The sequence below is a fragment of the Stenella coeruleoalba genome (genome assembly GCF_951394435.1).
Source record: "Stenella coeruleoalba genome assembly, chromosome: 11".
NCBI classification, from domain to species: domain Eukaryota; kingdom Metazoa; phylum Chordata; class Mammalia; order Artiodactyla; family Delphinidae; genus Stenella; species Stenella coeruleoalba.
In genome coordinates, this window is record NC_137157.1 from 95464961 (window position 1) to 95519714 (window position 54754).

At 49.3% G+C, this 54754-nt stretch overlaps 3 protein-coding genes across 5 annotated transcripts; 2 read left to right on the forward strand and 1 right to left on the reverse strand.

Moving 5' to 3' along the window:
• Positions 1-2552: 2552 nt before the first annotated feature.
• On the forward strand, positions 2553-14524 carry C1RL (complement C1r subcomponent like; the record flags this gene model as incomplete). The annotated part of the gene is given in 7 exon segments (XM_079937701.1): positions 2553-2580; positions 2583-2634; positions 3217-3493; positions 8429-8615; positions 10042-10167; positions 10293-10367; positions 12490-14524. Coding segments are annotated over 7 exon segments (1584 nt in total). The 3' UTR covers positions 13329-14524.
• Positions 14525-16819: 2295 nt separating this feature from the next.
• Positions 16820-26270, forward strand: C1R (complement C1r). Its single transcript, XM_079936451.1, has 11 exons — positions 16820-16939; positions 17671-17899; positions 19151-19343; positions 19659-19805; positions 19900-20096; positions 20386-20533; positions 20641-20762; positions 22546-22624; positions 22971-23126; positions 24662-24736; positions 25385-26270. Coding segments are annotated over exons 1-11 (2118 nt in total). The 5' UTR covers positions 16820-16937; the 3' UTR covers positions 26155-26270.
• Positions 26271-29549: 3279 nt separating this feature from the next.
• Positions 29550-39063, reverse strand: C1S (complement C1s). 3 transcript variants are annotated; one of them, XM_079936453.1, is made up of 12 exons: positions 38929-39063; positions 37910-38041; positions 37466-37673; positions 37091-37268; positions 36103-36228; positions 35101-35300; positions 34533-34686; positions 33915-34030; positions 33426-33504; positions 32772-32900; positions 32133-32207; positions 29550-30771 (listed from the first exon to the last, which is right to left on the reverse strand). In XM_079936453.1, the coding sequence occupies exons 2-12, from the start codon at positions 37930-37932 to the stop codon at positions 29972-29974; spliced, it is 2088 nt and encodes a 695-aa protein (XP_079792579.1). In that variant the 5' UTR covers positions 37933-38041; positions 38929-39063; the 3' UTR covers positions 29550-29971. The 3 variants fall into 3 exon arrangements, with proteins under 3 accessions (XP_079792579.1, XP_079792580.1, XP_079792578.1); XM_079936454.1 differs by having other exon boundaries at positions 37910-38038; positions 38929-39060; XM_079936452.1 differs by having other exon boundaries at positions 37910-37988; positions 38929-39057.
• Positions 39064-54754: the final 15691 nt, after the last annotated feature.

Consider the following 54754-nt stretch of genomic DNA (forward strand, 5'->3'; position numbering starts at 1 on the left):
TGGGGCTCCATTTGCCTCATCCTTCTGCTGCAATTGCCCTGACCTAGACTTGTAAGGCCGTGAGGCCTCCCTCCCATGGGCCAAGCCATCCGCAGTTGGCCACCTTACGTGTTCTGACACCCAGGGAGAAAGCAGGACCTCAGACACGACTGTATCTCCAGATCTCCAACTCAAGGCAAGATGGAGCAGCGAAGACCGGGCACTGCGAAGGGGTCCACAGAGGTGAATTCCACTCCCCGTCACGGGACTGTTTCTCCCTCCACCATCTCATTTCGATGGGGTCGGGCCCTGGTGTCCCTCCCATGACCATCGTTCCTCTCCCCAGAGCACCCAGCCTGGGAAGGAAGGGCAGAGACAGAGAAAACCATGGACTAGGGGACAACTGATAGAGAGCCAGGTCCATAAAGAAATGGAAATTGAGTCTCTAAAATGGAGAACTTTAAGGATTTCCTGGTGGCGCAGTGGTTGAGAGTCCACCTGCCGATGCAGGGAATACGGGTTCGTGCCCCAGTCCGGGAAGATCCCACATGCCGCGGAGTGACTGCGCCCGTGAGCCATGGCCGCTGAGCCTGTGCGTCCGGAGCCTGTGCTCTGCAACGGGAGAGGCCACAACAGTGAGAGGCCCGCGTACCGCAAAAAAAAAAAAAAAAAAAAGTGCTTAGCAAAGTGACGGTGGGGCTGGAAGAAGGGGGGTTGGAAGGTTAGCACAGGGGAGGAAGGGAGGAAGCTGGCTAAGAGGCTTTCTACCCAGGTATTCAAGATTCAGCTACACGCACATCACCATCTCGTATCCAGGCAAGGCAGCATACCAGCCATCAGTGATGGAGAACCCAGCAGCCACAGTCCTGCCTTCATGGAGCCTGCTAGCTGGCCTGGGGGACGGTTTGGAAGGTCCCCTAGGGGTTCCCAGAGAGAATCGTTTTTTTTCACTCTATACCTTAATTTATTCTTTTTTACTTTCATTGGAGTATAGTTGATTTACAAAGTTGTGTTAATTTCTGCTGTACAGCAAACTGACTCTGTTATGAATATACATATATCCACTCCTTTTTAGATTCTTTTCCCATATAGGCCATTACAAGGTATCGAGTAGAGTTCCCTGTGCTGTACAGTAGGTCCTTATTAGTTATCTATTTTATATATAGTAGTGTGTATGGGTCAATCCCAATCTTCCAATTTTTCCCTCCCACACTTTACCTACCCCCATAACCATAAGTTTATTTTCTACATCTGTAATTATTTCTGTTTTGTAGATAAGTTCATTTGTAGCCTTTTTTTAGATTCCACAAATAAGCGATAGCATATGACATTGCTCCTTCTCTGTCTGACTTACTTCACTCAGTATGGCAATCTCTAGGTCCGTCCCTGTTGCTGCAGATGGCCTTGTTTCGTCCTTTTTTATGGCTGAGTAATATTCCATTGTATACATATACCACATCTTCTTTATCCACTCCTCTGTTGACGGACTGAGAGCACTGGCGTGGGTGAGGAGCCTTTCTCAGCAAACGGCATCCTTTGTGGGTGGAGAATAGGGAGGGAAAGGGTACACAGGACTCTGCGATGAAGCCACCACAAGCTAAGACCCTGAGCCCCAGAGGTGCGCAGAACTTCTAGACCAGGCTGGAGTCCACCACAGGACATGACCCTGTGACCTCCAGGGGTGCAGAGGCCGCCCACACCTGCCTGCACCCCCTCCCCTCTCCGATCACAGTGGGTGTGCGGACTGTTGTGAGCCAGCTCTGTGGGCAGCAGGGTTCTCCAGTGGGCACTCCCCACCCCCTCGCTCATTGGTCAGAAGGAGTCTGCGTCCACAGGGAACAGTTTGTGGGTGACCTCTTAGGACAGGACTCCCAACCTCCACAAGGGCTTCCTGGTCTCCTACCAAGGTGTGGGTGAGAGTCCCCCCTGGGGGTTCAGGGAGGGCAGCCCCTGCCCACAGACACGGCCCCGGGTATCTGCCTAAAGAAGCTTCGGCCTGGGCCTGCCCCCGGCCCTGCGCCGGCCTGACCCTGCTGGACCAGCAGCGTCCAGGGGTTGTGGACAGGATTCAAAGACGACCTAAGTGAGCGCCGCCAGCCATGCTTGGTGAGGAGGGAGGGGGAAGGAGGGGCTCCAGTCCAGGCTCACAAACTTCAGTTTCTACAAGAGGCGGGCTGGTCACAGAATGAGCTGCTGAGAGGTCAGGGAGGGAGAGGTATGGCCCATTAAAGGGGACAGCCTAACTCACAAGGAGCCATCCTACCGTGTGTGATACATGCACATGGTAAAAATTAAACAGTTTTAAATAGTGCAAAAGAGTCAAGAGTCAGTGCACTCCCACCCCTGGTCTCTCCTGAGGGCCAGCGTGGTTTTCGAGATGTTTTTCCCGAGTTGCGGTGGGTGAGCTATTCCTGAATCAGACAGCAGGTGGCGCTCAAGCCAGAGAATTAGAAAAAGGGAATTGCCGAGAGTTACTCAACGCATTTCCAGTAACTGCTCCCTCCTCCCCCGCAGGGCCTCCTCCAGCCCCACTTCCTGTTCCCTGGCCCCGGCCAGGTCCCCTCAGGGCTCAGATGTCGGCTTCCAGATGCCCGGACTCAGAGCAGGGGAACTGTCTCTGGGGAAGCCCCATTCCACTCGCTGCCCAGGCAACACGTGAGTGTGCCTGGAGAGGCTGGAGAGGCTGGGGAGGCTGCGGAGGAGGAGGGTGGGCATGCGGGAGGGGACCCAGGGGCGGATGAATACACACACGGCCTCCAGCAGCCCTCCCCGGGGTGCTCAGACTCAACGCTCCAGACAAGACCCCCGTCACCTTTAAATGTCCCTGGGGCTTCCCTGGCGGTCGAGCGGTTAACACTCGGTGCTCCCACTGCAGGGGGTGCCTTTGATGCCTAGTCAGGGAACTAAGACCCCACATGCCATGTGGCCAGAAAAATAAAATAAAATAAATGGCCCTCACTTGTACTCCTGTCGCTCCCTCAGACCCCAGGGGAGTCTGGCTGAAGCAGAAGGCAGCCCCTGTGGGGAGGAGACTCTCCAGGGAGGTGGGCAATGGTGGAAAACTCACCTTCCTAGCGCGGGCTGACCAGGAGGCTGAAGGAATTGGGGTGACGGGGGGGGGGGGCAATAAGCGAGTGGCCAGAGGTGCCCAGGCGTCAAGGGCTGAGGCCGCCGCTGCTGAGCCTTTCCCAGGCCTCTCAGCCCTCAGCACTGCCTGCTGCGTTCGTATCTCCGCAGGCTCCAGGCCACAGCCATGTGGTCCCATCCACCCTCGCCCACTCCCAGGTGGTGGCTGTTCCTCTGGGGAGTCCTCCAGGCTTGCCCCACGCAGGGCTCCGTGCTCTTGGCCCAGCCGCTGCCCCAGAAGCTGATGTCCCCCGGGTACCCGGAACCGTATGTCAAAGGCCAAGAGAGCTCCACGGACATCGAGGCTCCAGAGGGCTTTGCCGTGAGGCTCGTCTTCCAGGACTTCGACCTGGAGCCGTCCCCGGACTGTGACCAGGACTACGTCTCGGTGAGCTGGGAGGGCCTCCGTGGAGGGAGCCTCTCGGCCTGGAGCCCAGGGGCAGCCGGCCCCGAAGCGTGAGGCTTACCTGGGAGGCCAAGTGTACCCAGCGCACAGCCTCCCACCGGAGGCCCTGTGCCGACCTGTGCCCCCTGCCGTCTGGGCCCCATAGACGAGGACAGGGCAGCAGGTCTGGCCCTGCCTTTGGAAGTCTCATAAAGGGACACACAAATGCTGCGAATCCCTAGAGTCAAAAGCAGGAACTCACACATCAGTCATTAAAAATCCATCATCAAGTATGTTGAGTGCCTGCTCTGTCAGGCTAGGAAGCTGGACGTAAATATAATAAAAGATTAGGTGACTATGAGTTTCCCTTGGAGGCGCTGTGGCAAAACCTCACATATGACAAGGGCATTATTCAGAATAAGGACACTTTAAAAACAGTACTTTACGTTATCTTTTTTTTTTTAATTTATTTTTGGGTCTTCGTTTCCACGCGAGGGCTTTCTCTAGTTGCAGCGAGCGGGGGCTACTCCTCGTTGCGGTGCGCGAGCTTCTCGTTGCAGTGGCTTCTCTTGTTGTGAAGCACGGGCTGTAGGCGCGCGGGCTGCAGTAGTTGTGGCTCGCGGGCTCTAGAGCACAGGCTCAGTAGTTGTGGTGCACGGGTCTAGTTGCTCCACAGCGTGTGGAATCTTCCCGGACCAGGGCTCGAACCCATGTCCCCTGCATCGCAGGCGGATTCTTAACCACTGTGCCACCAGGGAAGTCCCTACATTATCTTTTGGTTTAAATTTTATTTCTATCGGGCTTCCCTGGTGGCGCAGTAGTTGAAAGTCCGCCTGCCGACGCAGGGGACACGGGTTCGTGCCCCGGTCTGGGAAGATCCCACATGCCGCGGAGCGGCTGGGCCCGTGAGCCATGGCCGCTGAGCCTGCGCGTCCGGAGCCTGTGCTCCGCAACGGGAGAGGCCACAGCAGTGAGAGGCCCGCATACCGCCAAAAAAAAAAAAAAAAAAAAAAATTTATTTCTATCCAAATAATACATGTGCATAATTTTTAAAAAAAAAATCAGAGTACGCCAAGGCTTATCATCTCCAGCCTCCTCCCCCTGCCCCCATTGCTGCTCCCCAGGGCAGTCATTTATGATTCATGTAGCTGTTTCATCTGGTGTTTATGTTCAGAAGTATAAATAATTTCTCTATTAACTTCCAGCTCTAAAAGATGAGGACTTAGCTTTATCTCTCTTCGACCTTCGCCACCCACGTTTCCCCTCCCCCATCCTCTCAGTTTACCTCTATTATCGTTTTTAGTTAAAACTATATTCATTTTTTACATCATTATGACTTTGAAGTACTCACATCTGTGCACTTGGTGTACAATTTCCTTTCTCCAGCTTTTGGATTTCCCAGCAGTCAATAACTACATAGTGTTTTGGGGGTTTGGGGTTTTTTTGTTTGATTTTTAGTTTGCTGAGTTCTCTCTGTAACCAACCTCCCCCGAACTCTCAGCCAGGAGAGTAAATCTCTCGACATCTTCGAGTACGAATCTCAGTCTCTCGGTCCTCCTTTGCGTTGGTGACATTCCACCCCATCCCACCTGGGGTGACGTCCCCATGACTTATTTCTTCAGTCTCTTTGCTTTCTAAGCCTTCACTTGTCGAGGAGTTCCCTTTTCCCACCTTCCGGAGATTTCCTTTACTTGTCCTGTGTTGGAAGTGACTCTCATCTCCTTCTCTTTCTTGGTTTACTCTCTCCTTTTGGAGGAGCACATTCTCCTCCAGAAAGGGAATGAGGGAACACATTTTAGAGGAACTTAGATAGCCCTGAATGTCTTAGTTCTCCCCTCATACTTGGTGGATAGTTTATCTGGGTTACATTCTAGGTTAGAAGTCATTTTCTCTCAGAATTTTAATGACACGGTCTCCTAGCCCTAGTGTTGTTAGAACTCCTGAGCCTTAGTGTTTTCTCTCTAGAACTTTCAGCATATTTTCCTTATTACCAGCATTCTGAACTTTCATCAGGATGTGCCTTGATGCAGGTCAGGTCATTCTGTACTCATTGTACAGGGTTCTTTTTTTTTTTTTTTTTTTTTTGCGGTACGCGGGCCTCTCACTGCTGTGGTCTCTCCCGTTGCGGAGCACAGGCTCCGGATGCACAGGCTCAGCGGCCATGGCTCACGGGCCCAGCCGCTCCGCGGCATGTGGGATCCTCCCGGATCGGGGCACGAACCCATGTCCCCTGCATCGGCAGGCGGACTCTCAACCACTGTGCCACCAGGGAAGCCCCTGTACAGGGTTCTTTTAATCCAGAGACTCTCTTAATCAAGACCCTTCAATTTGAGAAAGTTCTTGTATTAATTTTTAAATCATTTCCAGACATCTACTTTATTTTCTCCTTCTGGAACTTCTATAATTTCACTGTTGTTAGGTTCTGGACAGATTATCCAGTTTTGTTATCCATTCTGTTCTGTTTTCCATCTCTTTGTCTTTTTGTTCCACTTTGTGGGAGATCTCATTGTAAATCCCAACTTTTTAATGATTTTTTTTTCTGCTAACATTTTTTCATGTCTAAAGGTTCATTCTAATTATCTAAACGTGCCTTTTTGTAGAATCTTGTTCTTGTTTCGTAGAGGCAATATCTACTCTTTTCCCTCTATTGGAATTATTTTAAAACATTTCTCAGGCTTCCCTGGTGGCGCAGTGGTGGAGAGTCCACCTGCTGATGCAGGGGACACGGGTTCTTGCCCCGGTCCGGGAAGATCCCACATGCCGCGGAGCGGTTGGGCCCATGAGCCATGGCCGCTGAGCCTGCGCGTCCAGAGCCTGTGCTCCGCAACGGGAGAGGTCACAACACTGAGAGGCCCACGTACCACACACAAAAAAAAGAAATTAAAAAAAAAAACATTTCTCTGCTCCCTGTATTCTGTCTTCTTCACCAAGTTCCTTTGTACCGTTCATTTGTTCTGGCCTGTGCTTTTCATGTTGGAGACTTTCCCACAATGTGTGATAATCCTTGGCTGTCCATTCATATTTAAGAGTGACGTGCAGAACGCTCTTGGATGCTCTGTGTGGACAGCTGAAATCTGTCAGACGACAGGTTTGAAAATCAGGTTATCCACGAGGTGACCCAGATGTACTGCTGGGGGCCTCCTGCACATCCACAGCAGAAGGGTGTTCTCTGGTGACAGCCGGTTTCTTCAGAGGAATCCTCCCGTCTCCTGCTTACGCCGGTTCTGACACCTCCCAGAGATCTGTGATCAGAACCTGCTGCTTTCTGTTGCCCCAGCCCAAGACTCAGGTTACATGTGTCCATCTCCACTCCACCTTGCAAACGTTGTGGGCATCTCTCAGCAGCTATCACCTCCCCTCACCTTTTTGTCCTTGATAACATATCCATTTTTATCCCTCTGCTGTCCTATTAGTGGGATTTGAGGTGGGAGAGGAGATAAATGCATGTATTTATTTCTTCAGATTTAGCTGACGTCGGGACTACACTTTATTCAACTCAGCCTATGTCTGTCGAACACCTACAGTGCCCTGTTCTCCTTAGCCTTGAATCATTTTAATCCCAGCCTGACTCTTCCCTTGTCACTGACGGAGTTCGAGCTCAGGGATAGGATTGTTCCCTCCTTCCTGCTTCCAGAGTAAATCACACACACACACACACACACACGCACGCACGCACGCACGCACACACATCTCGAATGCAGAATTCAACACACTGTAACCTAGTTCATGTTTTGCCCGTCAGAACCCTCAGCCAGATTCTGGTCTCCTTGGTAGCAGAACTGTGTCTTAATTCACACAGTTGTATACACAGGTGTATCCCCAGCACCTAGCACAGCATCTCCCACACAGAACATAATAAACAGCTGTTTGTCAAAGGAATAAAGGAAAGAATGAGTGAAACCCAAGCTTGTCGTGCGTGTAGGACACACAACACAGTGGTTTCTGAATGAGCAGGTATTTGGTGTCACTTTCCCCGCTGCTTTTCTGCAGACACTGGAGAGCTGCCCTGGGACACAGGGGTGTCCTGGCTGGAAGGGGCCTCCACAGACCATTTTATAGGAGAAGAGACTAAGATCTGGGGAGAATGAAGGAATGGAGAGCCAGCAAGAACCCAGGATATGTGGATCAATATGAACATCAGCAATAAAATGAGCTGAGCAGTGAGCTGTATGCCCGGGAGAGAGATTAAACATGAAGCGGTGGCCAGGGGAACTCCTTCCAAGGTGCCCTTCCTTGGGTTGGGGACCCCATAGAAAGGCATTTGAGCAGGGTTTTGATTTAAGTTAGGCAACAGTAGACAGTGTAACCACACCGTGTACATTTTGTGTCCTTAGATTCCATACCTTGCGGGGGCTTCATTTATAGTTGGTGGGGTAAGAGGAGAGACACTCCAAAAGAAGGACAACAGGGAAGGCCAGGAACCCCAGGGGCTCAGTCTGTGCAGAGGGTCTTCTCGCTTCTCAGATGTTGGCCACAGGAAGTTACTCAGAGAAGTGAAATGTGATGGAGGTGGAAGAAGCTGGACGGGAGGGACTTACGTCTGCATATTCATTGATTCAAAGCTGTGATGCTGTAGGTACCAGGTTGAGCATCAGGGACTCAGTGGGGAGCAAAATAGGTGTAGTTCCTGCCTTCTTAGAACTTATAATCCAGTTATTATAAGTTTCTATTTCAATTCTTGAAATATTGTGGGCTGTATGAGATAAGCATGGCAGGCTAAAGGCATCTGCTGGGTATCTGGTCATGGATGGAAGAAACCTGGGAGCCAGTAATGGAGCAGGAAGCAACTTGAGGAAGGCTCCGTGGGGTGGTGCGGTTTCTGAGCCCCAGCGGTACGTAGACCTCCAAGACGGGGCTGGGGGTCCAGGCTGCGGCATGACCCTGTGACCACCTGTGGTGCAGATTCACCCCACGCCTGCCTGCCCCCCCCCCTTTCAGATCACAGCCAGTGGAATGGATCCCAGCCGGTTCTGTGGGCAGCAGGGCTCCCTGCTGGGCAGCCCCCCTGGTCAGAGGGAATTTGTGTCCTCAGGGAACAGTTTGCGGCTGACCTTCCGTTCACCGGCCTCTGAGGACAGAACCCCGGGCCTCCACAAGGGCTTCCTGGCCCTCTACCAAGCCGTGGGTGAGTGAACCCCTTGGGGTGCAGGGAGGGAAGCCCCTGCCCATAGCCCTGGCCCCTGGTATCTTGAAGTGACAAGTGGAAGCTGAGGCTGGGGGCTCGGGACACCTGGGCTCAGCCCCTTGCTGCCCGGCCCGCCCTGCTGGTGAGCAGCCCAGTCACAGGGGCACTCAGCTCAGCTCCAGCTCTTGTCTCCCTGCATATTAACAGGCCCAGCACTTGCAGATCATCTCGTTTTTCAAGAGGAGCCAAAAATTCAGATTTTTAAGTGAAATGCCAGATTTTCAAATGGTAACCCCAGGTTTTTTGAAAGATAATACATGACCACAGTAAAATTTTCAAAAAAATAATCTTCCTCTAACCTCTGGCCCCTAATCCCTGGCTATTCTGTCCAGAAATGACTCTGTTCTCTATTTCCTGGGTATTCTTCCAAAGACATTCCAGGCCACTCAAATGTAAATATTGTGGGCGTGTGTGTTGCTAATAGTCACAATGTTTTAAATTTGCCATTTTTCATTCAATGATTTTTTTTTTTTTTTTTTTTTTTGGCCATGCTGTGCAGCTTCTGGGGTCTTAGTTCCCCAATCAGGGATCAAACCCAGGCCCCGGTGGTGAAAGCGCTGAGTCCCAACCACTGGACTGACAGGGAACTGCTTCAATGATATATCTTAAAGCTCATCCCATATACATGTGGTTAGCATTGCCTAATTCTTTTTTTTTTGTTTTGTTTTTGTTTTTGCGGTACACGGGCCTCTCACTGTTGTGGCCTCTCCCGTTGCGGAGCACAGGCTCCGGACGCGCAGGCTCAGCAGCCATGGCTCACGGGCCCAGCTGCTCCGCGGCATGTGGGATCTTCCCGGTCCGGGGCACGAACCCGTGTCCCCTGCATTGGCAGGCAGACTCACAACCACTGCGCCACCAGGGAAACCCATATATACATCTTTGAGCACATATATGAGGATAAATTCTTAGAAATAAAAAAGTGAAAAACATTCGCAATTTTAATTTTGATATTGCTAAATTTCCCTACAAAAGTTTTGCTAATTTACAGTCCCACTAACCATATATGAAAATGCCTGTTTCCCATACCCTACTTTCACAGTTACTTTTAAACTTTTATAGCATTAACAATCTGCAGTGAAAAATAATTCAAATAATAAAAAAAAGAAGAAAACTGTGCTGGGAATTCCCTGATGGTCCAGTGGTTAGGACTCGGCGCGTTCACTGCCGAGGGCCCAGGTTCAGTCCCTAGTTGGGGAACTAAGGTCCTGCAAGCCATGCGGCCAAAAAAAGGTTTTTTTAATTTAAAAAATAAAATTTAAAAAAGACTGTGCAGGTCAAACTAAATATGGCCATGGACCAGAATCAGTCCCTGGGTTGCCAGTTTGCAGTTCTGTTCTCTGTCCTATTGACCTCTGTTTCCCTTTAGGTATGAATCATAGTCAGCCCATCAGCCAGGCCAGTGGGGACCCTGAAGCCATGAACACACCTGGAGACAACTCCACTGAGATCCAGAGCCACTGCCAGGAGCCCTATTATCAGGCTATGCCCATAGGTAAGTCCCCACCTGCCGAAGAACCAGCTCCTACCTGCCTCACTCCCCCCAAGAGGTCTGAAGCCTCTTTCAGCCCCTCCTCCCAATTCTGAGCCTGTTCTGTGCCTCCCTCATTTCACTCCCAGGGACACTCACCTGCACCGCCCAGGTGCCCTGGAAGCAGACACAGGAAAGGGAGGAGGTTCGTCGCTGTGTGCCTGGTAAGTGGGGACCTGTGGCACCATGACGTTGGCCACTTCCCAGACAAGCCTCAGCTGTTGCACAGGGCCTGTCTAAGGGCACAGGACAGCCGTAGAATAGGAAGGGGGAGGTGAAGGCAGAAAGTGAGGCAGAAAAGGGGAACCAAGAAGGCCCAGAAAAGGAGAAGGAAGGAGCTCATCCCTTCTCCTTCGAGGATCAAGGGATAACTGGGAAACGAAAAGCCAGAAGGAAGCTAATCATAGGGACAGATGAGTTGAAATAAGAGAAAACCCTCTTTTGACATGGTCTGCTTTAACGATACACAGAGAGGCTCTCTGTCCCCAAAATATTTCCCTACCTTAATGCCACAGTGCCAGAAGGCCCAGCATTTTTTTTAAAAAAATTTTGGAGATAAAATTCATATAACATAAAAATCACTCTTGCAAAGTGTACAATTCAGTAACTTTTAGTGTATTCACCATGTTGTGCAACCATTACTACTTATTCTAGAGCATTTTCATCACCCCTAAAAGAAACTCCAGCTCTCCCTTCTCCCATCTCCTGGCAACCACTAACTACTTTCTATCTCTGTGGATTTTATTCTGGACATTTTATGTCAATGGAATCATATAATAGCCTTTTGCGTCTGGCTTCTTTCGTTTAGCGTAATGTTTTCAAGGTTCATCCACGTTGTAGCATGTATCAGTTCTCCATTCCTTTTCTTTTCTTTTCATTTTTTGGCCGAGCTGTCCAGCATGTTGCATCTTAGTTCCCCAAGCACGAATCAAACCTGCACCCCTTGCAGTGGAAGCAGGGAGTCTTAACCACTGTACCGCCAGGGAAGTCCCAGTACTCTATTCCTTTTCATGGCTGAATAGAATTCCACTGTACAGATAGACCACATTTTGTTTATCCATTTGCCTTTTATGAATATTGCCGCGGTGAGCATTCATGTACAAGTTTCTGTTTGAACACGTCTTCAGGTCTCTTGAGTATAGACCTAGGAGTGGAATTGTTGGTTCACATCCTAAATCTGTGTTTAACTTTTTGAGGAACTGCCACACTGTTTTCCACAGTGACTGCACCATTTTACATGCCCACCAGCAATAGAGGAGGGTTCAGGTCCACCATTTTGGGGTTCTTTGGGGGGAGGGTTGGTTTTCTTAATATTTTGCCCCAGCCTAGCGGCCTGTGGGACTGTAGTTCCCCCACCAGGGATGGAACCAGCACTCTCGGCAGTGAAAGCACAGAGTCCTAACCACTGGACTGCCAGGGAATTCCCTCAGGTCCACCATTTTTGAAACCCAGTTTTTTGAGTCAAACATGCCTTTCTAACCCAATCTGAGTACATTTCTCAGGTTTTACTCCTGAGTCACAGAAAGCTCTAGGGGCGGAGCCTGACATAGTGCTTTGGGAGGGGGAGATGTTAAAAATGGAGAAATGGGACTTCCCTGGTGGCTCAGTGGTTGGGAGTCTACCTGCCAATGCAGGGGACACGAGTTTTGAGCCCTGGTCCGGGAGGATCCCACGTGCTGTGGAGCAGCTAGGCCCATGTGCCACAACTACTGAGCCTGCGCTCTAGAGCCCACAAGCCACAACTACTGAGCCTGTGTGCCACAACTACTGAAGCCCGCGCGCCTAGAGCCTGTGCTCCACAACAAGAGAAGCCACCGCAATGAGAAGCCTGTGCACCTCAAGGGTAGCCCCAGCTCGCCACAACTAGAGAAAAGCCTGTGCACAGCAACAAAGACCCAGTGCAGCCAAAAATAAATAAATAAACAAATTTATTTTTTAAAAAAATGGAGAAATGACCCAGAAACAAGGACAGGAGACACTGAAGACAAACTGCTTGCTGCACGATTTTGCTCAAAGAAGGTCCCACCAAGAGTCTAAAAAAGTGGCTTAGGACTTCCCTGGCAGTCCTGTGGTTAAGACTCCGCATTTCCACTGTAGGGGGCACCGGTTCCATCCCTGGTTGGGGAACTAAGATCCTGCATGCCTCGCGGTGCGGCAAAAAAAAATAAATAAATAAAAATTAAAAAGTGGCTTTAAAATGGCTGAGGAGGCAGGAGAAAGCACTTCACAGAAGTAGGCTTCCAGATGCAGCGGCTGGTTTTTCACTTTACCCCTCCTGTCTCCCAGTCTGCGGACGGCCGGTCATCCCCATCGCCCAGAACAGGGAGCCCGTTGGTGCCTCCAGAGCTGAGCTGGGCAACTTCCCCTGGCAGGCCTTGACCAGCATCTACGGCCGAGGCGGCGGGGCCCTGCTGGGCGACAGGTGGATCCTCACCGCCGCCCACACCATCTACCCCAAGGACGGTATCTTCCTCGGGAAGAGCCGGCGCGCGGAGGTGTTCCTGGGCCACACGAACATCGACGAGCTGCTGGAGCTGGGCGGCCACCCGGTGCGCCGCGTGGTCGTGCACCCAGACTACCGCCCGGACCAGACCCACAACTTCCACGGGGACATCGCCCTCCTGGAGCTGCGGCACAGTGTCCCGCTGGGCCCCCACCTCCTCCCGGTCTGCCTGCCCGACCGCAAGGCCCTGTACCGCCCGGGCCTGGCGGGCTACGTCAGTGGCTTTGGCGTGGAGAACGGCTGGTTGACCACGGAGCTGAAATACTCCCAGGTGCCCGTGGCCCCGAGGGCGGCCTGCGAGGCCTGGCTCCGAGAGAAGCGGAGGACCGAGGTGTTCTCCGGCGGCATGTTCTGCGCCGGGGACAGCACGCGGCCGCAGAGTGTCTGCCAGGGGGACAGTGGTGGTGCCTACGTGGTGTGGGACGATCGTGCCCGTCGCTGGGTGGCCACGGGCATCGTATCCTGGGGCATTGGGTGTGGTGAGGGGTACGGCTTCTACACCAAAGTGCTCAACTACGTGGACTGGATCAGAGGAGTGATGGGCGGGAAGGATGACCCCGGGGTGCTGAGCAGGGGCACCCACCGTGGAGCCCAGACGGGAGAGGGTTGGGTTGAGGACTGAACCCTGGGCGTGGGGCGGTGGGAACAGAGATTCCTATTCAGGTCACAGCTGCAGCAAACCACTGAGCCAGAGAAATCCTCCGCGTCCCTCAGCCCCCTTCTCACCCTCCACCCTCCTGCGGGTTTGCGCGCTACACCCACACGTCTCCTCGCTACACCCACACGTCTCCTCGAGTTTCCGCTTTGAACTTCATCCCCCGGGACACGGCGTCTCTCTCCCGAGAGACAGTCTCCTCATCCTCCTGTTCAAGTGCAGTGTGGGAAAGTAGTCTCAGTTCATTTCTGAAACTCTTCAAAGCCCCTGTGATCGACCTTCAAAGAGTCACATAGTCTTGGCTTCACCTCGCACAACTCCTTGGCTGCAATTATAGTCACAGCTCTACGTTGTTCTGTATCTTCTTCTATCAGGCGCTTCCCGTGTGTTACTTCACCGACTCCTCACACCAGCTTTGCAAAGGATGAGTTATTATCCACGTTTTACCAAGGAGGAAACTGAAGCTCAGGGAGATGAAGGGACTCTTCCAAACCCCACAGCTGATACAGGACGGCGAAGGCATGTCCTTTCCAGTACACCTCGACGGCTCTCAGGTGTCCTCAAGACCTACTGTATCGCCCACTCCCCGATCCCCGCATCCTTTTAGATTCTCCCTCCTGGGAATTCCTGCCTCGGTGAAGCTGACAGCAGCTGGCTCACACTTTCCTGCTGGCCGCACTCCTGCAGACACCTCGGTGAGCCCAGCCCTGGGCTGGGCGGTCCTGCAGGCACCCCCAGGGCTGCTGGACACCCTGGGCCATGTCCCCAACATCAAGCACACTGCTCTCCCTGAAAAGACCAACTCTTTAATTTTTAGTAAGGACTTGATGTCACGGTAAAAGACACAAGTAAAATACAGTTGTTCAAATGGAAAACATAAAAAGACACAAATAAAAAACAATTGTTCAACTGGAAATAGAAGACAGATACATAAAACAGAAGAGAACAAATTTGCTAGACTTCAAGGTCGAGTTAGCTATATGGTTAAAGGTTACATTTATCTTTGAGAAAATAGCAGGATTCAAAGTTATACATACATGTGGTTTCTTCAATTTTTTAAACCTATACATAGTACAGAATACTCAAAATATTAATCTGAGGGTTTTTTAGTGGTATAATTTTGGCTGTGTTGTTTTCCCCTACGTTCCACTAAATTTTATTTAATGAGTATATATTAGTTTTATTTGTCTTATTTCTTTAATTTTTTAAAATTTATTTATTTATTTTTGGCTGCGTTGGGTCTTCGTTGTTGCACGCGGGCTTTCTCTAGTTGTGGCGAGTGGGGGCTACTCTTTATTGCAGTGCACGGGCTTCTCATTGAGGTGGCTTCTCTTTTTGCTAAGCACGGGCTCTAGGCGCTCGGGCTTCAGTAGTTGTGGCTCACGGGCTCAACTGCTCTGCGGCATGTGGGGTCTTCCCGGACCAGGGCTCAAACCCGTGTCTCCTGCATTGGCAGGCGGATTCTTTACCACTGCACCACCAGGGAAGCCCCTGTCTTCTTTATTTTTATTATTGAGAACATGATGAGTTTCTCCCTGCCAAGGCAAAAAATATATACCTATACATATCTATATGTCTGTATCTATCTATCTAGATCTAGACAGGTCTAGATCTAGATAGATACAGGTAGATATAGTTATAGGTACAGGTATATAGATATATAGATGTAACTATATCGACAGAGGGAAACATACCATTATGTTAAGAGAGAAAACTTTTTTCTCCCCAGAGTCACATCTTAAAAGGAATGATCAATATAACAGTGTCTTCAATACTGGTTTGAAAACAAATGCTTGCGCAATCTTCACGTGGCTGTTTCTTCTTGCTGTCCTTGGTATGCATCAAGGGTATACCAGAACATGTAAGTCAAGGTTATTTTGTATGGTTGGGCAGAGTGGGAATCCGACTGGGACTGAGCTAATGAGGTCCAAGCTTGTCAGTTTCCAGTCATGCCACGTGGTACCAGGACAGAACTCAGAATCCCTAGGAGGAATGGGAGAGTTTCTGCCGAGACTTACCTTCTTGGACCACCTCCTCTACCTGTATATCTGCCATCCTGCCCCGTGGTAAGTGCACAGCACACACATACTGCTGTCCAGATACTAATGTGCAGTTTGCTAGACAAGATTCCCCTCCTTTCTTGCCTCCTGACCTCCTCCTTATCCTTCTTCCCTACCTTTTGTCCTTCCTCACCTGACAAGGCCACGGATCATCATGGATCAGCCCTGCCGGCAGACTCAGTCCTCGGCTCTGATGTATAAACCTGCTGGAGATCCTCCAACCCTCCAACCTGGCCTGATCTTGCCTCTCCCATGTGCCTGATCTCAAACTACATTCAGTGAGGACCTGGCCACTGCCTAACGGGAAGCTGCCACATCTTGGCGAGCCCAGTGCCTGGGAAAGTGCCTAGCGCTTTAAATAGGTAGCTTCCAAACGGATAAGTGAGCAGGTGGGTGGGTGGAGAGATAGAGGGATTCATCTAATAGGGCAAACAAGCAGGATGGAGTACAGAGGCCTGAGAACTCAGAGGCCTGTTCTGGATCTGCGTCTCCCTATGGAGCACACCACTATAGGGTCGCTGAGCCCTGGAGAGTTGAAGAAAGTCTTCCCCAAAGAGCAAAGGTTTAAAACAGGACACGATGGCCTGGAGGACAAGAGAGACGAGAGCCCTTTCTCCCTGCCGGGGGCCTGGCCTTCTCTCAGAAAAGACTAAGTCACTAGTGGTCGGTCTTACAGCCACACTGTTTGCCCAGCCCTAGGCAGCTGGGACACTCAGGGGCTCAAACTCTTGACCAGTTTCTGAGGATAAGAGGATGTGTCTATCCTGTCCTCAGCTGCCCCCGCTTCTCGAAGAGACAAGTTCATTGGCAGGCCTGGGTTCACTGAGGTGGGGAAGAAGGGTCTTAAAACTGAGCCTGGTGCTGCTTTCCAGGGGTCACAGCAATCCTTGCTCTTCGTGTCATTGATGAGTGAAGTAGCCCAGGGCCCCAGGGCAACCGAACTCCATTCTCCTCTGTGCCCTCCTGCACTACCCTTCTCCAGCCCTTGTTCCTGTCACATCATCCTGGGCATTGAAACCCTGGCTGCTCCCAGACCAGGTGCCAGGCGACTAAGGACAGGAAGGGTCCAGGAAAGAGAGTCACCCTCAACTGCAATCTCCACTGCCCTTTTGGTAGGAACCTTGTACAACAACATCAGACCCCAGGAAGGTCCCGGAAGAAAGAGGGAATTCCCATCAGATTTAGAAACGAAAGTCTGGGCCTCCAACCAAAGGCTTTTTTCTGTCCCTAAAAATGCAGACCCATCTCTAGACCTCCCCCATGTGGCCAGCAGGTGGCACCACCATCGGGGATTTCAAAACCAAAACTAAATTACACTGGAAACAGATTTTTTTTTTTTTTGGTTTTTGTTTATGCAAATAGTTCATTCCCTACAACATTCCTCCCGTAATGGTCCCCCCCTTTTCCCCCTCATTCCCTCCCCCTTCCCTCCTCTGCATGACTCTGCTCTCCCTGGACACAGAGTGGATGAAGACGCTGTCAGGAGAGTCAGAGACCCAAAAACAGGCCTTGAGAAATGTGAGTAAGGCTAATGGGGACCAAGGAGGGAGGGAGAAGCCAGAGCAGAGAATCCTGGGCACGGGAGGCAACCCTGCCCCCAGAGTTACTCAGGGAGGCGGGAACACACTTCCCCTCCGTATATACCTTACCCCTTCCAAAGTGCACATGCGTGCACTCATGCAAACACATGCCCCCCGTCCCTCCTCCTGAGGGCAAGAGGAGACCTCAGACCCAGGAGGTGATGCCACCTTGCCTTCCTCCTCCAGCTCCTAGGGAGCAGCGAGATGGGGGACCCACTCAGCCCCGGAGAGGCGGCGTTTCGTGCCCGAAACCATCTTCCATAGGTGGTTTCTCCCAGAGGCCTTTGCTGAGCCTTTGGGAGCCCTTTCGGAGAGCCGTGACTGGAAACCCTCACCCCCAATTAACGGGTCCCAAGCCAGCCCTATTCCGGGAAGGGGAGGGGAGTGATGGGACAGGGCAGAGGAGGCTGGGGAGAGAGGTGGAGGGAGCGTGATGACCTCCGGACTGGACACCGCCCCGGGGAGTGTGCACCAATGCCGCAGCTGCAGAGACCAGCCTCCGCACTCCGCCCGCCCCCGCCCCCCAGAACATCTCTGTGAGGTCTAGAATGGGCCGAGAGGAAAACGCCGGGCGGTATGACCATCCCCACCCCCTCCACAGCCACTGCCCAAACTGCAAGGCTGCTGCACCCCCTCCAGCCCTACAGATGCCTTTTTTCTTTTTGGCAGGTGGCTCTTATACGTCCTGGTGCCAGTCCTGTTCTACAGGGTGGGAGGCTCCGTCTTCACCCCTCGGAAGCTCTATGGGGAAGTGACTTCCCCTCTGTACCCCAAGCCTTACCCCGACAACTTTGAGACCACCACTGTGATCACGGTCCCCACGGGATACAGGGTGAAGCTCGTCTTCCGGCAGTTTGACCTGGAGCCTTCGGAAGGCTGTTTCTATGATTATGTCAAGGTAGGGGCTCAGGTTGGGTGGGCAGAGGGAGAGCTGGGTGTCTCTGGAACCTGGGAACCCTGTATAGGACCCTACCTGTGGACAAAGCCCCAAGCCTGTGAAAGCTGATGGCCAGGTGGGGTTTCTGAGAGTCAAGTGATGTCGTGGATGAGTGTCCACGGGTTTGAGAGCCCCTAGGGGAGCACTGAGGGGAGAGACACAGAGGGAAGGTACGGGCCCCACTCTCAGGAAATGTACTGCCTACAGGGATCAGAAAAACCTTCCCCATCTTCTTACTTGCTAGGAGCCTTTGGGAAATCGCTGTGCCTCAGTTTCCCTGTTTCCATGGAGAGTATCACCTTGGCTGCCACCTCACCAGGAACGCAGGGACATGGGGAGGGGAGACGTTCATGGTGGTGGCTCAGGCATAGGCTTCAGCAAGGACAGGGAGCTGTCTCCTCACCTCTGTCATGACCAAGGGCACCGTCCCAGTCCCATCTTTCTACATCCAATAAAAATGAGATTCTTGACTCAGGATTCGGGTAGAGCACGCACACAGCCCATAAATACTATTCCAAGGAGACCTCCTGGAGGTTATAAGAGAATAACGTGAAAATGAAACATCTTCCTAGCCCAGAGGACTTGAGACGGCAGTGTTGGAGGCGAGGGGTCTTGGTGGTAAGGGATGGTGAAGAATGAGGTGGGGGGAGGGATGCCTTCTGCTCTGGAGGGGTTAAGGAATCTGTGAAGAAAGAGGTAAGGGAAGTTTGGCCATGCTTGCTAAGGCTACCAGGCCCCGGGGGCTCACGTTCAGCTGAGTCCATCACGAGGCATGGCTGGACGTGAGTGGTTTGACTAAGGCGAGGTGGAAGGACAGGGCAGAAGGTGAAGCAGACCATCCAGGCTCTAGGGATGAAGGAATGATAGAGGCCAGGTAGAGGCCACCAGGATTCCAGTGGGAGGCGGGCACAGGAGGAGATGGGAGTGAAGAAAGGTCTGAAACATGCTGGGGGTCACAAAAGGGGAAGGACGATGTTTGCGGGACAGGATAACGTGCAGAGTTAGCGGATGGAGATGCAGGGGACAGAGGAAAGGCACCTGGGGAAGCTTGCAACAGCCAGAACGCAGCAGGCAGAGAGCAGCTGGAGGCCGTCCAGCAAGGAAGCATGATCCGCTCGTCGGGACAAGAGAAGGATGACCTTCACTGACCCTCCACGTGGGACGTGTCCCCTCAACAACTGTCTCCCTACCCCACTGTCCTTCTTCCATCAGATCTCTGCCGATAAGAAAACCCTGGGGAGGTTCTGTGGGCAGCTGGGCTCTCCACTGGGCAACCCTCCAGGAAGGAAGGAATTTATGTCCCAAGGGAACAAGATGCTGCTGACCTTCCACACGGACTTCTCCAACGAGGAGAACGGCACCATCATGTTCTACAAGGGCTTCCTGGCCTACTACCAAGCTGTGGGTGAGTGGTCCCTGTGCCCGTGTTCTAGCCCTCATGTTGCACGGGGGCCGGAAAAGGAGAACCTTGACTCCAAAGAAGCAGGAAGCCTGGACTTCCTTGCTTTTCCCAAGAGAGCTTTTTCCAGGAGGGGGCTGTCCACCTGAGCCCTGTCCCCACTGGGCAGTTCCCAGAAGGCGTTAGAGGGGCCGGGAGGCCCAGGCGGCCAGGAGCCGGCTTTGTCTGTTTAGGCCTCTGGTGAGTGACCTCGCTGAGACCAGCGCCACCACAGAAGTCCCCCGGCAGGAACTGAATGCTTCCTTCCGGAATCTCTTCCAGACCTGGACGAATGTGCCTCCCAGCTCAACTTGGTGGAGCAGAGTCCCCAGCCCCTGTGCCAGCACCTGTGTCACAACTACGTTGGTGGCTACTTCTGTTCCTGCCGTCCAGGCTACGAGCTTCAGAAGGACAGGCATTCCTGCCAGGGTGAGGTCAGGGTTGGGAGGAAGGGACCGAGCAAGGGCTCACCGGGCCAGCCCGAGTCTCCGGGTGACCCCCCCTCCCGGCTTTGCTCTCACAGCCGAGTGCAGCAGCGAGCTGTTCACAGAGCCGTCGGGCTACATCTCCAGCCTGGAGTACCCCCGGCCCTACCCGCCCGACCTACGCTGCAACTACAGCATCCGGGTAGAGCGGGGCCTCACCCTCCAACTCAAGTTCCTGGAGCCTTTCGAAATCGATGACCACGAGCAAGTACCCTGTCCCTACGACCAGCTACAGGTGCAGCAGACCTCCCCACCCCCAGACGCCCTGTCCTCTCCTCCCATCGCCACGTGGCTCTCTTACCCCTCCTTCCTGCTGGACCCTCTGGCCAATCGGTACAGCAACGGCCAACATCACACATGAGTTGGGCAAGTTCCTACACAGCGGGCAGCTGGGTACTGGGGATCCCTTTTACCCTCCAGCTGAAAACATACAGAAAGCAGGATCCCCACCACCAGCACCACCGCCCCAGCCCTGGGGAAAAGTCTCTGAACTGGAGAAGTGACCCTCCCTCCTCCCCCATCAGATCTATGCCAACAAGAGGAACATCGGTGAGTTCTGTGGGAAGCAAAGGCCAGAGCCCATTGACACCAGGAGCAACTCCGTGGACCTGCTGTTCTTCACGGACGAGTCAGGGGACAGCCAGGGCTGGAAGTTGCACTACACCAGCAAAAGTAAGGCTGCCCGGGGCCCCTCGCTGGCCAGCAAGGGGGCAGGATGTAGTGGGTAGAAAGAAGGCCAGTGGCTCTGCAATAAATGCGCCCTCTGCTTTCCCTGACAGTCATCAAGTGTCCCCAGCCCAAGGCCCTAGACTCGTTCACCATCATCCAGGACCTGCAGCCTCAGTACGAGTTCCGGGACTACTTCATCGCCACCTGCAAACAAGGCTACCAGCTCATGGAGGTAAGAGCCACAGCTGAGGGGAAGGAACTGGCCCAGCATCAGGAATAATTCGCACAGCCAGGCCCACAGCAGACTGAGGCTCAGCCCCAAGTGGAATCATACGTGTTTGAGCTGGAAGGGCCACCTGGCCTGTTCCAACTTGACTGCTCATTGGAAACACTTAGGATTTTAAAATACTGATGTCCAGGTCCCCCGCTAGAGCCTAGTCTATGGGTCTGGAGTGCAACCTGGGCATCAGGATTACTAAAAGCTACTCAGGTGGTACTACTGCCCAGCCAAGTTTAAGAGCTACTGGCCTTGCCCAATAACTCACTGTAGAATTAGGAACCAAAGAGGCGGGGGCGGAGGTGAAGTACAAGGAGCAACTCAACAGTACCGGGATTGTGTGCAGCAAGGATTACCACCAAACCCCCTGCCTCTTGCTCCAGGGCTCTGGGTTTGGGGATTTTGGTGTTTTTTTTAAGATCTAACTGACTTTGTTCAATGATTCATGAATCGGGCAGCATCCCACCTAACAACAAGAAGGGGCTTCTTTTCTGTACATTGGTGGTCTTACCCCAGGTCCACCATCCTGTCCTCAGCTTTGCAGACTCAGGAAAATACGTGGTTTTCTCCACTGCTCAATCTCACAAAAGCTGGTAAATTAAAATGCTATTTTTGAAAAGCATGCAGTTGGAGTTACCCCTGGCCAGGGACCTGGGACTGGACATCCCGTCTTTGTTCAATAGAGCCACTTGGAAGACCTACTGTGAAACAGAGAAGAGACCTTTGGTTTGTCCTTCAGTTGTAGCAAAGTCACCGAACAAACCTTCTAAGTGTTACTGAGTGTCAGGCAGTGTTCTGGATGTGGGAAGTACAGTAAAAAGAAACACATATTCATGCAGGCTTCGTGGAGCTTACCTTTGAATGTTGCATCAAGCTGAGTTAGCCAGGTAACTGCTCCTCGCTCCAGGAAGGACTCAGTGTCCTAGACCCCTCCTCTCTGCTCAGGTGACAACTCACCACGTCCTACGTCCCCCGCACCCTTACCTTGGCATTTGTCATTCACATCATAGAGTTTTAAACAAGTCACACGGTTTCTCTCACATTATTCACATTTCACTGGGACATCCTAATCCTCGTACACATTCTCTTGCAATCAGTTCCAGAGCGAATTATCTGGGATGACTGTTGATCTTAATAAAACTCATTCATTTTGTCCAATTACTTTTCATTTCAGAGGGGGCCATCTCCTGCCCTGGTCCCTGCCATCTGCTCACCTACGACAGCACTTAGCATACGTCAGCATCCTCAAGCACCCTTGAAAGTGGCTGGGCTGCGCTAGTATTTTAGGAAAGGCCCTTGCCCTTAAGAAGACTACAGTCTAGGGGCGATGAGGTGACGACAGGTGTTCCAGAGGAAGAGAAACATGGTTCTACTTCAGGGCAGAAACTTTTGTTTCAATGCAGAGAACACACAACTGGGCTTGTTGTTTTTTTAATTTAAAATTGTGGGGTTCAATTGGACCTCAGTGGAAACAGGCAAGAATCTAGAGAGAGGATTATTGGGTCTAACAACCAGCCCTAGGTCTGACTTCCTGCTGTGTGGCTCACGTGCGCCCATGTGTAAGTCTGGTCTGAAAGGACCGGCTAGGAAGAAGGACCAAGGAGCCACGTCCATGGCTGCTAAGGTCTGAGGGCTTGAGAGATGACTTTGCATCCCTACTGCTCCCGTGTGGGCGAGGACAGGAAGGGAGCTGCGGCACCTCCTTGTACTAACAGCACCTCTATCTCTGATCAAACAGGGCAAACAGGCGCTCCTGTCCTTCACAGCTGTCTGCCAGGATGATGGTACATGGCATCGCGCCATGCCCAGGTGCAAGAGTAAGTTGCAACTCAGGGACGTGTCTCCCCCGAGGAGAAGGGAAGAGGGGTCTGGCCTAAGCATCTCCCCAAAAAGACCCTCCCCTGACTTATCCTTTGAAGCCTCTGGCCCATCCAGGAACCAGTCAGCCCTCATCTCAGCAGGACTGACAGGCTGTACCCAGGGCTGAATTTCGTTGTATCCAGTTCCCGTACATCACGAGAGCCCCCCACTCACCATAGCCCCCCACTCACCATAGCTTCTGCGGGTCCACTCCTGCTCTGTGGGCAGACTGCTCACCTTCCTCCCACTGAAGTTCCGGTACAATCCTTACCAGCTCTCAGACGGCCCTGTGTTCTCTCCAAGTCAAGGACTGCGGGCAGCCCCGAAGCTTGCCTAACGGAGCCTTCAATTATACCACCACGACGGGGGTGAACACCTACCAGGCCCGTATCCAGTACTACTGCCACGAGCCGTATTACAAAATGCAAACCAGAGATGGCAGAAGCAAGTCTGAGCGAGGTAGGGACCCATGCAAATGGCAGTCTGCTCCCTCTTGTTGGGACATCTTCTGCAATTTCTTCCAATAGAATCCCTACAGAGTGAATATTAAGATATTTATCCAGGGCACTGGCTTCAGAGGTACCAAGAGGCATCTAATAAAGCTGAAGAAGGAAACACCTGAACTGATACAAAGAAAGACTTGAATCTCATAAGCAGCTTCTTCTCACCACCATCACCACCACCACCATCACCACTACCACCACCACCACCACCACCACCACCACCACCACCATCACCATCACCACCACCATCACCACTACCATCACCACCACCACCATCACTACCACCATCACCATCGCCACCATCACCACCACCATCACCACCGCCACCATCACCACCACCATCACTACCACCACCATCACCAACACCATCACCACCACCACCACCATAACCACTACTACCACCACCATAACCACCACCACCACCACCACCACCACCATCACCACCACCACCACCACTACTGCCACCACCATCACTACCACCATCACCACCACCATCACCACTACCACCATCACCACCACCATCACCACCGCCACCATCACCACCACCATCACCACCACCACCACTACAGCTTTATCAGTGAGACTTCCTCAGCCTTCTCCCCACATACCCTCTCAGGCTGCTATGTTGTGAATTTCTGCATTGAGGTTTACTAAATTACTCTCAAGTTCATCTGTGGGTATCTTTAAAACTTTTTTTTTTTTTTTTTTGCGGTACGTGGGCCTCTCACTGCTGTGGCCTCTCCCGTTGCGGAGCACAGGCTCCGGACGCACAGGCTCAGCGGCCATGGCTCACGGGCCCAGCCGCTCAGCGGCATGTGGGATCTTCCCAGACCGGGGCACGAACCCGTGTCCCCTGCATCGGCAGGTGGACTCTCAACCACTGCGCCACCAGGGAAGCCCGACCTTGTGCAAATTATTTAAACTCAGTTTCCTCGTCTATAAGGTGGGGATAATGGTGCATATCTGAAAGCCTCACGGTGGTGCTTAAATGAGATAATGCAGATACAGTTCTGAGCAATGAGCACCGGCACACTGTCTGTGATCAGAAAACATAGCTACCAGGAATTCCCTGGAGGTCCAGTGGTTAGGACTCCACTCTTTCACTGCCAAGGGTGTGAGTTCAATCCCTGGTTGGGGAACTAAGATCCACCCAGCACCGCCAAAAAAAAAAAAAAAAAACCATAGCTACCATTAACATCTACGACCCAGCACCAAGATGCAATCACTGATGGAAGTTTGATAAGTTCCGTGCAGGTTTTGTGTCTACTTTCACAAATGGGGATCATGTCGAATATAATAGTTAAGCATTCTGATTTTTCCACTTAGCATTAAAACAAAAATATACGTATGGAGCCTCTTAACACTTTCAATAGCCCATCCACATATATTTGAACCTTTCCCTTTGATCCTTGACCTCGCCCTCCCGCACTTTGGTGCTCACTGGCCCCTGCCCACGACCTCCCAGCCTGAGCGCAGCCCCTCTCCCCTCAGGGCAGTACATCTGCACAGCTCAGGGCACGTGGAAGAATGAGCTGGCAGGAGAGAAGATGCCTCGGTGTTTGCCAGGTGAGTGGAAACCCTCCACCGTCCTCTGTGGCCCTGGCAGCCCTGCAGGGCCTCAGAGGAGGCATGGCACAGAGAAGGGAGAGACGCTCCAGCTTGAAGCTGAAGGTAGACAGGGGGTGAGGGAGGAATCAGGAAAAAGGCGAGGAGACGCCCCAGCAGAAGGGCAGAGGGACCCAGAGAGCTGGACCTGCCCCGACATTCCTGGACTTTTCACTGAGCAGGTGGGAGATGAGGAATAAAAATAAAAAGAGCAAAAGGGACTTCCCTGGCGGTCCAGTGGTTAAGACGCCACGTCCCACTGCAGGGGGCACGGGTCCGCGGCGCGGCCAAAAAAAAGAAAAAGGAAAAAAAGAGCGAGAAAAGCCCCAGGAAGAATAAACAAGAACGAGGAGAAGAGGCTGACCGTACAACAAAGACGGAAGGGAGGGAGGAGAGAGAAGAAAGGGCCCTGAGCTAAAAAGAGGGGGCGAAGGGGAGGGAACAGACCGCGGTGCCGGGCGCTGACTTCTTCCCCCTCCCCTCCGCCCCCTTCTCCCCCACCCGCCCCCTTCTCCCCCCCATCCGCCCCCTTCTCCCCACACCCGCCCCCTTCTCTCCCCCCTCCCGCCCCCTTCTCTCCCCCCCCCCCCGCCCCCTTCTCCTCCCCAGTGTGCGGGAAACCCGTCAACCCTGTGGAGCAGAAGCAGCGCATCGTTGGAGGCCAGAAGGCAAAGCTGGGCAACTTCCCCTGGCAGGCCTTCACCAACATCCACGGCCGAGGGGGCGGCGCGCTGCTGGGCGACCGCTGGATCCTCACGGCCGCGCACACGCTCTACCCCAAGGAGTACGAAGCGCAGGGCAACGCCACCGTGGACGTGTTCCTGGGCCACGTCAACGTGGAAGAGATCACCAAGCTGGCCAACCACCCCGTCCGCAGGGTCAGCATCCACCCCGACTACCGCCAGGAAGAGTCCCACAACTTCGAGGGGGACATCGCCCTCCTGGAGCTGGAAAACAGTGTCACCCTGGGCCCCAACCTCCTCCCCATCTGCCTCCCCGACAACGAGACCTTCTATGACCAGGGTCTCATGGGCTATGTCAGTGGCTTTGGGATCACGGAGGAGAGACTTTCTCACAACCTCAGGTTTGTCCGTCTGCCCGTAGCTAAGCGAGAGGATTGTGAGAGATGGCTCCGGAAAAAAAATAGGAAAGATGTGTTTTCTGAAAACATGTTCTGCTCTGGGGACCCGACTCTAAAGCAAGATGCCTGTCAGGGGGATAGCGGAGGGGTCTTTGCAGTGAGGGATGAGAAAAATGATCGCTGGGTGGCGACAGGCATCATATCCTGGGGCATCGGCTGCAGCAGGGGGTACGGGTTCTACACGAAACTGCTCAACTACGTTGACTGGATCAAGAAAGAGATGGAGGAGGAGGACTGAGCCCGGAATTCACTAGGTCAGAATCCAAAGAGCAGGGCGTAAAAAAAAAAAAAAAGATTATCTAACCGGCTGTTGACAACCACTAAGAATCCATATTAAAATCACTGATGCAGAAAGACACTGTGTGAAATAAATTCTCTTTTCTATAATCCCACCCACACTCTTCACCTAAAATAACCCAAAGGTCACCTTTATTCCCCGCACCCCCGCCCCAGGGTTGCAGAAGATGTATTCCACAATCTCTAGTTATTATTGTTCTCTTCCATTTTTTTGGTTTTGTTTTGTTTTTCTTTTTGTTTTTGCGGTACGCGGGCCTCTCACTGTCAGTGGCCTCTCCCGTTGCGGAGCACAGGCTCCAGACGCGCAGGCTCAGCGGCCATGGCTCACGGGCCCAGCTGCTCCGCGGCATGTGGGATTTTCCCAGACCGGCACACGAACCCGTGTCCCCTGAATCGGCAGGTGGACTCTCAACCACTGCGCCACCAGGGAAGCCCCTCTTCCATTTTTATAACCATCGGGTAATTGAATAGAACTCCTTCCAAATAAAATTTTATGAGAAAGCCCATTGTGTAAAATGAATTAAAAGGAATAAATGAATAAATAATAAATGAATGAATAAAACATCAGGATAATTGTAGTTTGCCAAGTTTATTTCAGTTCATATCATAAGGTGTTTCAAATAAATTCTTGATTATGTTGCATGGAAAATTGAAAAACAAGAAGAACAGCTATGCAGAAAGTAAAAAGTCACATTTTCATAGAATATTTTTCTGATTATAGAAATCATGGTAAAAGCAACTTTTGAGAATCCCAAAATCCCTCAAGCCCCTTCTGGGCTAGTGCTGTTTCAACTAGGGTCCTTCCCATAAAGTCCTCCTGGCTGCATTTTTTTCCCCCAGCATGAGGAGCTGATCCACCAGTCCATTTTCTTCTGACCAAAGAAATGTGACAATTCACTTGCTTTTTTAAAAGTTAAGTCTTTTCCTGAGTTTCAGGTGAAGCACACATGTTATTCCCAAGCAACTTGCAACGCCGTACGATTGATGTCTTTTAAGCCACAATGAATGATTTTCTAGCCCTTCTAGGCCTTGGTGATGAGTCTTTCCAGCTCCAAAGTCTCTGATGATGATTCACTTAAAACCCCTCCCTGCCCCTCACCCAGGGAAATGATCTGGTACTACAGCTAATGATGCAAAAAAATAGACCCATCCTACTGTCCAAGGCAGCAGCAACAAGCGAATCCTTTCACCAATACCTCGGCCTGTCCGCAAGGGCAGAACCCAAATAGACTAAAGATTCTCTCTGGCAGGGATGGACTTCCTTTTTCTGTTATTTGTCAGATTCCAGGTTGATTTTTTTTCTACTCCTCCAATTATTAAAAAGAAGGAAAATTTCCACATCACAAGCATGTTTCTTAATATTTTTCCAATTTTTTTTTTCTCTAGAGGAATCCCCCTTCTCCTGCCCAAAACTCTGTAGTCCAGGGTACACTGTCAACTCCATGGCACATGTAACGACAGGCAGGTAGGGGAAGGTAGTTGGCAGGTGTCGAGTTAAGGAATAAATAAATGGCTTTATGCTGCTGGGTTGATTTGACATGATACTTCCAGTAGCTTCCTATTGTTGGGTTTTTTGGGGGGTTTTTTGGCTGCGTTGGGTCTTCATTGCTACACACGGGCTTTCTCTAGTTGCGGCGAGCGGGGGCTACTCTTCGTTGCTGTGCGCGGGCTTCTTATTGTGGTGGCTCCTCTTGTTGCAGAGCACGGGCTCTAGGCATGCGGGTTCAGTAGTTGAGGCACGCGGGCTCAGTAGTTGTGGCTTGCATGCTCTAGAGCACAGGCTCAGTAGTTGTGGCGCACGGGTTTAGTTGCTCCGCGGCATGTGGGATCTTCCTGGATCAGGGCTCGAACCCGTGTCCCCTGCCTTGGCACGCAGATTCTTAACCACTGCGCCACCAGGGAAGTCCCATTTGGTTCTTCAGACCTTTTGATTAGAGTTCTGGTTACTTCATCATGTGTTAACCACCAGCCTAATGTCAGCTGTTGAATTTTGCCCTTTCGGTCCATGGAAGATCAAAGTTCTTTCTTCATGGGCCACAAATATACCCCTTTTGGCTTCTGATAAAAACTGTTTTCCTGAAAGCCACGTGTCACATCAAACAGACCAGAGTGTCCCTGAACTCTTAATCTCAGGCCATGGCTTTCGTAAGACACCTTGTTAGGGCAATGGCCACCCTAAGGTAGCTCTTCTGTCCTCAGTTTAAAAAATACTAATCTCTGCATAGAAAACAAACTTATGGTTACCAAAGGGGAAAGCAGGGGGAGGGATAAATTATGAGTTTGGGATTAGCAGATTCCAAACTACTCTATATAACATAGATGAAAAACAAGGTGCCACTATACAGCACAGGGAATTATATTCAATATCCTGTAATAAACCCTAATGGAAAAGAATATGAAAAAGAATATATGTATATTCACAAAATTGTAAATCAACTATACGTCAATTAAAAAAAAAATACTAGTCTCGGGCTTCCCTGGTGGCGCAGCGGTTGAGAGTCCGCCTGCCGATGCAGCGGACGCGGGTTCGTGCCCCGGTCCGGGAAGATCCCACGTGCCACGGAGCAGCTGGGCCCGTGAGCCATGGCCGCTGAGCCTGCGCGTCTGGAGCCTGTGCTCCGCAACGGGAGAGGCCACGACAGTGAGAGGCCCACGTATCGCAAAAAAAAAAAAAAAAAAAATACTAATCTCTATTGTCTGGTCCTTTTTCACCACTAATCATTTTGTGGGGATGAGGAGTTGTTTGTTTGCTCACTTGTTTGTTTTTCTGTTCCCTTGGAAAAAAGTAGAAGGGAGTCTTTGGGTCCCTCCTCACCAAGACGAGCTATATAACATCTCGGTGCACAGTTCAATCCAGAGAAGACGTTGTTGCCTGACTGACAAATTAATCAAAACCACCAGGAAAGCAGATGAGCACATGCTGAATTTCTTTTGTTTTTCTTTCTCATTGAGTCATAATACTGTATTATACAAATGCACACGAAAGGAAAAGTCATCTTCAGGAGACATATTGAAACAATTTATACCACAAAATTTTAGACTGAAAGATCTTAAACAGCCAATTCTAACTGTTGTATGTGGATGTCTGAGTGAGGTTCGAGTACATTTGATGAATTTCAAAAACAGAACACGGTACCTTGTGTTGACGTTACGCTAATCCACGATACTCAGTAAACGTCAATTGGAAGAGAGGAGAGAAACTGAGTTCCCTGTTTTCATGACAATTAAATATTAGCCGCTAGGGGCCCGAATTTCCAGGACACAACAGCCCATCGCACTCCCTTTCTATGGTGCTGAAGTCTTGATGTGGAATAACCAAGTCAGCAAGAACTGGGTTATAAACATGCTTTATTACCGGTAGATAGTAGACACTGATAATGATAAACTGCAAACAGGTAAAGGGGAACCAAAAATCAAGGGTGTGCCCCACAATGAATTGCAGAGTCAGAACTGGAACAGGAGGCAATCATCAGGAAAGAGGGCTCCCGGTGGAACAGGACAAGATAAGCGTCCCTTCCCACACTGTTGTCCACCGGACAGATTCAGGGGAGAGGACCCAGGGACTCCAACTACACTGAATGACCGACACAACGACATGATCAAACCCCACCTCCAACCAGGTATCCCAACAATCAAGTTCTAGTTAAATCATACTCCCATGTCTTCTCTCAGTCATGGTGAAATAATGGGATTATCGTGAGGAACAGAAAGCAACAGATGGGTCACAGCCTGTAGACAGGCTGGTGGGATCTGTGCGGTTAGCCTCCACCGGGGGCACTATTTTCCTGCATCGTCTTCATGATCCAGTCAACATAGTTCTTGACACGTGTGTAGATCCCATAGGTACCGCACTGGGGGCCCCAGGACACCAAGCCAGCGACATAGAATTTGGTATTCTCCTCATTAGGGACCTGTAGAGCAAAGGCCCCACCGCTGTCCCCTTCACAGCTATCAACACCCTTCTCACCTCCAGCACAGATCATGTTCTCAGTGAAAACAAAGGAATTTATATCTATTCCGGAACTTAGCCCCTTCAGCTCCCGGCACTTTGCTAAGGGAGCAATAGGTAATTTTGCCCCTCTGAGCTTAATAACATGATCTTTGGTATTTGTTCGGCCCCAGCCTGAGATCAGCCCCAGATCTCCCACTGAGGGGTTGTATTCTGAGGAGGTGCCTGGCAGGCAGATAGGGGAGACAGTGGGTCCCATTTTCACCGGGTCTTGCAGCCGCACCAGCGCAATGTCATTGTCAAAATTCTTCCGTGCTTCCGAGGCATCCAGGACCTTCCAACCGGGATGAATAAACACTTTCTCAGCAGTGAGCATCTGGGCCTTTGCCAATTGCGAAGTGACCACTGAGGTAGAGCCAACGTACATCACTGGGTCACGGTTTCCCTCCACGGTGTGGGCAGCTGTCAGCACCCAGTACTCGTCAATGAGAGCCCCGCCGGCCCGGGGGTTCGAGAAGAAGACTTGCCAGGGGAAATTTTCAATCTTTGCCATGGAGCCTCCAAATATCCTCTGTTTTTCTGTAAAGGGTTCACCAGGGACGCCACAGACTAGGGAGGAACAAAAACAAGATGGGAAGGGAGCAGGGCAGATTGCTGGCCCCCTGCAAATCCTACAGCCACTCAAACACCTGCTGGGCCTCAGCGTTCTCAGCACAACATAGCCAAATATTTGGTCAACGATCTCAGCGCCTGACTCATCCTGAACTGACCTAAGGACCAAACATCCCACTTTGCCAGTGCCAAAAGCTGGCTTGTGGGAAAGACTGGTTTAAACGGAGGCCGTGTGCGAATTACTGAACCCAAACGAGCCTCACACCATGGACAGCTTAACTCACAGTGTGGGGAGGACACTTCACCCCAGGCTTGGCACATGGGGCCGGGGGCCCAGCTGGGAGCCAGAGCTGGGCAACCCTGTCCTCATACAGGTGTTAGGGGAGGCAAGCATTCTACCCTCCTCTGATGCCCAGATCAAACACTTATCACCTTCTTCTCTCAAGTCCTAATTGCAGCGAGTCCCTCCTAGTGACCTGTGGACGGTTCTCTTTTTCCATCTTTCATCTCATCCCCCACTGACTGGATCCAGGTTTGATTGCTTTGCCATTACTGAATATAACTAAAACGGAATTTTATTTCAGATAAAGTTGCCTTTCCTAAATCCCTCACTAGTCAGCCTGAATGGACTCTGAGTTGAACATAACAGACAGACCTGGGTTCAAAGCCTAACCATGCCCCTTCCTAACTCTGAACTTGCACTGAATTCCCTCAACTGTAAAACGGGACCAATAACACCTACCCCAGAGCGTTGTTGCAAAGACTTAATTGAATGAGATAATAAATGCAATTGTTTGATTGCATTTGATTATTTGACTGAGAGCCAGCTCGGTCCCTAGCTCTCAATCACACTGTTGTTACTAAGAGGATGATTATTATTATTCTGGCTTTGCCTGGGAGCCTTCTCTACTCAACTCTGATTTCTACGCAACCCCTTATTCCTTTTATTCCTCTATATCTTGTTGTCAGATAGTCTTTTAATATAATAACTAGGCTCTTCGAGTAGTCTTGTTTCTGAATGTTGAATCCTCACTCTCTTATTTCAGGCCCTGTTTTTAGCAATCCTAGACGCCCTTACTACACCTACATTACCAAACCTAACTGGCCCAGACTCTGACACCAACTGTCACCGGCTGACTTTTCTCTTTCCCGTCCATCGGCCTGACAGTGTGGTTGATGAATTCCCCAAGGCCCTGGCAGGTCCACGGCCCAGCTTTGTCTCCAGCTCACTGAGCTAGACTCTGGCAGCCCAGACGGTCAAGTCCCTTCCCAAGAGGATTACAGCTTCTTTTAGAAGGTGGGACCCATGCAACCACACCTGTGGCCGTGCTCCCTACACAAGCCTGAGCCCGGATTACCTGGAATGCATTTTGGCAGCTCTGCGCCCAGCAGCTCGTTCACCCAGCTCCCGTTGCCAGCGCAGCGATACTCCTCTGGAACAGCACAAGGGACAGGGGACACACTCACCATCACATCTTCTGGAGTCTGTCCCCCCCCCCCCACCCTTTTCGTTCAGAGCCTTAGCACCTCTGGGATTTGAGGAGGCAAAATCAGATCAAACCAACTAGAAAAGAATCCTGAGAACATCCTCCAAACAATCTCTCTGGCCCCTATCCTGCCAAGGGAGGGGAAGGAACAGTCTCCAAAGCAGAGGGAAGAGGGTTACCGCAGAGGCTGGGAAAGTGCTTCGAGTGGGAAAAGAAATCAAATTAAATTAAAAGCAATGAAGTGGGACATAGTGTGAGCCAACCAGACCTTCATCCAGCACCACCAAGGCCTCCCCATCGAGAAAGTCAGGCATCGTAGAATAATGACTTGAAGCTGGAAGCATCACTCCTGTTCTACATTAAATAGCTGGTCAGGGGGCTTCCCTGGTGGCTCAGTGGTTAGGACTCCATGCTTCCACCACAGGGAGCACCCCACCCAGGAAGACTGTGCTATTCACCCTCCAACACTCTCATTCTTTCTTTCTCTTTTCTTTAATCAAAGAAACCTACCGCTTCTTTCATTTTCCATGTAGTAATATGGCTGCTCACAAGTGTACCGAGTGACGGAACCAAACAGAGTGTTTTCTGGATCTTCGACTCTACCGTGCCGAATGGGTTCGGGAGCGCCACAGTCCACGGCTACGAGAGGAAGGCAGGAGAGAGATGGTCAGGACGGCCACTTCCTCCCAGGAAGAGTCACTGGGCCAGTCCATCCTCCCAGCCGTGTTCCTCACTCCTTCCCCACTCCCCACATCCATAAGCACACCTGGAATGAATCCCCCATGTCAGCCTCTCTGTGGCCATGGTCTCCGACTGGCATCCCTCAACACCCTAGAGCACTGAGTCCCGCCAGGTCTGATAGCCGCTTGAAAGCTACAAGGACGAACCTGGTTCTCAGTGGTTGGTGAGGCCTCTGAAGGAATGGACCCACGTAATGCTATTAACTCTACCAATCTCATAGCCTCTTTCTTTGGAAGAAACCTGCTAGTCTGGCTGGGATCAGATCAGGGCTGGGACTCCATGACAGACTTCCCTTCAAAAACTCAATCTACTCTCTCACAAGCCTAAGCAGAAACCATGCATTTGTATCTTAATGCACTCATCTTTCCATTCCCTTTGGGAGGAAACAAAAAAAAAAGAGTCCCATTTTAAAGAGGTACATACGTTGACACCGCAGTTTGGAATTACTCCACTTTCCATTGCTTTGGCAAGTAGAATAGAAAGATGTCAAGCCAACACTTCCCTGGACAATAATAAACATCGCCATTAATTTATAAGGAGAGATATAGGGAATCAAAATCCAGAAATGGAATCGATCTCTGGCCTTGGATCAATGAGGAGTCCTCACCACAAGAAGCTTGGGGACATCGTAGCAGAATGAACCAAGGCACCCAGGAGTTGGGGCTAAAAGACAACTTTGTCCCAGCATGTCAGCACCCCCCTGCCCCAGGAAGACCAAAGTCAAAAAGGGAATGTCAAGCTGTCCAAGGATCTTCATGACTGACAAGGAAAGACTAAAGATCCTGAACGGTTCTCTTTATGGAGAAGGTGTTAGACGTTTGCTGGAGCGAGAACGCTCGGTAAATGATTAGACAATTCCAGTACGATCATCCCGACCTAGGGACAAGAGAGAAGCCTCTAACGGTGCTTTACCTGTACAACTTCAAACCCATCCACGCAGGTTATCTTCACCACATCTTTGAACACATATTTTGCTCTATCAGGCTCCCAAAAAGAATTGGCAGTGACTTCTTTAGGACAAGGGATTGCTTGGAAAGGATAGGAAAAAACTTTTTACCAAATAGGAGAATCTCTATGATATTTACATCATTCTCACACTTTCTACAGTTGTTCAGTCATCCTCAATCCTGACGCCCAGCATTCCAATACGGAGGTGTCTAAAATAATACGACAGGGAATGCCCTGGCGGTCCAGTGGTTAGGGCTTGGCGCTTTCACTGCCGAGGGCACCTGTTCAACCCCTGGTTGGGGAACTAAGATCCCACATGCCACATGGTGTGGTGAAAAAAATTATTAATTGATTAATATGGCATTACTAATGAACCACCCCCAAGCTGTCTGCATTCACAGGTCCAGTTGAAAGATTCCTGGAAGTTGAGGCATTTCTCGCAACTACTGACAAGTTTAGATCCTGCTGAGGAAGTGAAGTATTCTCAGGATACCTGTCCATACAACAATCTACCTGTTTGGATTTTACATTGTGCAAGGACTTTGGTACCACCAACCAAAGAGCAACTTCTAAGTTACTCACGATCTCCATGGTAACGAAATTTCCATCCCTTTTTTTGCTCTGTTTCATCAGTTTGGAAGATGATATTGAGAGCATTACTCTTGGTTTCAATAGTTAGTGGCCCAGGGAATCCATTACCGCAGTAAGGACCAAATTGCTGGTTTCCTGCAACAAACTGAAGAGAAACAAAATGATGAAATCAGAAGAGAGAAAGAACTGAAATAAAAAGGCAAAATGGAAGGGACAAAAGTAAAAATTAGGGCTTCCCTGGTGGCACAGTGGTTGAGAGTCCGCCTGCTGATGCAGGGGACACGGGTTCGTGCCCCAGTCTGGGAAGATCCCACATGCCGCGGAGTGGCTGGGCCCATGAGCCATGGCCACTGAGCCTGCACGTCTGGAGCCTGTGCTCCGCAACGGGAGAGGCCACAGCAGTGGGAGGCCCGCGTACCGCAAAAAAAAAAAAAAAAAGTAAAATAAAATAAGAAGGAGGGGAAAAAAAGAAAAGAAGGGGCAGAAAGCTATGTAATTTGTCTTCAAGGAGAAATCTCTCTGTGTGAGTTGGGAGAGAAGTTCATCGTCCATCACGCACAAGTAAACTGTCAGCGCAGCGGCCCTCAGAGTCAGCTGGTTCCACATCAAAATCTTCTCTCTGCATAGTCACCACCACTTGGAACCCCTCCTCCAACAGGATCTGATAGTCACACCTCGAGTTCTCTGGGTATAGACTGGGATAATTGGGACTTGTGAGCTCCCCAATCGGTGTGGTGAATACATCCCCACTGCAGTTGACTAAGGGAGAAAAAGAGAAAAGGAGAATCAAATATAGAGTCAAGCAAAGGAGTCCCTGCCTTTTGCTATGATCCTTCTCATGAACTGACAGTCCACAGTGATTGACTGTCACATTGATTGATTGAAGCCCACATGTCACAATTTCATACCCAACACATATCAGCAGAGATACCCAATACCTACTGGGTTTCCATCACTTTGCTGATGATAGAGCCTTTCACGGTTATGGAGAGCCCCGGGTTGACACAGGCACCTATCTCTCTTCTCCAATTAATTAACTTGACCCTGTAGGTTTGTCTTCCTCCACCCTTGTAGCTCCCCTTCAGTTTACGGGTAACTAAAAATTGATGCCAGACTTCCCTGGTGGCGCAGTGGTTAAGAATCCACCTGCCAATGCAGGGGACACAGGTTCGAGCCCTGGTCCGGGAAGATCCCACATGCCGCGGAGCAACTAAGCCCGTGCGCCACAGCTACTGAGCCTGCGCACCTAGAGCCCGTGCTCCACAACAGGAGAAGCCACCACAATGAGAAGGCCGCGCAGTGCAACGAAGAAGAGTAGTCCCCGCTCGCCGCAACTAGAGAAAGCCTGCGTGGAGCAGCAAAGACCCAATGCAGCCAAAAATAAATAAATAAATTTTAAAAAAGAAAGAAAGAAATCAGCTTGTAAACTATTAAAAAATGAAAATCGATGCCAAGTCAAGGCTGAGGTTAATCAAGATCGAAGGGTAGACAAGCCCCCTACCGAAGCCTCAAGCCATTCCAAATCCCAGGGAACGCGCACCCTTCCTGATGCCAAGCTCACCTCCGCAATTCCTCATATCATCATGGAGGAAGTATTCTGGCGGGCAGGAGCAGAAGTAACCACCAATGAAGTTGTTGCAGAAGTGGCTGCAAGGGGAATCTGCAAAGTCTGTGCACTCATTTACATCTACAAAGAGTAGAGAAAGATTGAGGTCAAGGACAGAGACCTAGAAGGAAGAATGAGGTTAAGCGCCACACTGCAAGGATAAGAAAAGTAGGAAGGGTCTGTTGCTTAAAGACATTCAATGAATCACATTTCAGGATGGTATTATTCTATACTACTCTTGTGAACTATGATTCCGGAGTTGCGCTCTACCATTGCACAGCTGTAGGGGAGCTCTCAATGCCAGAGACCCTTGATCTTTCTCACAAACAGAGCGTTTCAGCTCCAGAGACAACACTCTGCAAGCTGAACTTGATAATGTCTTCTGCAGGAAGGAACAATTAGTACATGTATTACTTTATATGCTGTTGGTACTTCTGTCAAGTCTAAACAATACTGTGGCTTTATGAGATGTCCTGATTTCATTTTACCCTGGAGATAGCTGGAGACGCACACAGAATTTGAAAGTTTGTTTGCCATATGTTAAATGGGTTTGAATACCATACATTCCTTGTGTGAGTCTTAACAACTTATTTAACTTCCTTAGTCCTTACTTCCCCTGTCTTTAAGTAGATCTAATAACACCTAGTTAAAGAATTGAGGTGAAGATTAAATTAATATAGGTAAAGTTCTTAACACAGTGCCCAGTTCATAGTGGTTCTCAATAAATTACTGCTTATTAACTCTTTTTTATCATTACTATCATCATCACCAGGATATGATTATGCATTTGAATTTCACAAAAGCAATTCATGGAGGGATCCAAGCCAAGTCAACACTTCATAAGAGTTATAAACAGAACCCTCCCTCCCTGCATTGCTCAATGTTTGTCCGGCTTCTAATCATGTGGTTGGATCAATGAGGCACACAGAGGGGTGAGCCTTACCTACAGCAACGTAGTATGCAGCAAACCCAGTGAAACGCTCTTCGTTGGAGAAGTCTGACTTGAAGATCACCTGGAGTTTGTTGTATGGGACTTGGAACTCTTCCACCACTGGGGAGTTGGGATTCTTGCTGGTCCTCTGTCCACAGAGTTTCCCTTCTTCAAGACCTCCTGACATTATCTAAGAGAAGAGTCAAAAGAAACTAGGAAAGGGTAATATTTTGGTATGGAGGTCAGAGAAAAAGGGACAGAGAGACTGGACCATTTCCCATCTTAGGACTATGTGAGCACAGCTCACTGTATGCCGGTGGCACCCCCTCCTGCATCCTCTCAGCTCACCAGCCCAGCCCCATCCTTCACGTGCTTATTACAGTATACCTGCACTGAGTCATATGCGCAGTTCTCGGACAGCTCTATGTCCAGATGGGTAAAGTAAAGGTGGATCCCGTACCCCTCAGGAACTTCTATATCCCAAGACTTCTTTACTTCATTGGGGTATGCCTGAGGATAGTTGGGGGACAGGATCTCCCCATACATAGCAGGCTCAGCATAAACCCATGCCAAAAGGGAAAACAGGACAATGCACCTGAAAAAATAAAAAAGGCATATGGAGAGGTGGGTGACCCAGGTGCCAGCAGACAAGGGCAGGGAGAAGGGATGGGAAAGGCGAAGGGCACCAGCACATGGAGGAGAATCTTGGGTTGGAACGAAGCAAAAAGGCCTAGGTCAAAGCAAAACCCAGGCTTCAGATCTGAGCCATTTTCTTGAGAAGATGAAGGGAATGGGGTCCACATACATCTCCGTAGACCCGTGATCACTCACCACATCTCTGGCAATTGGTCCATCCCTGGTGAGCAGCTCGTCTCTTGGTCCTGGCTCTCTGCACCTCTGGACTTTGGACCTAAAGCGGTGGCAGACCTGGCTGTATTTGTCTAACAAGCACACAGGCACCTGCTTGGGTGGTAAGGGGCCAATGTCACCTTGGTAAGAATAACACAGAGGTTCAACAGAGCCATATCATTAATCATCACTGGACGACACCCATCCTCTCACACTCGCCCTGGTTCTGGATTGAAACTACATCTTATCCTTCTCCCCTGGCTTCTCAGGACCTTCTCCCAGTTTTTCTCCAAAATAATGAGTAATTTCTCCCAGTTTTCTGCTTCCTCTGTTCTCCTCCCTCACCCTCAACACCCACCCCAGCCCCGACTCGTTCAGTCTCCCTCCTGCCCTAACAGAACAATATATATCCCCTTTTCCGCTCAGGATTTCAGGAGTCTTTCCCCATCATGACCATCCACCTATGACATGTCTCCCTCTTCTTTTGACAAGGATCCCCCTTATCACCTCGAACCAGCTCTCCTGACTGTGTATTATTGCATGTATTTCTCCCAATGACCACTGATGGAGGAATGAGCTCCTTTTCCTAGGGGAAGGCAGTGACCTTGGGAGAAGTGGTCTGAGACAGGGTTGGATGTGGAAGGAGAAAAGGGACAGCTGAATGACAAGAAACATGAAAGGAAAGGAAAGGTATTCCCTCAATTTCCTACCTTAATTTTCCAGTTTTTTTTTTTTTTAACCTTTACTAAAAAGACAAGCCATCTCCCCACAGTTCTTAGAAACGTGTTGCCAAATATGCTTCTAACCCTGAAAACAGTGGTAGGTGGTGGGGTGACATGGGGGTGGATGGGGTCAACCTGAGAGAAATAAGTGGCCTATATTCTCCCTCTGGGTTCTGCTCTTTCCGGCCCTCCATCTTTGCCCAGAACCTTCCTATGTAAAGTTTTCTGCCTTCCTTTTTCCTCCATCAAAGCTCTGCTCTTTGATTTTAAGGTTTTTACCTTCAGAAGCTGATGGGAACAAGTGGGTCAGTCCTGTCTCTCTTGCCAGTGGGCGTGCCGGGCAACCCTGCCGGCTCCCAGGAAGAGCAGCATAGGGCCTGGGTGCAGGAACCTCCGCCTCCCTGTCCTGGTTCCGTTCCTGTGATTCTCTACCCCAGTGTGCATATCTGAAATTCCCTGATCCCAGCAAAGAGGGGGCTGGGAGACCATGACTTAGGGAAAGGGGAACTCAGCCTTGATCTTGGAGCTCCCTCTGCTTTTGAAACAAGAACTGCATACTGAGGCCTGAGATTCCTCTTTCCCAGGCCACAGGGGGAGAAAGGAGGGATTGGGGAATTTCACCAGTTGCCTAATGCTCTTTTTTAGCCAAAGGGTGTGTTACAGAGTTTTCGGGGAAGTCAGGTGATTTGTGGGAAAAGGAGGGCATTAATACTGTAGAGAAAAGCCAAACCCAGAAAGTCCAGCCCTCCAACTGCGTATGAATCATGAATTATCAGAAATGCAGGTCATCTCTGCCTTTAAAGCAAACATAATGGTTGGATAACGACTTATACCTAGATCCCAGATGCTGGGGGGTGGTGCTTTTTCCTCTTCCTGAAATCCCCTCCACATCTTCACACATCTAAATGATATCCACCCATAAACCTGCAGTTCAGATACAATCCAGAGTCCTTTATCCATTACCCTTGGGTCAAGATATGCTTCAAAATTCAGAATTTTATGGCCTTTTAAAAGACAGTGCAGGGAATTCCCTGGCGGTGCAGTGGTTAGGGCTCTGCGCTTTCACTGCCCGGGGCCTGGGTTCCACGGATCCCTGGTTGGGGATCTAAGATCCTACAAGCCGCGCAACAAGGCCAAAACAAAAAAAATAAGAGAAAAAAAAAAGAGAAAAAAAGAAAAAAATAATAATAAGAAGAAGAAGAATACAGTGCCAATGCGGCATACAGACCCAATACCCCAATATTAGGTAACATCTCCTCCTGTCCCTCCCCCCGCAAGGGGCTGAGATAACACTCCATCATCAAACATTAATATTTCTGCAGCTAAACAGGCTCATCTTCACAGTGAGTAGAATAACTAAAGTTATCATTTAGTTATCATTCTATATTATATTTATAAATGACTTCACATTAGTTCAAATTAGGTTTTTCTGCCAGATGAGTTTTGGTACCAAAAAAACCCCACTTTGTTTCCAGAGCCTTTTGGAATGTAGAGCTTCAGATAAGGGACCGAGGGGTGGTGGGCGTGTACAACTCCTCCACAGAGACTTCCCTGACCTCCCAGCTCTCCTTCTGTCCCTTGTCACTTTCTACCCCTGTCTTAGTGACTGAATTCCAACAGATCTACAGCTTCATCAAGTGAAGACGCTCCCTTATCTTACATACACACCACTAGACACTTTTAAAGCTGCCAATTAAACTATGATGTATGATTGATTGTAAGACGCACTCGATTTCAGAAGTGTTGAAATGTGGGCAACTGTTCTAAACAAACAATACTGGCTGCGTGGAGCCTGGCCTTCTCCAGAACAATTTATCACATCTAACTTCTATTCCAAAGCTATTGATATGAGAGCAAGTTTTTAAGCACAAATATAAGCACTTGATGGCGCTGTTCAGGCGATTAACAACGATTGCACAGGGGCTTCCCTGGTGGCGCAGTGGTTAAGAATCCGCCTGCCAACGCAGGGGAAAAAGGGTTCGAGCCCTGGTCCAGGAAGATCCCACATGCCGCGGAGCAACTAAGCCCGTGCACCACAACTACTGAGCTTGCACTCTAGAGCCCGTGAGCCACAACTACTGAGCGCGCATGCTACAGCTACTGAAGCCTGTGCGCCTAGAGCCTGTGCTCTGCAACAAGGGAAGCCACCGCAAGGAGAAGCCCGCGCACCACAACAAAGAGGAGCCCCCACTCGCCGCAACTAGAGAAAGTCCACGCACAGCAACGAAGACCCAATGCAGCCAAACATAAATTAAATAAAAAATTGATTAATTAATTTTTAAAAAATTGGGCTTCCCTGGTGGCGCAGTGGTTAAGAATCTGCCTGCCAACGCAGGGGAAAAAGGGTTCGAGCCCTTGTCCAGGAAGATCCCACATGCCGCGGAGCGACTAAGCCCATGTGCCGCAACTACTGAGCCCGCGTGCCAAAACTACTGAAACCCACGCGCCTAGAGCCCACGCTCCACAACAAGAGAAGGCAGCGCAATGAGAAGCCCACACACCGCAACGAAGAGTAGCCCCCGCTCGCCGCAACTAGAGAAAGGCTGTGCACAACGAAGACCCAACGCAGCCAAAATTTTTTTTGAAAAAGTAAACATGCAAATAAATAAATAAAATGAGATTTTGTTGATACTTTTGTTGTGCTGCTTCAAATTACATAAAGTGGCACCTTACTCTGTCTAGTGTCTTGATGAGGTGATAAAAGAGAAACAGACATGTGCAGTGCGTAATCACTAAGTTCAAAAGTCCTGTTTTTTAAGGAAGCCTATTTGCTCTAAAATACTGGGGGCAGAGGTGGGAGTGAGGGGGGATTATAGATGAAACAAAACTGCCCATAATTTGTAATTATTGAAGTGTTGGGTAATGGGAGTTTATTACATTATTTTCTTTAGTGTACATTTGAAATTTTCTGGGATGAAGAGTTAAACATAAATAAAGAAGGCTTGTTTTGTTAACATACAAATAAAAATGTGGGGACTTCCCTGATGGCGCAGTGGTTAAGAATCCGCCTGCCGATGCAGGGGACATGGGTTCGTGTCCCGGTCAGGGAAGATCCCACGTGCCGCGGAGCGGCTGGGCCCGTGGGCCATGGCCGCTGGGCCTGCTCTTCCGGAGCCTTTGCTCCACAACGGGAGAGGCTGCGGCAGTGAGAGGCCCGCGTACCGCAAAAAGAACAAACAAACAAAAACCAACTTGAGTGACAGGCACTGGGCAGTAATAAGAATGCAGTCAGTCAGCCAGTCCTTCAATCAGCATTTACTGAGTATCTACTATGTGCCAGGCTCCGCTAAGCTCCGGATGCACAGTGTACCCAAAATGACACAGTCCTTGCCCATATAGGAGTCACAGTCCAGTGTGGAGAATCTCACGTCAACCCTGATCCAGAGATTTTGTTATGAGTTGGGCATATCAGACCAAGTTCCTCCTTGCCTTTGGTTGCATTCTCTCCCAGGAAGCTCCTTGTGCAAGTAGATTACTGATACACTCACCTCGCCCATTCCCCAGAGAGAGCCCCATAAGAATGAATCCCAAGTTAGGCTGGGACCACCATCCTCTGCCTCTCACTACACAGGTGAACTGACCCGAAAGTATGAGGCCACTGAGAGAAAATATGCCAAAACTACCCAGCAAATGTGTTTGATTTGCCTTATATAGTACTGGCCTACACAGAATTTTTTAAATTTTTTAATTAGTCACCAAGATTAAAAAACAGAAGGTTTGGGACTTCCCTGGTGGCTCAGTGGTTAAAAATCCCCCTGCCAATGCAGACAACACGGGTTCGAGCCCTGGTCCGGGAAGATCCCACATGTTGCGGAGCAGCAAAGCCCATGCGCCACAACGACTGAGCCTGCTCTCTAGAGCCCGCGAGCCACAACTACTGAAGCCTGCGCACCTAGAGCCCATGCTCCACAACAAGGGAAGCCACCGCAATGAGACTCCCGTGCACTGCAACAAAGAGTAGCCCCGCTCGCCACAACTAGAGAAAGCCTGCGCGCAGCAACGAAGACCCAATGCAGCCAAAAATAAATAATAAATTTTTTTAATTATAAAAAAAATACAGAAGGTTATACACACATGCTTCCAGGTTCTTTGAAGGAAACAGAATATCTAGCCTGCAGGGACTGGCTACGTAACAACCATACCCTCCTGTGCTTTGCTTGATATCCTCCCTTAACTGGCTGCCCCTCCACCAACATCTTCTGTCTTTAGTGGAAGATGGTATTTAAGGTGATGGCCTGGGCCATTTCTGGGAGTTACTCGGTTTTCCTAGGCATCTCCCATATATACAGAAGGTATACATGTGTTTAAACTTCTGTTTTGCTTTCCTCTTATTAACCTGTCTTTAATTACAGGGGTGTCTCAGCCAAGAACCTAGAACACAGAGGGGAAATTACTTTTCCTCATCCATAGAAGTATTATATACACACTCATCCAGCTCCTTCTTTTTTTTTTTTTTTGCGGTACGCGGGCCTCTCACTGTTGTGGTCTCTCCAGTTGCGGGGCACAGGTCCCGGACGTGCAGACTCAGCAGCCATGGCTCACGGGCCCAGCCGCTCCGCGGCATGTGGGATCCTCCCGGACCGGGGCACGAACCCGTGTCCCCTGCATCGGCAGGCGGACTCTCAACCACTGCGCCACCAGGGAAGCCCCAGCTCCTTCTTATTACAAGTGGTTGATTAAGAGTATCCAAAGGAGACATTTTGAGTATCTCTAATGCCGGATCACACCGTGGGCTATCAGTGCTCTCTTTACTACTGGAAATGGTCATTTCTCACAGTTTTTATTCATAAGTGTCACTTTGGATTTGTGTGCTTATTTCTCATCTTGGCTCTCGAACCATGTTGGAAAGCGTAGGGGATGTTTTTCAAGAGAGTTAGCGGCTTCAGTTCAGTCATACTGCATCAGGACCATTTCTAACCAATCTGACGCATCCTTTGCTCTATCACATCTCTTTGTTTTTCCAGGTGCACGGCATAGTGATCAGATATTTCTATACTTTACAAAATGATCACCATGATAAGTTCAGTTACCATCTGTCACCATACAAAGTTATTACAACATTCTTGACTATATTCTCCATGTTGTAAATTTCATCCCTGTGACTCACTTATTTTGTAACTGGAAGTTTGTCCCTCTTAATCTCCCTCACCTATTTCACTCATTCCCCTCAACCCCCTCCCCTCTGGCAACCACCTATTTGTCCTCTGTATCTATGAGTCTGTTCCTGCGTGTAGTTATATTTGTTCAATCGTTTTGTTTTTTTAATTCCACATATAAGTGAAATCATATGGTATTTGTCTTTCTCTGTCTGACTTATTTCGGTTAGCATAATACCCTCTAGGTCCATCCATATTGTCACAAGTGGCAAGATTTTGTTCTTTTTAATGGCTGAGTAATATTCCATTATATATGTATATCATGTCTTCTTTATCCATCCATCTACAGATGGACACTTAGGTTGCTTCCATATCTTGGCTATTATAAATAATGCTGCAGGGCTTCCCTGGTGGCGCAGTGAGTGAGAGTCCGCCTGCTGATGCAGGGGACACGGGTTCGTGCCCCGGTCCGGGAAGATCCCACATGCCGCGGAGTGGCTGGGCCCGTGAGCCATGGCCGCTAAGCCTGTGCGTCCAGAGCCTGTGCTCCGCAACAGGAGAGGCCACAACAGTGAGAGAGGCCCGCGTACCACCCAAAAATAAAAATACTCTAAACTTACTGATAAAACATTTGCATGCAGAGGGTGGGAAAAAAATCCAACAAAATTCAGGAGACTTTACCTCAGTGAAATTCTAGGAGTCCAGTGATGTGGGGCATCTTGAGATCTTTACCCTTCTAAGGTAAAGGATAAGTTGTTGCGTCTGGCTCCTCCTACAATCAAAAAAGAGGCACAATGCTTGTTGAGCCCCTTTGGGTTTGGAGGGCAACACAGTGCTCATTTGGGTTCGTTACAAGCAACCCAAATCCACTAGTTTTGAGTGGAGATTAAACGTGGGGATACCCTATCACAGGTCCAGACTGCTAGGCAAGCTGCTCAGCTACTGGGCGCATGTGGTCCAGCAGATCCAATGATGTTTGAAGTGGCAGCGGCAGATAGGGATGCTGTTTGTGAAACCGAGTCCTATGGTTCATTTATAATTAAAACTAATGCCTGGGTTTCTGTTCTTGTCTTTCTCATTCCTCTTTTGTTCCCTTTTGTCTTAGCCCATCCCTATTTGACCACAGGCTAATCAATAAGGAGGATGAAGATCAGGTGACTTGAGCCACACTTTCCGATAAGCATCACTGTTTATGTGCTGTTTAAGTTATCTTCCAGGGCAAGATGGCCTTTACAGATCGTGTTGACAGGGTCCTCTCCCCACCCAGGCCAGCAGACCAAAGAGCGTAGACTGCAGATGACTAAGATAATTAACCCCAGCTCCTCTGTTCTTCCCCTTTAAAAACCCCTAATTTAGAGACCAAGTTGGAGTGGATCTGAGACTTGCTTGGCGCCCTGCAATAAAATCCTTACTCTGCTACAGACACCCACTGTTGGGAATTCCCTGGCGGTCCAGTGGTTAGGACGCAGAGGTCTCACGCCGAGTTCCCTGATCTGGGAGCTAAGATCCCGCATGCCACATGGCACAACCAAAATAATTAAATTAAATTAAATTAAATTTTTAAAATACCCACTCTCAGACTTTGGCTTTTTGTGCCGTGGGCACATGAGCCCTTTGTTCGGTTTCATCTGGAGCCTTCAGCAGGCGCCTATAGGTGAATCGCAGGGCAGGCTCTTAGGATTTTGAAGTAAAGCCCTGCCATCCTCTGCAGATAACTACTCTCCTTTTGAGAAACAGCTCTTGGCCTGCTACTGAGCCTTAGTAGAGACTGAACACTTAACCGTGGGCCACCCAATTACCATGCAACCTGAGCTGCCCATCATGAACTAGGTGTCACATGACCCACCCATAAAGTTGGGTGTGCACAGCAGCATTCCTTCACCAAACGGAAGTGGTCCAAGCAGGCTCTGAATGCACAAAAAAAGTTACATGAGGAAGTGGCTCAAATGTCCATGGTCCACACTCCTGCTACACCGCCTCCTCTCTCCAAGCCTGTACCTATGGTCTCATGGGGAGTCCCTACAATCAGTTGACAGAGGAAGAGAAAGCGAAGGACTGGTTTACAGATGGCGTTGCAGGATACACAGGTAGCATTTGAATGTGGACAGATGTCCCTTTCTGGGACATCTCTGAAGAAAAGCTGTGAAGGGAAACCCCAGTGGGCAAAACACAGATTAGTGCAACTTGCTGTTCAGTTTGCTTGGAGGAGAAATGGTCAGATATGCAATTACATATCAATTCATGGGCTGTAGCCAGTGGTTTAGTTGGATAGTCGAACACTTGGGAGGAACACAGTTGGAAACTAGATGACAAGGAAATCTGGGGAAAAGGTATATAGTAGGCCTCTCTGAATGGGCAAAAAGCATGAATATATTTTTGTCCCATGTGAATGTTCACCAAAGGGTGACCCCAGCAGAGGAGGATTTTAAGAATCACATGGAAAAGATGACCCATTCTGTGGATACCAGTCAGCCTCTTCCCAGCCACCTATCATTGCTTAATGAACTTATGAACAAAGTGATCACGGTGGCTGGGATGGAGATTATACGTGGCCTCAGCAACATGAACTTCCATTCACCAAGGCCAACTTGGCTATGGTCACTGCTCAATGCCCAATCCGCCGACAGCGGAAACAAACACCAAGTCTCCAATATGGCAACATTCCCCAGGGGTGATCAACATGATGGCAAGTTGATTACACTGAATTACTTCTGAAATCACACAACTCAGATTGGGACTTGAACCCACGGGCCAGGACTCGAACCCAGACAAAACCCAAACTGGGACGTGAGCCCACTGTCTTTTAATTGAGATCACACCACACATGTGGTCTCAGGACTTGATGAAAGTCAGATTCTTTTTTTTTTTTTTTTTTTTGCAGTACGCGGGCCTCTCACTGTTGTGGCCTCTCTCGTTGCGGAGCACAGGCTCTGGACGCGCAGGCTCAGCGGCCATGGTTCACGGGCCCAGCCGCTCCATGGCATGTGGGATCCTCCCCGACCGGGTCACGAAACCCACGTCCCCTGCATCAGCAGGCGGACTCTCAACCACTGCACCACCAGGGAAGCCCGAAAGTCAGATTCTTTATGTCTCATCGCAGAAAGAGTTCAGTGAGAAACAAAGTGATAGGTAAGAAGTGGATTTATTTAAAGAGATACATATTCCATAGACCGAGTGTGGGCTATCTCAGAAGGTGAGAGGCCTTAAAATATGGGGTATTTTGTATTTTGGGGTTGGGTAATTTCAAAGGCTAATGAGCGGGAGGATTCTTCCAACTGTTTTGGAGAAGGGGTGGAGATTTCCAGGAATTGGGCCACTGCCCACTTTTCCGGCCTTTTATTGTTAGCTTTGGAACAGTCATGGTGCTGGTGGGTGTGTCATTTAGCATATGCTAATGCATTACAATAAGCGTATAATGAGGCTCAAGGTCACCTGGAAGTCGAGTCTTCTGCCATCTTGGACCTGGTTGGTTCTAACCAGTTTTTGTCCTGTCCTCAATGGCTGTGTCATTCTTTTAAAGGTTATGCTCTGCCCCCTTCCCTCCTGTTTCACTTCCATCATGGAAGGCCAGCATTTTGTTCTTACTGCAATTAGACACTTCGGATATGGCTTCGCCTTCCCGCTTGCAATGCTTCTGCCAAACCTACCATCTGTGGACGTACAGAAAGACTTATCCACCATCATGGATGGACAACATTGCTTCATATCAAAGAACTCACTTCACAGCAAAAGAAGGGCAGCAACAGGTCCATGTTCATGGAATTCGCTGGTTTTATCATGTTCCTCACCATCCTGAAGCAGCTGGCTTGATAGCTTTTGTAGACTTCTGAAGACTGAGTTACAGTGCCAGCTAGGGGGTGATGGGGCTCAGGACAGGTCACCCCAAGATGTGTCAGGCTGACACGCAGATTATTTCGAGCTGAAAGCAGAAAGACCTAAAAGACTCAGGAAGAACCTTTGAACAGCTCCCCACTCTTATTGCCCCAAAGAATTTAAGATAGGAGGGCTGTCCCAGGAAGGAATTATAAATAATTACAGTAAAGTATAAATTAGGTGTGGTAGACAGGGAGAAGCCTAGCAAGGCCCATTTGATCAAAGTCTTCTCTGTGTGCCACTGTCTTTGGATCTGTTTGCCAAATATTAACTCTTTTTATCTTCCTGTGAATTACCTTACTTCCCTTTGAAGTGTCAGACTCCCTGTCCTTAGTCTAGAATAATATATATTCTTCATCTTGCCTTGCTGTCTTGGGAATTCTTTACGCTTATGTGGATTCGTCATGCGCATGTAATCAATTTGACTTTCTCCTGTTAATCTGCCTTATGTCATTTTGATTGACAGCCAAAAAGAACTAAGAGGGGAAAGAGGAGGAAATTCCCCTCCCCCGCAGTGGTTTTGGGGAAGAAGAAATTGTCCTCTACCCTTCTAGGTTCTTCTGACTGGTCTAAGAATCAAACTGACGTGAGACAGAGTTACAGGAGAAAATCAAACAAAAGTTTAATAACGTGTTTACATGGGAGAGACCCAAGAAAACTGAGCAACACAATGGCCAAAATCCACACCTTCAATAGTCTCTTCAGCTAAAGACAAAAGAAAATGGTGGGGACAATGGATGGATCTCAGGCCCTGCCGAGTTTCCCCACCACACTCAGCCCATATTCTTTGCAAATATCTCTGGTGATAGGTCTATTCTAGGAACAAACCCTCTATCTGAATTGTTTTAGGCAGTTAGGGAGAAGGTCAAATGTTCTTCCTGAGTCTTTTAGGCCTTGATTATTTTCAGCTCAAAATAAGCCACATGCCAAAGAGACATTTTGGGATGACAAATTTTGCTCCCCTACAGTGGTCATACCTGGCAAGGCTGGGGCAAGGTCCTCCAGAAGGCTGTATATGCTCTGAATCAGCACCTAAAATATTTCACCCACAGCCAAGATTCATGGGTCCAGGAATCAAGGGGTGGAAATGGGAGTGGCAGTGATCGCTACTAATCCTAGGAACCCACTAGCAAAATTTTTGCTTCCGGTCCCTGTGTCCTTATGCTCTGCTGGCCTGGAGGTCTTGGTTCAGAGGAAGGAATGCTTCCACTAGGAGACACAACAATGATTCCATTGAACTGGAAGGTAAGACTGCTGCCCGGCCACTTTGCCTGTTGATTCAGAGGCATGAGGAACTCAAAGAAGGGAGTTACTGTGCTGGCTGGGCTGACTGACCCTGACTTCCAAGGGGAAACTGGACTGCTTCTCCACAATGGGCATAAGGGAGAATAAGTCTGCCATACAAGAGATCCCTTAGGGCTTCTCTTCCCATTACCATGCCCTGTGATGAAGGTCAATGGAAAACTGACAATCCAATCCAGGCGGGACTATCTATGACCCAGACCTCTTGGGAATGAAGGTGCGAGTCACTCCGCCAAGTAAAGAACCACAACAAACTGAGGTGCTTGCTGAAGGCAAAGGAATTATAGAATGGGTAGTAAAAGAAGGTAGTTATAAATAGCAGCTATGGCCATGTGACCAGTTACATAAAGACTGTAATTATCAAAAGTATTCCTCCTTGGAACTAGTGATGTAAGCCTCATGTCTACTCGAAGAAGGCGGTCTTTTCCCCTCCCCCTTTCCTTTGACTATAAAACTGTAGCGCACTTAATCCACAGGGCAGAGCTCCCTCGCATGCCCGCTTGCATCTCTTACAAGCATCCTATATTAATAAATCTACTTCTTAGAGAAAGTAGATTATCAAAAAAAAAAGTATTCCTCCTTACTTTTATGAATTTATATATATATATATATATATACATATTGTGGGTTTTCCCCTCTTATTCCCTTATCATGTACCATAATATATATTGACTTTCTTGCATAGAATTGTGGGTTTTTTTAACTTAGGCTCAGTGATTTCCCCTCATTAGAATGAATCCCCTGCTCCTCACTAGCCTCATGACATCCATACATCATGTTATTTATACTGCCCCTTGCATTCTTTCTTTCTTTCTTTCTTTCTTTCTTTGGCCGCGTCAGGTCTTAGTTGCAGCATGTGGGAATTTTTGTTGCTGCATGCGGGCTCAGTAGTTGTGGCACACGGGCTCTAGAGCACGCGGACTTAGTTGCACTGCAGCATGTGAGATCTTAGTTCCCCGACCAGGGATCGAACCCACATCCTCTGCATTGGAAAGCAGATTCTTAACCATTGGACCACCAGGGAAGTCCCGAATTTAAGTGTTTTTAATTTTACATCATAGTATTGAAGTTATGAGAGATGGAGGAGAAGAGTGAGCATCACTCAGGGACTTTACCTCACCTTCTGGGGAAGGGGTTGGTGCATTTTCAGTTGCACACAGGATGGTTGTATCACGTTAGGTGGAATGATGACCTTGTTGTCTTTATTTGGAGAATAAGTATGACACACATATGAGTGTCAAATTGACAGGGGGTAGACTCGTGATGATTAATTTTATGTGTCAATTGACTGGGCCACGAGGTGTCCAGATATCTAGTTAAACATTATTCTGAGTGTGTCTGTAAGAGTGTTCCTGGATGAGATAAACATTTGAATATGCAGACTGAGTAAAGCTATCTGCTTTACTGAGTGGGCCTAATCCAGTTCTTTGAAGGCCTGATAGAATAAAAGGCTGAGTAAAGGAGAATTGGCTCTCTCTGCCTGCCTTTGAGCTAGAATATTGGATAATATAATAGAATAATTTCTCCTGCTTTCAGACACAGACTTGGCCTGAAAATAACACCTTTGGCTCTCCTGGTTGTCAGGCCTTCAGAATTGGACTGGAACTGGACCATTGTCTCTCCTGCATTTCCAATTTGCTGACTGTGAATCTGGGGACTTCTCAGCCTCCATATTCACATGGGCCAATTCCTTATTTTATATATATATATACCTATATATATGTAGTTGACCCTTGAACAACATGGGGGTTAGGGATGCCAACCCCTTACGCAGTTGAAAATCTGCGTATAATTATACAGTCGACCCTCTGTATCAGTGATTCTGCATCTGCTGATTCAACCAACTGTGGATCGTGTGGCACTACTGTATGCATATAGTAAAACAAAATCTGCATGTAAGTGGACCCACACCGTTCAAGCCTCTGTTGTTCAAGGGGCAACTATATACATTTATCCTACTGGCTCTGTTTCTCTGCAGAACCCAGACTAATACAGAAGCTTAAGCATGTTCTTTAAAGACATAAAACTATTCAAAATACAGATTATCTAAGAGTTTTTTGGGTTTTTTTTCTTGGCGGTGTCACGTGGCTTGTGAGATGTGGGATCTTAGTTCCCCAACCAGGGACTGAATCCGGGCCCTCGGCAGTGAGAGCACAGAGTCCTAACCACTGGACCGCCTGGGTATTCCCTAAAAGTACTTTTTTTTTTTTTTTTTTTTTTTTGCGGTACGCGGGCCTCTCACTGCTGTGGCCTCTCCCGTTGCGGAGCACAGGCTCCAGATGCGCAGGCTCAGCGGCCATGGCCCACGGGCCCAGCCGCTCCACGTCATGTGGGATCTTCCCGGACCAGGGCACGAACCCGTGTCCCCTGCGTCGGCAGGCGGACCCTCAACCACTGCGCCACCAGGGAAGCCATAAAAGTACTTTTTTAAGCAGACTATTAGAAAAATACTTGTAGGGACTTCCCTGGCGGTCCAGTGGTTAAGACTTTGCGCTTCCACTGCACAGGGCACAGGGTTGGGGAACTAAGATCCCACATGCCGGACTTCCCTGGTGGCACAATGGTTGAGAATCTGCCTGCCAATGCAGGGGACACGGGTTCGATCCCTGGTCAGGGAAGATCCCACATGCCGCGGAGCAACTAAGCCCGTGCGCCACAACGACTGAGCCTGCGCTCTAGAGCCCACGAGCCACAACTACTGAGCCCGAGTGCCACAACTACTGAAACGCACGCGCCTAGAGCCCGTGCCCCCAACAAGAGAAGCCACCGCAATGAGAAGTCCGCGCAGTGCAATGAAGAGTAGCCCCCACTGGCCGCAACTAGAGAAAGCCCGGTAGCAACGAAGACCCAACACAGCCAAAAATAAATAAATAAATAAAATTTAAAAAAAGATCCCACATGCCACATGGTGTGGCCAAAATAAATAAATAAACAAATAAATAATTTTAAAAAGAAAAGAAATATACTTTAAAACAAAGAGGAAAACTTCTCATAAAGATGGCAAATTAACTTGCCTCTTGTGCCTAAAATCCCACTAAAATCTAGTAAAGGGTGGGGTGGAGAAGGTATAAATCTATAGGAACAAAGTGAATGGAAGAAGAGCAGATGAAACATTTAAACACAGTTTTGAAAAATGGAAAGAAGGTGTGGTATAGTGATGATACAGTCCAGGGGAAGTAGCTGATAAGGAGTCAAAACCGGAGGAATGGCCTGAAAGCCTAGACTCCAGAAAGGTGGACCCTCAAGACCCCTCCCTACCTAGCACAACCAGGGAAGTACCCAACCCCACCACCACCAGGCAGAGAATTGATTCTATATTCTCTGCGAAAATGGATAGGAAAGGCTCTGGACCCAAAGACATCAAGCATTGCATGGAACAAGAGAGAGATGTGCACCTATAAAACAGACGTACATCTTCCAAGCAGGAGACTGGGAGACTCCTCTCTGAAGAGACTGAATAATCCTAAAGAATAAAGCCTCCAGGGACTTCCCTGGTGGTGCAGTGGTTAAGAATCTGCCTGCCAAGGCAGGGGACACAGATTCGATCCCTGGTCCAGGAAGATCCCACATGTCGCGGAGCAACTAAGCCCGTGCGCCACAACTACCGAGCCTGCGCTCTAGAGCCCGCGAGCCACAACTGCTGAAGCCCGTGCACTCCAGGGCCTGGGTGCCGCAACTACTGAGCCTGCCCACTGCAACGAAGAGTGCAGCAACGAAGACCCGATGCAGCCCTAAAATAGAATTTAAAAATTTTTAATAAATAAAAAATAAATAAACCCTCCACATACAGACATTTGGAAGTTTCTAGGTCAAAAGGGGAGCTCCCAGCCCAATCCCCTTCAGGGAAATTCACCAGTCAACAATCCCTACTCAGGGTCCATATATCCAATCAACTTTGTAATGTCGGCCTCTTAAAAGAGATAAAAGAAACAAAAGGAAAGCAGAAATCCTGAGGGAAAAGGAAAAACGCAGGGAATAAAAGAAGAAATATAAGTAAACAAATAAAAAATCCCCCCAAATCCCTAATTAATCTTCTCAGAAGGCTAGTATAGCAAAGTTCATCCATAAAACAAGAATGCTGTGGGGGGAAAAAAGATGCTATCTCAGCATAAAGAGTTCTTGAAAATTAAGAATATGAGATGGAGGGATTTAATTCCCTGGAGGTCCGTGGTTAGGACTCTGCACTTCCACTGCAGGGGTGCGGATTCGATCCCTAGTGGGGGAACTAAGATTCTGCAAGCTGGGCAGCGCAGGCAAAAAAAAAACAAGGTTATTAAAAATGAGATGGAGGGCTTCCCTGGTGGTGCAGTGGTTGAGAGTCCGCCTGCCGATGCAGGGGACACGGGTTCGTGCCCCGGTCCGGGAAGATCCCACATGCCACGGAGCGGCTGGGCCCGTGAGCCATGGCCGCTGAGCCTGCGCGTCCGGAGCCTGTGCTCCGCAGCGGGAGAGGCCACAGCAGTGAGAGGCCCGCGTACCGCAAAAAAAAAAAAAAAAAAAAAAATGAGATGGAGAAGGGAGAGTACATGTAACTATTAAGGAATAGTTGGTCGCCTTTGTGTGAATAGTTTCATAAGTGGTGAAAATGAGTACCAAGTTCTAATGGGTATAAAGACTGGTGGGTAAGTGTCTTAGTCAGGGTAAGTTAAAGCAGTAACCTTAAATCTTGGGGTTTAATACCACAAATGTTTACTTTTCGCTTAAGCTAAGTGTTGAGCAAGATGCCAGTTGGGCGGCTTCCTCCATCTCATACTATACCAGACAGGACGCATGGCCTCTGTATGTGCTGCTATCTAGGGAAGAGAGAGATTTGGGAGTCACACTAGCTGTGCACCTCCTGGGCCAGGAAATGACGCTTCGTTTCTGCTTACAGTCCATGGGCCATAACTAATCATGTGGTCTCAAGCTTACTGCAAGGGGGTTGAGAAGTTGTAAACCCATACCTGGATATTGAGTGAACTCCGACCAGACTGTTTCTCCACAAGTACGGTCAGGAGGGAAAAGAGGCCAGTAACCTCAGAGAAAGGGAAGGTGTTTTAAGGTGGGAAGCCCTGCAGATAGTAATAGATAGTAGAGGTCAATGAGCCAGAGGAAAGGGAGTAGAAGGAAATACTGAACTTGCTAAAGAAGGAAGGACAGGGCGGGGAAAAGCAGTAATGAGAGAGGAGGGATTTCACTAATACCTGATGCTTATTTCTATACAGACACAACCACTTTGGTTTATAATTATCTTTTCATGTCTCTCTTCCCCCATACACAGAGCTTCCTGTGGGCAGGGACTGTCTCTTATGGATCTTTGCATCGAGGGACCAGCACAGAACCTGACTTACTAAGCCCTCCATGAATGTGCTGCATTATAAAGTAAGAGGCCATATAATCTTAATCTTCTCCCACTCACCAGCTCAGCAGCTAGTATAACTGGAGAAACAGGTGCTGCGTTGGAACAGTAGGAAGAATGAAGGGAATGTAGCCGATCAAACACCTGAGGGGAAAGGCAAACAGGAATCTGTTGTGTCAACGGAGACACAGCCTCTTGCCACACAGACTCTTGTCTTGGAAAACCAGAGGTGTAAGAAGGGGCAGACATATTACCTAATTGCACAAAACGAAAAGAAACCGACTTTGTCTATTTTTAAATAGGGTCTAACTAACTAGATGCTTTAATAAATATATCTTACTTATTCAGCAAATCAAAGATTTTAAGGGTCTTAAGTAACATTTAGCCAAACACTTCAATTAGGCAAAATCTAGTAAAATTGAAGGTGTGCAAACCTTACAACTCATGATTCCCCTCCTGGTTATAAACCCTAGAGGGGTGTTTTCTACACTGAGCA

Coding starts and splice junctions, on each gene's coding strand:
- C1R (XM_079936451.1), top strand. Junction 19,806..19,899: donor GGACAGGCATTCCTGCCAGG/GTGAGGTCAGGG, acceptor TTGCTCTCACAG/CCGAGTGCAGCAGCGAGCTG. Junction 20,763..22,545: donor AAGGCTACCAGCTCATGGAG/GTAAGAGCCACA, acceptor CTGATCAAACAG/GGCAAACAGGCGCTCCTGTC.
- C1S (XM_079936453.1), bottom strand. CDS start 37,932: ATGGACCAATTGCCAGAGATGTG. Junction 36,229..37,090: donor TGCATACTACGTTGCTGTAG/GTAAGGCTCACC, acceptor TACTCTTTGTAG/ATGTAAATGAGTGCACAGAC. Junction 34,687..35,100: donor GCTGCGCTGACAGTTTACTT/GTGCGTGATGGA, acceptor GTTTCTCTTCAG/TTTGTTGCAGGAAACCAGCA.